Source organism: Pogona vitticeps, chromosome 3 (genome assembly GCF_051106095.1).
Source record: "Pogona vitticeps strain Pit_001003342236 chromosome 3, PviZW2.1, whole genome shotgun sequence".
NCBI lineage: Eukaryota > Metazoa > Chordata > Lepidosauria > Squamata > Agamidae > Pogona > Pogona vitticeps.
The window spans coordinates 156,673,096-156,739,153 of record NC_135785.1 but is presented as its reverse complement, the minus strand read 5'-3'; the positions used below and the strand labels follow the sequence as shown (position 1 = coordinate 156,739,153).

The 66,058-nt window shown below is 40.4% G+C and overlaps 1 protein-coding gene and 1 long non-coding RNA gene across 2 annotated transcripts; both read left to right on the top strand.

Moving 5' to 3' along the window:
• Window positions 1–6,180: 6,180 nt before the first annotated feature.
• Window positions 6,181–10,593, top strand: LOC144588467 (uncharacterized). The gene is made up of 2 exons (XR_013544041.1): window positions 6,181–8,763; window positions 9,187–10,593. It is a non-coding gene; the product is annotated as an uncharacterized LOC144588467 (long non-coding RNA).
• A 17,100-nt stretch (window positions 10,594–27,693) lies between these two features.
• Window positions 27,694–59,906, top strand: LOC144588466 (uncharacterized). Its single transcript, XM_078391394.1, has 2 exons — window positions 27,694–27,819; window positions 31,110–59,906. Exon 2 carries the CDS (start codon window positions 38,370–38,372, stop codon window positions 39,327–39,329), a length of 960 nt encoding a protein of 319 aa, XP_078247520.1. The 5' UTR covers window positions 27,694–27,819; window positions 31,110–38,369; the 3' UTR covers window positions 39,330–59,906.
• Window positions 59,907–66,058: the final 6,152 nt, after the last annotated feature.

Genomic DNA, 66,058 nt, shown 5'->3' with positions numbered 1-66,058 from the left:
AAAATAGTATTTTGATGTGTGTCCATCACTTGCTCCCCCAGGTCCCAAAATGAAGACGCAAGACGACAATTCTTTGGATTTAAATATGGGCCACACTTTATTAAACCAATTCAAATTCAACCAATAAACCAATTCCAAAATTGAGGGGGCCTGCGGTAGTGTGGGGAAATAAATCCATGGCATCCAATAGCTCCTTATCAGTCAATGGGTGAGTCCCAGGCCCCAGGTTCCAGCTGTCTTAATGACTGGAGAAACCTGTCAGGCCTCAATTAAACACCCCGGACCTCGAGCCATCTGTGTTTGATGACTGTTGGTCCAAAAGTGGCCCAGCGTATCAGGCGCCTCCGGCCCTGTAATTGCACGATCTGCAGAGCCGTAAGGACTGACGCGCTGTTGGCTTTATCATAATTATAAAAGGGACACACCGAGACAACCAGTTATTCCCGCACTACCCACCAAAGCATGAGGACTAGCATCGGCTATGTCCTATGTACCCACCAAGCTAACGAAGCTCCACCAGCAGGCCCCCTCTTATATCCTCCAAGAAAATATCCAAACCTGCCTCAGACAGGTGGACTCCACCCTCCCGGAAATATTCCTGGTTGGATATTTGGATCCTGCGATGATTAATCACAGATCCGAGGCCGCCTTTGCTGACACCTCTACAAACCTCCCTATTGACCTGACGATGGGCCTTGTTTACCTTATCAAGGCTCTGAGCTCCACGCCAACTTAAGCGCAGTATAATCGTTGACCAGACGATTTGCATGGCGGGATATAATGTATGGAGCCTGTTTAGGTCTCTCAATATATCCAATATCAGTGCCTTTCCCAGCACTCTGGGTAAATCATTGCCCCCCAAATGAACCACCAAGATGTCTGGAGGCGTATTTCCAAAAGAAGCCATTCTTCCAAATTGTAACCATTGCATGCCACACATGCCCTTCCAAGAAATAAATGCATGGGCACCAAGTCCCAACTCATTTCCCCACGGGGAAGATGCAGCATAACGTGCCGCCCAATAGACATAACTATGGCCAATGATTGTGATGTTCCTCCGGACCTCCAACATCTCACAACCTGAAAGACAACAGCAACCCCTGCCTATACGTTAGGTAGTTGTCTGATGCATGCATGGCAACAATTGGATGACCAACGACCCAACTGCTTAATTTGTTCTGTATTATAACCCATGGTTGCCGCTGTTGAAGGAGCCCCTATCCTAAACGATTGTGTTCCAAATCTCATTTTTAACCCCTAATTTTTCCAGCGCCATGTCAGTCAGCTTCCAAAATTGATATTTTGTGAGAGGTGATCCATCTATATGCTGAAAGAAATAACTACTCTTTGCTCCCCTAATTCTCATGAATTCATGTACTGCCTTCACTGGACATATATTTCCAATACTACACTGCCCCAGTATTACTTGTCTGCCTTTTCCTTGTTGGTCCGTCTTAGACCTCCTAATCCTAATTCTAACCAGCCGCTCCTGGACTGCTATGTCTTCCAGCTGCAAAGCCTTCCTGGAAATGTCCCCTTTGCCTAAGGCTACCAGCTCACTAATGCGCATAGCCCCAAAAAAGACTACTAGAACTGTTGCATGAAATAGTGTCTCCTCATAACTATCTTTACACAAAGATCCCCATAGCTCACATAAATGTTCAAGGAGAACTGGAGATATGTGTGTCCTATCATCCTGTATTCTTCCCCTTTCTTGGGACCATCCTTCCAATATCTTCCTAATCCGAAAATCACCCGAAAAATCCCTAAACCCATTTGCCTTAGCATAAAAACCTAAAGCAGCCAGTTTACCCTGTATGGTGCCTGGCGCCAGACCCTTCCTATGCAAGGCCACAATAAATTGTTGGATATGTTCTACTGGGGCAGGCCACGTTTGCTCCAACTGTATTGTTTTCCTAAATTCTGAGAACTCGGTACCTGCTGCTATATATTTCTTTCGTGTTCTTGGGGCCAGCGCCAGACCTATTTTTCTCAACGCTTCCTCGCGCCAATCTGCCAGACCTCTGCTGGAAGCACTTCTGGCAGATCCCTGGCTTCCGGTGCCAGTTCCCTGAAATGCTGGATTTGTTGGCGTGAAAGAGCATCGGCTATCCTGTTATCGATGCCAGGAATATGACGGGCATGCACCATAACATTAAATTGCAGTGCCCTTAATGTGAACGCCCTAACTAAATCCATAACTCTTTCTGAGTGTGATGTCAAGTTATTAACAATATATACCACTACTTGATTGTCACACCAAAATCAGACTACCATATTAGCCCATTTCTTTGCCAGATCCACAGGGCTCCCACTACTGGGAAAAATTCTAAGAATGTTAAGTCCCTCATTATGCCCTGCTGATGCCATTCTTCAGGCCAGGTCCCTGCACACCATCTACCACGGAAATAAATTCCAAACCCTTGAGCACCAGCTGCATCCAAATTTACTTGGACGTCTGCCTTTAAACTGATTTCAGATCTCCAAAATGATACTCCATTAAATTGTGCTAAAAACTGTTCCCAAACCCTCAGGTCTTCTCGCATACCCCTTGTCACTCTAGTCCTATGAAATGGTCTCTTCAACCCTGACATGGCGCTGCAAACTGGCCTTACAAAGGTTCTTCCTGGAGCTACTACTTTACATGCAAAGTTCAAATGTCCCACCACTTCTTGTAATTCTTTCAGCGTCACCTTCTTCTTTCCCCTCAAATTGTGTACAATGTCTCTAATGTTCACTAATTTGTCTCATGGCAACTTTGAAGTCTGGTGTGTTGTGTCCAATTCAATCCCCAGAAAGTAAGGGTCGTTGCTGGCCCTTCTGTTTTATCCTCAGCTAATGGCAATCCCAATTTGGTGGCTAGTTCTCTGAATGTATCTAAAAACCTTTGACATTTTCCAGAGTTTGCTCTTCCACAGAAGAGAAAATCATCCAAATAGTGTGTGTAGAATTACAGCCCATTCTTTGCCGAATCAACCATTCAATGAAGGTACTAAAACTTTCAAAAGTTGAACACGAAATTGAGCACCCCATGGGGAGGGCCCTATCGACATAATATTGACCTTGAAATTTAAAACCCAACAGATTAAAATCTGTCGGGTGAACTGGTAGGATCCTAAAAGCTGATTTAACATCAGCCTTTGCAAGTTCAGCACCAACGCCACAAGACCTAATCATTTTTACTGCCTCATCAAATAAGGTGTATTGTACTGAACAAAGTTCTTCTGGGATCACATCATTTACAGACTCCCCTGGTGGAAACGATAAATGATGTATCAACCTAAATTCAACCGGGCTTTTTTTTAGGAACAATCCCTAATGGTGAAACCCTCAGGTTATCTATGGGTGGCTCCCGAAAGGGTCCCAGGACCCTACCTTCTCTAACCTCCTTATTGATCTTTTCCAATACTGTACCCTCCATGCCTTTTATTGATTTAAGATTCCCTGCCATAAATGCCTTCCTAATACCTAAAGCTGGAATCCTGAATCCAAACTTGAAACCTAATTGTAAATATTCCACATCTTCTCTCTTTGGGTAATGCGCTAGACCCTTTTCAAGTATTTCAATTTTAATTGGCGTGGGGCCCCTTTCCAGGAGAACCACCCCTCCTTCTGGTTTCTTGTTGGATCCACTTTGCTTGTTCTGCCACTGCACCCCTGCCCTAAAACAGTTAACTTTTGCATGCTTTCCCCCACAGGTGAGGCATTCATGCCTAAACCTGCATGGGGGACTTAGCACAGGACCCTCTATTGTTGAATTCGTAGCAAGGCAGCCGGGGTTGAACCACCTGCCCTGCCTCCTGGCGAGCAACGGTATTCCCTGCAAACTTTATATTTAGGTGCCCATAATCAAATCTATCACCTAAATTTGTTTTAGTGGGTGTCATGTACTGTAGCCAGAGCCCCGGGTGCGGTTCATCCCAACGTAATTCCGGCCTAATTGCACTCCTCATTCTGAAAGCTTCATCATACCTAAGCCAAGCCTGGCCCTCAAATTCCGCCTTTGTTCTACGCATGATGTCAAAGTACTGGAATAGGGTTGATGCCCTCCAAGGTTGCATTTTTACCAGTACCCCTGAATATATAGTAAACCCAGTTACCCAATTGGTCCAATTCCTATCAGCCCTCTTCCGGCTGTACTTCTCCTTCAGCTTTTCATTGTCCTTATCGATCTCCTTGACCTCAAACTTCTGATTAAGGAGCTCATAAAAGTCAATGTAATAACCTTCCAAATCTTCTCCTTCACCACCGGGATCAGATGATCCCCCAATGGCGTACTATAGTCTGTATATGGAATTGCTGCTATCGAAACTGTATTGTAACCCGTATTAGGTACTGAAGGATGTTGTTGTGCTCCTAAATTCTTACCTTCACTATTCAATGCTACTTTGATAGGGTTTGTGAAGGGCATACCCCAACCAAACCATTGCGGGCTAATTGGGGGCCAAAAACCACCAGGCCACATCATAGGAGGTGATGTACAAGGATTGGGTGAGGCAAATGGCTGTTGCAAGCCTCCAACCCATGGCCAAGAGGCTGATTGACTCTGAGTGTCGTGTGTGGCTTCATACTCACCGCATGCGACCCCAGCTGTTCCTGGAGCCTCAACAGCCCCTTGCGAACTTGTAGAGGGTTCATCATAGGGTGCGTGCCCATATGCTGTTCCCTCTGCAGCATACTGGCAATCTGCTGCCTCCATCCTCTTGCATTTCTGCCCTCCTGTCCCCAAGGGTGCTGCCGTTGATCCTTCATCCACATTCTGTCCTTCAACCTCATGACCCTGCTCAGATTCAAGGGCATCGAAACGTCTCGTTAACTCCTGTGTAAGAACCCACATTTCGGCCCTACGTTGTCCCTTCGTGTCTCTAGCCGAGCAGCGTGGGGTAACCTCACTGTCCCTAGGGCCCTGCCTTTCTAACTTTTTAGCCTCCAGGTTTGCAACTTTGGCTTGCAATTCCCTCAGCATAACCCATGATTCCTCATCAGATGATGACTGGGGGGGGGGGAAACCTGGGGAACAGCTTGTCTCTTCGCAGGGGCTTTGCCCTTCTTATTTCCAGATCCTTTTTGGTGGCATTTTTAATACCCAAGGCCCTATGTCCTATTATTGAAAACCTTAATGCTCAAGATATACTGCACCGCCCAGAGCTAGCCCAACCCCAGTGCTCCCTTTCAAACTCCAGAGGAAACACAGTGGGAAATCAAACTACCAACCTCCGGCTCTGCAGGCAGAAGCCGAAACCTTTGAGCTATCCTCTACTTCTCCAAAAGGAGTCCTTTGACCTTGCCTTGATTCAGCGAAGATTTATCAATTATAACCTAACTGTTTCCCTGGACCCGATCCAAACCACCAAACCAGTCCCCCATCACTCGTGCCACCAGTCCCAAATAGAGAACAGGGAGGGAGCTCAAAGCTACCCCCCCTCAAACCAGTCTCCAAATTGTCAGCCAGCCAAATTGTCCGTCTCCTTGCACTGCCAAAATTGAAAGAGGGCAAACCACGGGCCAGCGTCTCCTTATATCACCGCTGGCCCAAGCCCCAAGTCACGTGGCTCGGTTGTTTGCCTCTTCCAGGGCCAGGGGAGCAAAAAACGCTGCGGAGATCGAGGACGCAACCGCGCCCCTCCTGTGCACGTGAGTATCTCACTAGTATTTATATCCTTTTTAAAAATTAACAAGTGCCTGGTCTGTTCAGGCTTTTACAGTACCTAGTTCTGAGGAGGCATAAAAGGACATATTGATACATCTTTCTATTATTGAATGGCTTGGAATATTGTTTTAGGATACAATCTAGCCAAATTAAACAACTTTCAACCCCCATTCGGTTAATGATGTGCTTAACTCCCTTCCACTGAAATCTATAGGGCTTTCAGTTATAGGGTTTGGTCACAACCTTAATTTATATATTCTCCCCATGTCCAATACACACCACATACATACAAATCAGTTGGCAGATGTGTATTTTATACAATGTATGTACGTGATAAATTGCAATAAAAATCTGAACAGGCCCTTCTCTTAACCTACAATCCCATATCCAAACATTGGGAGTAAGCCCTATTGAACTCAGCAAGACTTAAAGTCGCATACTATGATTCCCTATTAATTATGCTAATTTGGAAGTGAGGTTCTATCAACACAATGGAACTTACCTTATAGAAGGCATGATAATTAATGGGGTCAATAAAGACCTTTTAATGAGTGATATGACTTTTAGTTGAGTAATTGAATAATTTATTCATTGAATTAAGATACATGTACATCTCTATAAAAGAAATATTTCTGATTTATCCAGCATTTTTTTATTCTTAGATAATACACATCTATCCTAATGCAGGCATCATCTTGCCAGATGCTCTCTTCCTCTGTATACTTGAAGCAAGGGAGAATGATTTCCTTAAGATGACATTTATTATCTGTATTATTTATAGGCATAAATATTGCAAATATTTTTTCCTATAAAATCCTGCTGTCCAATGAATGGGGCATCTTTGTAGTCATTTCACAGGGCAATTTGATTGAGCAATACACTTTGCTAAGTTTATGTAGACTTTACTCCCTAGTAAACATGCATAGGACTATACCCTAATAGTCTGAAAAATGATTAGTATAGAAATGAATGGAGCAGAACACATAAAAAAAATGAGAAGGGTGAAAACTTATCTGACTTATCCTGCCCTACATTTGCCTGTCTCTCTGTGAATCTATGACTATATTTAATTCCTACTGATTATTCTTAATCTTCTCAATAGAGACAGTGGAACCTCAACAAACTTTGAATGATATCACATTAACTCTAATATAGATAATATAAGAACTATAACTGATGCACAGCTTGAAATGTAGTCCTAAATCACAGCTGATTTACTTTCAATGTCCTCAGAAATACAGGCAGAAGATTGTTACATACCATGTTCTAAAATAGAATCAGAAATGAAAAACAGAAGGGTCAATCACAATTACTTTGTGGCTTCATTTCAAATTGTTCCATTACTGTTTGAAAACACTTTCCAATGACGTGAAATGTGGAGATTGTTTATTTTCCTGACTGGAAGCAATCTCTTTGTAGGAGAGCAGAGATAAGTGAAAAATAAAACAGTCTGAAAAGCATGAGCCCCTGACACACAAACACACTCACCTATTCTCAGATGTGAATGCTAGAGACCATACATCATATTTATGTTGAAGGAGGGATAAATCATACTGGCTTGTTCAGTTTCTCTCAGGATCAGGATGCAAATGGTCTTTTAATCTTCGCATGCACCAAAGGTGCAATCCTATATGTACACCAAGACAAGACAGGATTAGTGTGATTAATTTCTTACTTAATTGTATTTTAAGCCATGGAAATGGTGAAAACTTCTGTTCCAGGTTTTGTTCTAATTTCTAAATCTAAAGCACATGTTTACATTTTATATCATTCATGCACTCTGCCCATTGACTGAAGTGTCTTTGTAGGTATGTTTTTCAGCTGTAAGCATTTGAGCACATTTGAAAATAGGTTATGAAGATTTGTGCATACTCCATTTCTCTACAACATGGCCTTAGCTTTGTAAATGTCAGTTGTTGATGTTTTTTAAAAATAATTATCTGGTTCCAGAAGTGCAGCTTTTGCCATGAGTGTCCAAAGCAACAATAATCTTTTTCCTCCTTCTGTGTCTTAACACCTACTTTTTCAAGCAGCAATACTCTTGTTCCCATTATTTATTTATTTTCGGCAATGAAATATTTAATTTTCCTACCTCTTCTGTGAAGGGCCTGTCAAATATGGACTTTTAATAGAAATATGTGGCAGGAAAAATATATATAATTTGAGTGGGATGCCAAAGTGTTGCCCTAAACTTTGAGAAGTCCTTTTAAAACGTGCCTCAGAGAGGTGCCTTAAAAGTGAAAGTATTATTGAAAAACTACAGCTGGGAATAACACCAAAAGAATTGATTTGTTTTTGATACACAGTGAACAAATAAGTTAAGACGGCAGAAGCAAGTTCGTTAAGTTTCATAAAATGTAAACAATGATGCTTAAGTTACATGGACAATACGTCCATGTTTGACTAAAATGTTGATTAACAAAATAGAGGAAGCCAGTGTTGGACAAAATGAGAATAACAATGTATTGTATAGAATGAGTTTTTACAAAACAGTGTAAAGGGAGAAAAAGATGAATGTCATTTTAAGTAGTTTGCTTCTTGATAAGCAAGTAAAAAAGAAAAAGAAGTGTGCTGTTAATTTTATAAGGCTCTAACCTCATAATAAGTAATTAATAATTCCTTGATTCAGTGTGATAAAAATGAGGAGGATGAACTCATACAATCTATTCTAGTGTTTATGTATGAAACATTTTAAATGTAAAAGCATGCAACAGTCAATTCAGGATGTACTGCCCAAATATGGTATTAAGGAAGTTACTCCAAGTGGGTGGTATTTTCCCAACTAGGACCCTTCTTGGCTAGAAGCTGCCTTGATGTGTATGTCTTCCGGCAGTTAGACAGCTCGTACCCTTTGAAGGTTCATGTTTCTGAGAGAGCTAAAACTCTGTATCACAATGCTTTAACTTAACTCAAAACATCAAAGGTATTTAAATAGAGACCTCTATCATGTTTATGGAACATCTCCAAAAGTCAGAGATCATCTCACAGAGATCATCTTCTGAAGAACATCTCCCAAGATCCACAACCACCTGCTTTTTGCAAACAAGTAGGAATATGCATATGGACTGACAGCAGCCAGGCGTTAACCATGGGAATAATATAGATAAAGATGGGTAAGCTTTTCTCTCTTTTCTTTTCTCTTCCCTCTCCCACATCCACTTTATTTGGTATGGCTATCCTGGCCAAACTTTGTAAGAAGCAGGAATACAAAAGCAGGTAATACAATATGCTGATTGGTTGAAAGATGCCTTTGGTTGAAAGATGCCTGCTTTGCTCTGAAGGTTACTTGGGATTCATTCATTTGTTTAATTGATTTGCTTAATTGGTCACAATCTGATTCCTAGTGTGGACATGCAACAGGGAACATAGGTGATCACCCTGAGACACCTGGAATGTAGAAAGTCACTAGACTATTCTGTCTCTTATTGTTGGTTGGCTTAAGATGTTGGAGAATGGAAGCAATCCCTAGGCTTTCTAGGTCCACTGGATGATGATTGAAGGGAATCCTCATGAACATTTCTGTTGTACCTTCACAGCAGTCTGTTGATGCCAATCCATATCCTTGGAGTTCCCAGGTAATCTGGTGTCAGTTCCCACCCCTTTGGACCATTGCTACATCGGGTCGAAGCTTTGATGGCTTGGAAACAGAAAGGTTGCTGCTGAAAAGGTCAGGCTCTCTCTGCTTTGCATATTATATTGTTATCAATAAGCTATACATGAAAGCATTTTCAACAAAATCTTACACATTTTCATTCAGTAATTTGAAACCATCTAAAATAAATTACATTCCTCAAAAATGCCTTATTTATTTATTTATTTATTTATTTATTTATTTATTTATTTATTTATTTATTTATTTATTTATTTATTTATTTATTTATTTAACTTATATGCCACCCACTCTACCCAAAGGTCTCTGGGCAGCTTACAACAATTAAAATTCAATAAAAAAAACAAAATGATCAACATACAATTAAAATACAATTAAAATTGCCACCAGGACCCACAGTTGATGTTATTTCAATTAAAAGCCTTCTGGAACAGGAAATGTCATCAAAGTTGGCGCCAGATGAATTTCCCTAAATGTGTTCATATTTTAGTCACTCACTGAGAAAACAGAGTTTTGTAAGATCCTAAATACCCTCTCAAGCGTAAATCAATGGAGAGATGAAAGATGGCAGCTAAAAATATTTTTTAAAAAAAGAAAAAGAAAGGCTAGATCTTGAGAACATTCAAACCTCCAGCCTGCATCCTACACTTGTTTGAAGTCACAGTATATTAGGTTCTCATGCTAGGTTTCCTCATGCTAGGATTTCTTTCATCTTGATTCCTGAATGTGACCAAAATGTTCTTGATCATAACTACAACACAGCTAAGTATGGATGTAGGTAGGATATCCCCACTCCCTGAGATGCAGCTAGACAGGACTGGCAGTTTTCATGTGGCTCTTTAAAAAAAAACAACTAGGAATTCCCCACAGTTGCAGGTTCGTCATAAATTTAAAATGCATTTGGAACTATTACATGACACAAATAATACATAGGAGTAAGCACAACTTTACAACCAGGCAGAGGATTTTGAATCTTTAGTTTTTATAAGTCTAGGATTGAACTTCAATTTATATACTAAGTCTCTGCTGCTGGAGTGGGGTTATAATCTCCTTTTCTAACTGGTTCAGTTGTATTCTCTGTATTGAGAATAGCTGTACTTTGGAAACATGCAAAGGGGTGAGAATTTCATTTAGTTCCTTCATGATGGGTACTCACCAAAATTCACCAATTTCTTCATAATGTTGATGCAAAGAACCTGAGGTGATTGGTTTTTGTTTTTTCAAATTAAAGTGGGAGAAAGCAAAACTTAGCATGTCTTTCTCTACTTATAGCTAAAGATTCCACTGTACACAACAGATAAAATGGGCCACCTGAGAGGAAGTTAAACAACCCTGCCCCCTGTTACATTCCATAACGTTAAAAACATTAAATAACATGCATAAATGCCTTGATAAGAGAGAGGCTACAAAGAGCAAGGCAGCAGATTGTGTGTCTCAATGTTTTGGGAAGTTAAAAGACACTATTAACTTTTCTGATGCAATAAATGTCATTGAGCAAGGTACTCCTAATGTGATTAACTGTCAGATCTCATAAGCAAAAAACAGACAGTAGCTATTTTCCATTGTCTTCCATTTGAATAGAGATGTAAATGGCATGCAAAGTGCTTCCCGTTTTTTATTTGCTAATGGACTTCACACACACAAAAGGGTCTAGCATTTATCTGTGTTTTTTTCCTCAATGGACTTCAAATACAATTAAAATGTGAAATTCTATTACCGTAAAATGACAGCAAGATTCTAAGCGAGTTGAAGCTATTGGGATGGGAGAGAAGAATGAACAACAGCCGCATGGTCTTTTGTAGTGGACTTGCTTGTTTTGTTTGGTTCTGAATTCTTGACTGAGGCAGCTGAATACCAAAAAGTAAGGCTACTCTTTAGAAATAAGAAGTCAACGATTAAATCCAGAAAGAAGCAACTGGCTGCTTAATATATGAAGGTAAATAGCACATTATGGAATTCAAGCTGGAAGAGACTGTTCCCTGAACTGCTTCACAGAGTCCACATCCATCTTTAAGAAGATGTATCTACAACTACACCTATGTGCCAGGAGTGGGTAATTTAGGATGCTTCAGATGTTTTTGGATTGGAACTTCCATCATTCCTCACCATTGACTCAGATGGCTGGGTTAGGAGGCCACCTTTTAGCCAATCAAAACATAGGGCTGCAAATCTTACAGCGCCCACTCTTCGAAAAAATACAGACTGCAATAAATTATTTTTCCCCTAAAGAGTTTTTGGAATTGTTTTCAACTTCATAAGAAGTTTTAGCTGAGAAGCACCTTTCTGGGCTATCTATCTATCAATCAAGTAGTATCCAATTGTCCCCCCTCTGCCTTTGATTTTGAAGAGAGACATGTCTGTCTGTCTAAGAATATTTCCCCCTCTTTTTGAACCTGCTGTACAGTATTTGTGCCTGGTGTACAGTCAGGATTCATTTGGTTGCTCTAAGTGATATAACTATGAATCAGTTATGGCCTGTTCATGCAACCAGTCAATTTTTCTACAATATGCATTTTTGATCTACTCAAAACTGTCAGTAAATTAAACTTTTTATTTTTTCTCTTACCAATGTCTCAGACTGAGTCATTCAGACTGTAAGTGCCAGTTGATGAGATAATCAAAAAGGGGTTTTCTACTCTGGGGAGACATGAAACTAATTCTGCTCTGTAGATCCCTGCATTTCTGCTGCATAGCTAGTGGTTTTTAACAAAAATTCAACATTCTGCAAAGAAAGATGGGGCTATATGGATAACTTTACAAAGAAATTACAGGAGCAAACAGGGTCATACATGAAAATGCTGCAATCAGGCAGCTGGCCTGGGTCATACTGAGCAGCATAAACTGAGGCTTAAATTTCTAAACACAAGTAGGGGGAAGGAGAGCAGATAAATGCAAGAAATGAAGGAGGTAGATGAATAAATGTTTTAATACATTTTAAGTTTGTATTCTTTTTTCAAACCTACTCTGAATATATCTCCTCAGTCTTATGGCACTCTGCTTCAGATGAGAATCGCCTGTCTCAGTTTTAAATGCTTTCAGTTTTCTGGTATTCACAAGTTGTCTGACTTTGTTCTGAATAAGTGCATCAGATAGTCTTTTTTAAAAAAATTTATATCCCGCCTATCTGGTCGGGTGAGGACCACTCTAGTCTCCGATATTGATTGCTAAATCTTTTTCTTTATTGTGTTCATGAAAATGTTTGCTTTCTGTGGGGGGGGGGCTCATAACTAGATTCATTTGTGTCATTCTGTGGGTGGAATGGCTTCCTTAGTTGAACTATGGATCACAATTCCTTATTTCACTGCGCACCTTCAAAATCTTGTTCAGAATTACAAGGATGCCTTCTGAGAAGATTTTCAACTGTTGTGCACAGTTGGTGGGAGGGCAGTTCTAATTTTATAGTGGAAGCATAATGGATTTCCGTAGGGCTTAAGCCAATGATTTCTCCAGTTACTAATCCTTCATGTTGATATTTATTTTGTTCCCAGATACTGCATGCTTTGTCCTCCTTAGACTGGTCATATTACTGATCTCAACCAATTACAGTGGACCTTCTACTTACGGAATTAATCCATATTGGAATGGTGGCTGCAGGTCGAAAAGTCTGTAGGTTGAGTCTCCATTGACCTACAATGCATTGAAAACCAATTAATCCCGTAACTGGCCGTTTTTGTTCCATTTTTGTTCTATTTTGGTTTTTTTCTGGTCTGTAGGTCAATTCTCAGGCTGCAAGTTGAACCTAAATTTTGCGGCCAGAGAAGTCTGTAACTCGAAAAGTCTTTAAGTCGAGCTGTCTGTAAGTCGAGGGTCCACTGTAGAAATCATATGATAAACACAGTGAAAAACTGTATCACGAAGAGAAATTAAGAATGTAAATAATATTATTTTGAGCTAGTCACATGGATGATCATACTCAATTAAGATCCAAGGAGCATGTAAAGAATGTGGATGAATTGCTTTTCAGTTTGTGAATTGGATGACAACAGGCTCGTCCTATACAGAGTGCAACCATTGAAATCAGTAGAACCTACGTTACGTGTGACTAGTCTGTAACATTCATTTTAGTGGATCTTTCCTAATAATAATTAATGATGGATTTATCCCAGAACTATTATGACTGGAGCAATCCTCCTAAATTTTGCTAGTATCCCTTCTATATCTATTGATTTGTGGTTAAGTCTGTTGTTTTTCATTTTCACATTAACATGCAATACAAATTTCTAAACTAATTGTTCCCCCTCTGCCTTTGATTTTGAAGAGAGCCATATCTGTCTGTCTAAGAATACAAATTTCTAAACACATATATACCTTTTTAAAAAAGATAGTAGAGAATCGCAGAATAATTGAGGTGGATGGAGTCTATAAGGGTATTGTCCAAGATCTGACAGATGCTTGTCCACTTTTCTCTTGAATGACTCCAAGGTTGGACTACTCACTACTTCCTGAAGTAAATGGTTCCACTGTCATATTGCTCTAATAGTTAAGACTAGAGATGGGGACAAAATTAAAAAATGGCAATTCATTGTGATTCATAATTCATCAAGGTCACTGAACTAACAAATATGAATTTCTGAATACTCTTGGATGAATCGATGAATCGATTCGTCGATTCATCTTCACTTTAAAATACTATGAAACAGGCCCCCAGGAACATAGAGACACCAAATTCACAGGAAAGCCTCCTTGGACTCTTTTCTTCAAGCCCAACAGGTTTGGTGAAGTTTGGATTCTGGATCTCTGAGTTAATAGCTACAAGGAGGATGCCCAAAGGAAAATTTCCCCTTGGAACTTATAGAATCCTAAATCATACAGAAGCCTCCCATGTCCTTCACCAAAAAGCCTGCCAAGTTTGGTGAAGATTGGATTTCATACATCTGAGTTATTCATGAAGAAATTGGAGCACCCCAGGAAAGTGACACAGGATGGAATTGAGGGAGTTTGATGTGGCCCTAGCAGAATTAGAGATCTTTGACACTGAGGTAGTTTGGTTTGCTTCTGGCAGGCACTGAGGCACTTGGCATTTTGGCAGCATAGGCCCCCAGCAGTTACTGAGGCATTTGGCATTGAGATAGCATTTACACCCAGCAGGCACTGAGGCATTTGGCACCTTGACAGAGTTTGTCTCAAGCAGGATCACAGGCGTCTGGCATCTTGGCAGGGTTCTTCTCAAGCAGCATCACAAGCTGAGATGAATAGCTTTTAGCAACTTGGAAGAGTTTGTCTCCAGCAGCATCACAGGCATTTGACATCTTGGCAGAGTTCTTCTCAAGCAGGATAACAAGTGTTTGGCATCTTGGCAGGGTTGTTCTCAAGCAGCATCACCAAGGCTGTGGGCTTCCAGACTGGGTACAGCTCTGCCACCAAGGCTGAGGGCTTCTGGGTAGGATATGGCCCTGCCACTAAGGCTGAGGGCTTCCAAGTAAGGCCAGAAATCAGCTACTAGAATTTGAAATGTGGCCCATGGAGGCTAGAAATCAGCTGCTTTGCTTCAGAAGGTGGCCTCAGGGGGCTAGAAATCAGCTGATGGACTTCAGAACTTGGCTGGACCAAACCGCTTAGAGGCTTGAGTGGAGGTTTTTGCCTGAGAAGGTTAATAGGCAGGCAGGCAGGCAGGCAGGCAAGTGGGCAGACAGATGGTATAGTGAACCATTGGGCCTCAGGCAGGCAAGCAGGCAGGAGATGTCGTAGGAGAGAGCCTGCCATTGGGACCCTACCTCTTTGGGTTCAGTGAGGGGAAGCCCAACAAGGTTCACCATTATGAACAACAGTCTCTCCACACTTATGGCATCCAGACATGAGTGGCATGCTCAAAGTATGTCTCTGATATAGGAAATCATGCACTCACTCTGGACGCTGGTGTGAGGGATGGAAAGGAGGTCCATGGCCATATTGGACAACTCTGGCCATATGACCACTTTCCTAACCCAGAAATGGAGAGGATCTGACTGGGGGAGCTGGGGGGCTCAGCAAGATACTCCTGCACCATAGTCTCTGCTAGATCCTCCTTTGCTGCCAGACTGTCCTCTGCAGCAACTGCCCAGGTCACCACAGATCTCCGGTAATGGTGACTGGGGCCCTCACCAGCAGACGTCCCTGCCTGTGGCTCCAGCAAACCACCCTCTCCCTCCTTTGTCTTGTGCCCTGGTGTTCCCGGTTCCCGATGCAAGCATTGTGCACCCAAAGCCCTGCAGACCTCAGTGGAGAGCTCCGTTCTCCATTCCTCAAGCTCCGAGGTGCACGCTGCCAAGCTGCCCTTGATTTGAGGATCACACAGGCAGGCCATACAGTAACCTCTGTTCCTGCAGACAGGATTGAGTCATTTCCACACACCTGCCTGCAACCTCTTCACCAAAGCCGACAATTGGGGACATAAAACTTCCAATATTATTATATGCTGATGACATTGCTCTTTTTTCACTCACCCCGGTTGGGCTACGCAGACTACTGGCCAAATTAAGTACCCACTGCAGCCATGAAAAACTAACAATAAATCACGCAAAAACCAAAGTGATGACCTTTGGGAACCATCGCAGAAAACATACCTGGAGGCTTGGGGACTTCCCAATCGAGCAAGTGTCAGCTTTTCGTTACTTGGGTATTATTTTTGGCCCTCATCTTTCCTGGTCAAAACACCTGGACTCAGCAAGGCTCAAAGCCGCCCATGCCATCCAAGCCCTCCTATACTTTACTAGGTCTAAAGGAGGCAACTTGGTTCCCCCCGCTACTGAAATTTTTGCCAAAAAACTGATTCCCCAAATGACCTTTGGGGCCGAAATCTGGGGATACACAAACATTTCGACCCTAGACGCCGCACAGAACACCTTCATTCGTTCCATCTTGTGTGTCCCGCGGAGTACTCCAGCCTCCTTACTTAGGGCAGAAGTAGGCCTTATCTCTGTAGCTGCCACCTGCCATTTAGCACTAGTCCGGTACTGGCATAAACTGTCCCAAATGAATGATACCAGTTTACCTAAGATCTGCTTCAGAGAACAACTGGCCAACCCCTCTCTTAAATCCTGGGTGAGTGCTGTGAAACAAATAACTGACTCCTATGGCATCGACTTAGATTCTTTAACCGCTCTTCCGCTCAAATGTGTGAAAGCTAGTCTCAAGAACACAATTCGCCTTTTTCACATCAGAAGTGACCTCTGCACCATCTCTAGCTCGCCTTATTCCTCTTCACTCCCACTCTATAAGTCAACCTTTGTCATGGAAAATTATTTGACCTGGATAACTACATTCGCCCTTCGCAAGGCCTTCACCGCTCTACGTTTTCAATGTATGCCTTCAAGAGTGTTAGAGGGCAGACACGAGAATCTGCCCTATCATCTAAGAATTTGTCCTTGCCACCTGGGAGAAGTCGAAGACATCACTCACTACCTTTTGAGATGTCCACATTACCACTCCCCTCGATCAAGGTTTTTGGCAAGTTCTCTGACTTCCATCCAAGACAGACCTAATCTCGCCCAGGTCTGTTGGCTCCTGGCTGACATCAATGCCAATACCACCTTAAACGTGGCAAACTTTGCCTTGGCTGCAATTAACATCCGAGCTCGCTTGTTTCCTGTACCTTTGTCTTTTTGATTCCTATTTACGTCTCATTGTATTTGCTTTTTAATTAATTATCTCACCTGCTGCTTTTATTTTATTTTAACGTATTTTAATGACTTATAGTTGATAAATAAACTCTGCTCTTTGACAGTTCTATTAGAGGCTTGAGTGGAGGTTTTTGCCTGAGAAGGTTAATAGGCAGGCAGGCAGGCAGGCAGGCAAGTGGGCAGACAGATGGTATAGTGAACCATTGGGCCTCAGGCAGGCAAGCAGGCAGGAGATGTCGTAGGAGAGAGCCTGCCATTGGGACCCTACCTCTTTGGGTTCAGTGAGGGGAAGCCCAACAAGGTTCACCATTATGAACAACAGTCTCTCCACACTTATGGCATCCAGACATGAGTGGCATGCTCAAAGTATGTCTCTGATATAGGAAATCATGCACTCACTCTGGACGCTGGTGTGAGGGATGGAAAGGAGGTCCATGGCCATATTGGACAACTCTGGCCATATGACCACTTTCCTAACCCAGAAATGGAGAGGATCTGACTGGGGGAGCTGGGGGGCTCAGCAAGATACTCCTGCACCATAGTCTCTGCTAGATCCTCCTTTGCTGCCAGACTGTCCTCTGCAGCAACTGCCCAGGTCACCACAGATCTCCGGTAATGGTGACTGGGGCCCTCACCAGCAGACGTCCCTGCCTGTGGCTCCAGCAAACCACCCTCTCCCTCCTTTGTCTTGTGCCCTGGTGTTCCCGGTTCCCGATGCAAGCATTGTGCACCCAAAGCCCTGCAGACCTCAGTGGAGAGCTCCGTTCTCCATTCCTCAAGCTCCGAGGTGCACGCTGCCAAGCTGCCCTTGATTTGAGGATCACACAGGCAGGCCATACAGTAACCTCTGTTCCTGCAGACAGGATTGAGTCATTTCCACACACCTGCCTGCAACCTCTTCACCAAAGCTCTTGTCCATGAAAGGAGGGAGGATCCCGGTACCACAGCAGTCTCCAGGGACTGATCAAAGGTATGAATCAGGGGGACGACCTGCCCCATGTTTGCCGTGTAGCCACACAAGATGTCAGAGATTTCCCAGAAAGGCTTGAGCACCTTCACCATCTGAGAGAGTGCCAGCCAATCTATGACACTGATGCCCATCTCTTTTCCCCCAGGCAGAATGGGCATGGAAGACATGATGTCCTCCAAAACGGCCTTCTGCTTCACCAGGTGGGACACCATAATGTAGGTGGCATTCCACCTGGTGGGCAGGTCTGTCAGGAAAATGTATTTCTCCTGACTCTGTTCCTCCTGCCTCTCATGCTTCCGGTGGGCACAGCCACAGCTAGCAAGTAGCAATAAACAACTGCTCTCACTCTCAAGAGAATTTATTTATTTATTTATTTATTTATTTATTTATTTATTTATTTATACATACATACATACATACATACATACATACATACATACATACATACATACATACATACCCCACCCGTCTAGACCAAAGGTCTACTCTGGATGGCAAATCAGAACAGAAGTGGGAAATGGCTGCAGGGAAAAGGTTTATAAAGTATCTGAAAGACATACACCCCCACAGCCCTTTCAGCAGCATTATTGGCTGCCTGACCTGCCAATCTAGGATCTCCTGATCAGACAGAGCTTCTGATTGGCACCAGCATGCTCAGAGATGGCACAGAGGCCCCCAAAAGGGTAACAAATATTGAAAAATATTGACAAATCAACAAATCAATGAATAAAACTGAGAAAATATTCATCACTTCATATACGTCGGGTCTTCAAAATTGACGAATATGAATCAACGAGTGTATGATAAATCAACAATATTTGTTGAAAATTGTGATTTGTTTTTATATTCATCCCCATCACTAGTTAGGACATTTTTCCTGACATTCAGTCTAAATCCAGTTTCCTGTCATTTAAGCCCATTGTTACATGTCCTGTACCCTGGGATGATTGAGAACAGATCCTGAACAGATCCTGCAGCTGTCATACCATCCTACACAATTTACAGAAATATGTACAATAAACATATAACACCATTCTGCACATTAGCCCAGGTGATTCAGGTCTAGTGAATTCACTTTCAAAGATAACAGACTCAGTTGATGTCTAAAACATCCAAAACTGCAGGGATATTTGGTGCACTGGATTGGCTACATTGTAACACAAGTAAGGGTAGGTGAAGGCTCTTGAAAAGGAGCACCTATGAGGATAATGTAAATGAGCATGAATTCCTTTTTTGGGGGGGTACAGGTGCCAAAATTATCAGCAAAAGAAGGATCACTGCTGAAAGTGGGGCATTGCTGAAATTAAACCTCAGCTCTGAGTTATCCATGATATAGAGCAAGTTGAGCAGAAAAGGGAAATAAAACTGAAGTGAGATTGCAGCAAGCATTTAGAAAAGCAATGGGCCACTGAAGACTTTCTCACAAACAAATGGGTTGTGTGATTTGTTCATTTTCAGTTAGGGACACAGATTTGCTAATGTAATTCTTTCCACAGGTTTTACATATGACTAATTGAGTTCTTTGAAGGATTGTACCTGATCTCCTGAGGTAAATGTGGGTTCCTAATTGAGGTTTTGTTTGGGAAGTATTTCTGCACACTGACACGGTAAACAGCTCTCTTGTTATGGAACACTAGCTGTGCTTAGAGCTTCTCAGAACATAATAATTGAAAGTTCATAGAGGGATGGCAGAGGAGAAATCTTTTCTATTTTACAACACACCATGGAACCTTCTTAGTGCATGGGGTTTATTTGTTACTTGATAAGAATTCTAAGACATGTGCCTCATAATACAAGACAATGAGTTTAATGATAGTAAACTTCAATTACACTACTCCTAAAGGAGCAGCAAACATCTGAAGATGGATTGATCACCATCATCAATCAACTCATATTGTGATCATAAAAGGGGGGATGTTTTTCGTGATTATGAAAGGAACACCAGAATCCCACAACTTTCTTTGCTAAGTGAATTCATGATTGACAGCAATAATGTATTTCTGTGGTTCCCCTAGAAGAATATATATATATATATTTGGCTTTGTTTTCTTGCCTCAGAGTGAAAAAATGTTACACCCCCAAAATGGTTCCTCCTTGTGGGTGATCACAGAACAAAGGAAGGCTAATTGCTTTAAAGAGACAACAAAGGAGTCAACAGTGGATGTCCAAGGCAGCGGAGCCAACGAAAACCCTGAGAGCTCTTTTATTTACTTAGCATGATTACATAGTATGTTATGAGAGAGACAGATAGGATACTAGTTACCTAATCATAACTAGGATTGGCTAAAATAACCCTTTGATCTTATGCTCTATCTCTAAGCGAAAGGGCAGAATAAGGGGTTACCCCGCTGCCGCTTCCTGCCAGGAGTGTTTGCACATCACTGGAACAGAATGCAGCTGCAACATTTAAGCAGAGGTTTCCCACACCTCCCCACACCCTAACCCCACACCCAACCCCCAGTGGCAATGAGGAGGTTTGAAGGAGCATAGAACTAATTCTGCAGATCTAAGGAAGCTTAGAAGGATCAGACCTGATTTCCTGAGGTAAATGTTGGTTTTCTTGGACAATTTGCTGCCACCTCCCCTATCTCAGAGGGAAATTTCAAAAGCTGTTAGTAGTGCAGAATGAAAACATCAAAAACCAAGCAAAATAAAACCTCACTATATCTGTCATACATTGCCCTACAATGTGTATGGACCAGCCTTTTGCATTTCTGCCTATGTAGAAATGTCTGCCTATTGGAAATTCTCAATCTAAATACCATATTTTTATAGGAATCTCTGCTAATCTAAGCAAATACAAACAATAGTATTTTTTAATTAAAAGCTCAGATGGATTCCTTTTTACTGTTTGACTAGATAAATTAAATCCTCCCTTTGTTTTGTGGCCCAATATCTTAAATACCCAGTTATCTTGGGGAAATGAGAAATCGGATAACAGCCATAAAGAGTTATGTGAAATCCCCTGCTTTTCTTTTTCATCATATATTACCCGTAAGATGTCCTGGGAGTGGAATCTGCCACGGGCAATGTGAACAATAAATTCGCTGTTGGGAACAAGTATTAAGATATTGTCATCATTCACATGTGATGATCCAACTCTTCATTCATATAAACAAGAAGTAAATATCCTTGTCTTCTTAGATTCTTAGAAAAATCTGTAGCACAGCTTTAATACATTTGAGTACCTTTTATTAACTACCTGTGTAGGATCTAGTTCAAATAATTGGCTGAAATCTTGTTGCTTTGTTATGTTGGTGGAAGGCAAATGGCACAACATTCACTCACTTCTAGAAAGCAATTAACCAGCTACCATTGAAGCTCTGGAGGACATATGAAACCAGTAGCCATGTGCACCCTGCAAGAATCACAGCAGCAGTTCTTTAATTGACAGCTAGACAGTTTGTACTGCTAAGCTGTCAGTGAAGTCAAAGTTTCTCTTGCCCCTCCTGTTGCCACCTTTGTTACTGCACTCCTTTAGCACTTGCACCTGCAGTGTCTTTGTTGAGCTGAGGTGGGGAAACCAGATATCCCACAGGTTGCTGCAATAGCCTTGGAGCTGTTCATGCTGTCAGTGATGTGGTTCGGCTGAATATGGGAGCTCCACTGCCACAACTTCTACCCTTCTTTGTGGGATCTTTGACCAAGATCCAGGTCCAAGGATTGAGTTTCAGTTTTACTCTACCTCCCCAGTAGAGCAAAATATGGGGTACAGCTCAACCTCTGTTTCCCCTCACTTATCTCACTTCCATGTGTGCTATCCTCTCTGTCCTTTATCCCCAACTCCGGCCAATCAGTCTTGGCCCCTGACTCCTCTCCCAGCTTCGTCTCATCCTCTCCATGTTCCTCCTCACCACCTGGTATCACGCCTTCCCTGCCTGTGCCCAGCTGGGGTGTGGGTGCAGAAGTCTCCCTCAGGCCCTTTAGGGGACATAAGTTGAGGGCAGACAATCTGCTAGAGAAACCAGGAGAGACCCCCTTCACAATACGTATCCCAAGTCCAGTCTGGAGTGATCTCCGCCAACTTCATCTGGGATGCCATGGTGTCCAGTCATTCAAATACTTCTCACTCCAAGGTTGTTATTCAAACAGACTTCATGTGGTGATGACGGTGAAGATGGTCCAAAAACATTCAGTTTCTACCTTACTTTTTATCTGGTTTTGCTATTTAGATAAAATTATGCTGACCCTCTGCCAGCAATGCTGTGTGAAAAATTGTTTCTGGGCTCACATCAAGGTGCTGATTATGGCCCATTAAAATCCTAAATTGTTTGTTGTTGTTTGCTGTACTTGTTTGTATTGCTCCCCCCCCCCGTCATCAGACATTTTAATCTGTGGCTTTAGAGATTTGCAATTTTAAATATATGTATTTTGTGATGTCATCAGGAATGGCCAGCTATGTAAACAGTAATAGCAATGATAATGATGGTGATGTCTGTAACCATGGAGAATGAGTGTGATGGACTGAGACTCAGGAAACCTTGTTCAAATCTGTACTTGGTCATGGAAACTCACAGGTATATGTTTGTGAGTGGAAATGGCAAACCAATCTTTGAATATCTCACATGCTTCAGAAACCCTATAGAGTGGTGGAATCTTTCTTTGGAGGTTTTTAAGCAGAGGCTGGATGGCCATCTGTTGGGAGTACTTTGATGGATGTTCCCACATGGCGGATGGTTGGACTGGATGGCCTCAGTTGTCTCTTTCAGATCTATGATACTATGACTCTATTTATATATTGACTTTTCAGAGAAAAAGGGGCATTATTTTAAAAATATTGTCATGCAATCCAATAAATAACATAGTAAAGGAAAAAATTAAGCAACAAAGAATTAGTAGATTTTGCTTCAAGAAAATAACATAGAAGTCTGTTGGTGATGCATTTCTGCATAAGTGAAACTGTGTAAGTCTTTGAAGTGAAGGGCTACTAATTAGCATGCCACCAGTTGTATCTCTAGCTGAATGCCCATCACATGACTGGACACATGACCTGGAATGCAATCAGCACCTTGTGAATTAGCAGCAATTCACAACCACAAGTTCCATAATTTCACTCATTCAGTCATGGACAGGATTCTAGCCATTTTACTTCTAACTGTTGAGGATTCTAGCCATTTTACTTCTAACTGTTGAACAATAACAACCTATATAAGTATTTTGCTTTGATGCCTTCTTCTGTTCATATCTCTTTACTGCTTTTCTGATTGGAAAACATGACTGAGATTTAGAATTGGTCTCTTTTAGCAGTGCTGTTTTAATTCTTCTTGTCATGTATACCTGCATTTATGGTTGCTAATGGAATATATTCTCTCTCAGATAGAAAGGTGGGCAGACAGGCAGACAGAGACAGAAACACAGTGGCACATGCACGCCTCAGCTATTTTACAGCCATAAAGCTTTCAGAGATAGTTTGTGCTTCGCAATTAAACTGGCACTAAGCAATCATTGATGCTAGCATCCTCACTACTGATGCCTGATAAACCTGAGTCTATTTTGGGCAAAGGCAGTGGGATCATTACAAAAGCCAAGAACAATCCTTCAGGCTGCTGTGAAAGTGGCTAATAATATTATTGTAAGAGTGTGCCCACTGTGAAAAGTGATCCCCTTTGTAAGGTTGAGGACAAGGCAAAATTCTCCTTCTTGTTAACAAGCTTAATGCATCCAAGCTGTCTTACCATCCGGCTTTTGCATGCGTGTATGGGGAAGGTTTATGCATGTGTGTGTGAGAGAGAAAGAGACAGAGAGACAGACACACAGAGAGGGATGGAACAAATCTTAGAACTGCAGAGCTGGAAGGGACCAGCTCACTTGGTCCAGCCCATCAGGGAGGTACAGTGTGGAATTGATCTCCCAGCAGGTTTTCAGGAAGTTGATTCATGATGTGAGCAATAGCTTCAGAGTCATGAAACTACAGCTCAGTGGAGGCAAACTTTTTTGCCTCGGGTGCCCAAAATGAGAGGGTGGGGAAGAAACCAGTGGCTGCCGTGCTGCCCGGAAGACCAGAACCAGAACAGGAAGTGGCAGTTTCAGGGGGAATCATGGGGATGGACAGAAAGTTAAAAGGGGGATCATGGGGACGGACAGGAAGTTAAAGAGGGAATCATGAGGATGGACAGGAAGTTAGAGAGGGAATCATGGGGATGGACAGGAAGTTAAAGGACCCAGAACAGGTAGAGAAAGGGGGAATCCCAGCTGCAGCCACTTCAAAAGGTTTCACTCACATGACAGAAGAAAGAGCTTCATGTGGCAGCTGTGGCACATGTGCCATAAGTTCGCCATCACTGCCCTATTGGTACAGATGGCTGCATGGCAGACAATTTTTTTAACAAATATTAATCAAAATTTGAATTCCAAAGTTGAAAGTAAGAGTGGAAGAGAAACTGAATGGAGCAGAAAGTGAAATCAACAGATTTTCTCCCTCCCCCTCTCTCATCTCAATCAGAGGCTATATAACTTTTGGGACTTTAATATAAACATATAATTTTGGAGCTACCTACGAGAGCTTGGGGCACAGCCAGAGGAAGATGAGTGATCATCAAAAGCTTGCTTCGTATTTGTAAACTAATATGAATATCCCAATTCCAGCTGCACCTAATGCAGGTCTGGCCCCAGAACTGGTCCATCCACTCATGTGTCCTGGCACTGCCAAGGGCCCACTCTTCCTGCCAGTTGTGGCAGTAACTCTGCCATGTCCCTGCTTGGCTGGCCACTCCAGGCAGGGCATAGGAAGACAGGTTTTCATGCACGGCTGCTGAGTGGTCAGCTGAACAGGGAGATGGTGGAGCTACTGCTGCAATTGGTGGGAAGAGCAGAACCTTGGTGTCACTGGGTTGTGTGAGTGGACAGGCCGGTTCCAGGGACAGGACCCACATTAGGTGCAGCTGGGATGGGGATATTGCTATTTATTTATTAAGATAAATATTCACATCTCTACCCACTTTATTTTTTGTTTTTGGTTTAATTTTCTTAATAAACCAAAAAAAAAGGTATCATCTGCTCCTGCATTTGTATCCTCTAGAGATCATATGCATGACAAAGGTGAAGAGCATACACATTGATCCTCTTATCTCTTTATTTGTCTGCCACTTACAAACTTCCAACATCTGCCTAGGATTGGAGATTAGTTTGGCCTGATTCTTATGGTACTGAAACAGCTTTCAATGAGTTCACAAAAATGTGTCTCTCATCTCATTCCAATAACTAATAAATTAGACTGAGCTCCAGCATATGTTGCCCTTTTAGATTTCAGTACAGAATTTATTCTTTGTGTGTGTGTGTGTGTGTGTGTGTGTGTGTGTGTGTGTGTGTGTGTGTGTGTGTGTGTGTGTGTGTGTGTGTGTGTGTGTGTGTGTGTGTGTGTGTGTGTGTGTGTGTGTGTGTGTGTGTGTAGACAATTTCTTCCCCCACAGCTCCTTTTTCTTGTTTGTATTCCAGTGATTACATAGAAAACTAACAGTCTATGCACCCATGATATCACACACCTGCTCTTAAAAAAATAGAACGACAAAACCAGATTAAAGTACTGCACAATAAAATGTGCTAATCTGTCTGAAACAATTGGACAGAAAACACATTGAAAAAATCGATAGATGCTTATAATAATAGGTGGATACTAATAGAAAATCTCAGAGAGTCAAAAGCAGCAGTGAAAAGGGCAGAGTCTGCTCTTTGCTATTGAACAGCAGTTGGTAAATATGATTGCAGATCTGATTTAAAACAATGCATCTCACAAAAACTTTCTGAACTCTAGATGCTTATGCTTCAAAGCAATGCTGGGGAAACACACTTCAAATATTGTTTCTTCTAAATCGGTGACCTTCCAGATATTGTTCCATCTTAACCTGTGACCCTCGAGAGGTTGACCAGCCTCAGCCAGCCTGGTGACTTGTTGAATATCATTAAGTATGATCATGAAATATGATTCACAAATCAAGTTCAACAACATCTAGAGCAGCACAGATGTAAAGATGAAAGCAAAGCAAAAGCAAAGTGTGCTGCTGCTTATATACGGCCCCATAGTGCTTCAAGCACTCTCTATGCATTCTACACTTTGCCCCCCCCCCCCAATGAGCTGGGTACTCATTTTACCGACCTAAGAATGATAGAAGGCTGAGTCAACCTTGAGCCGGCTACCTGGGATTGAACCCCAGGTCATGAGCACAGTTTTGGCTGCAGTACAGTCGTTTAACCACTGCACCACGAGGTGTACTAAGAGAACACCTAACACCATCATTTTAAGGTTCTCTTGTTAATGCTACTTGTTGTTAAGGAGACAGCCATTGTGTTTGGAAGTAATTTCACCATTTCCACAGAGAAGACCTTGGCTCAGTGGAATTATTCAGACCAGATACCATATCTTCCAAAGATGAGCCACTGCTGGCATGCCAATTGAAGCAGCTGAAAGATACTTAGAACCACAGACAGCACTGGGGCATTCATGTGCCAAGATGGATCTAACAGCAATCTTATGCTCTAATTTCCTTGTAAAATCTGTCATTCGTTAACATCGGCATCACAGTCTTGTCCAGATTGAGTTTAGGTTTATATGTTCCCTATCTCAGCCATTACAGAATCTGAAAACAATGTCATCATGACCAACAGACTTACAACAAATGTCAGGCATCAAAACTTAGATGTGCAATAAATGGAAGGTCTAAAACACACAGACAGACCCATAGTTGCTACAGTGACGATACACTGTTCCCCAAATATCAGATTCTTAACAACATATTGAAGCTTTCCTGGTTGGGGGGGGGAGAGGTTTGAAGTCTAAACATAAAATCTTAGGTCGCCATTATCCACTTGGGTAGAAAACTGTTAAGCAGTGAGATGGGCAAATAAATTGGCATGGTGTGCAGACCAAGTCCCCCAAATTCAACAGTTGTAGACCCTGATAGAACACTGGGTGCTGATCTGTTTCTGGGCAGAATTCAAAGTTCTAGTGGTAACCTATAAAGCCCTAATTGGCTTGGGTCCAACGTATCTTAAGAATTGCATCTATTTTCCTCCTTCCCTGCCTCCCTTCCTTTAATTTGTATACCACCCAATAGCACAATGCACTATTCTGGGTGGTTTACAGCATGCTAAAATAAAACAACAAGAACAATAAGAAAATATAAATAAATGCCCCAAAAGTAAAATAAAATAAAACAAGTAGCAACAGCCTGCCTGGCTGTTAAGGTTATCAGGAGAGGCCTTTCTCTCAGTCCTGCCATGTTCACAGGTAGATTTGGTGGGTACATGAGAAAGAGCCTTCTCTGTCATGGCCGCCAAAATCTGTAACTCTCTTCCCCAGGAAGCCAGGCTGGCCCCAGCTTTGCTGTCCTTCTGCGAGCAGGTGAAGACCATTCTCTTCAGGTAAGCTTTCCCTCAATGTCTGGTTGCCTGACTGGAATTTTTAAAGGGATTGTTGTACCTTACTGCTTTGAATGTATTTTGGTATTGCTTACGTTTTTAGTATGTTATTCATTTGATTCATTTTAAGATCAAAAGAACGTTGCTCCCTACTATAATCCCAGTCTAGATGGGGGAGAGGGCCTGTACCTTCCATTTGAATAAACGAGCATAATGCTTTAGTTTTAACAGATCGTGATCAGGCCATCAAATTTGTACACACTCTCTGCGATCAAGGTTGGGATGTCAGTTTGAGTGGAAGCAAAATGTTGAAGTCCACTCCACCTCCATGCTAGGTTCCTGATCCAGCTTATATCCACTGTGCTTCCATTAGATCAAAAAAGATGGGGGAAAATAACATGCAATTTACAGAAACATGTGATCTGGAATATGTTTAGGTTGGCAATGAGCTAGAATCTGGATGGACTCAACTATGACAGACTCATGATGTTTTTTCTTGTCCAACTAGGTCTCACTAATAGAAGCCAGATTAGCATCCTTATTTAGAAACAAACTTCTGGTTGCCAACTGTTTTACAGTTTGGCATGGAATAAACTGCAGAGGTATTGTGCTGGAAGACCAATTCTCATTCTACAAGGTAATTCTAAAATTGGGGGCAATGCAAACAACATGCTATGAATTCTCAAAGGCTTTCACAGCCAGGATCTGATGGTTGCAGTCTGTGCTCTGTTCTGACTCCTGTCCTCTGAAGATGTCAGCCACAGAGACTGGCACAATGTTAGGAAGAACAACCTTCAGAACATGACCAAAGACCCAGAAAAACCCACAGCAACCATCAAAATGCTATGACTCTGAAGATGGATCAGATCAGCGCCAAATGTGGCATAGGTGTAGTAGAAGGTATGCTCTTGCTTTGTGGTGATTTCGGGTATGTTGGAGAAAATGGTTTCTGAGTTATGAATTTTTTTAAAGTAAAATTGTTTTATCACTCTAGTGCAGAAACAAGTGACCATAAATATACCAGATTTAAAATAGTTCATGTAAATTGGGAACGCCAGTCTTGCTTATCTTGAAAGTGAATGGTTGTCTCACCCACTTTTTTTAATTGGGGAAAAAAATCAGGCTGCAGGGTCTGAAATGTTGATCCTCACAAAAGACCTTTCAGAAGGGAAGAAAAACCAGTTTGCTATAAGGCTGAACATGTGTGGAACAAAGCATGACACTTATATAGCACTCCATAGTCCTTAAGGCTCTGTCTGGGTGATTTATAATTTAATTATGCATCCCCCTGTCCCGTGAGCTGGGTACTCAGTTTACTGACCTTAGAAGTATGGAAGGCTCAGTCACCTTTGAGCCAGCTACCTGAGTCTGGGCTTTGAAGACTAAAAGGGGATGACAGAAAGACCTTATTTATTTATTTATTTATTTATTTATTTATTTATTTATTTATTTATTTATTTATTTATTTATTTATTTAAAGTGGGAGGAGAAACAGCAGTAGTTGTTGCTGCTTGAGGCAGGAAAAATAGTGTGGGTCTGAGGGAAAATGCTTTGAAGGTGATAGCAATAAACAAGCAGGTTGGAGGGCCATACAGAAAGAGCTCAGGGTCTGTGTGTCCCCAGGTTGCGGATCCTGCTGTATATCATCATAACTGTTGCCATTGTTTATGTCAACATTCAGTCTGCCCTTTGCTATGTAAACCTTGACATCCTTTTTCCTGCTGGAAACATGGGCACATGATTGTGGAGAAATATCGGGCCATTTCCTGGCTTTTTGAATTGTGGCTATAGACACAGAATATCCTACATTTATAAACTGGAGGGTTTTTTTACAAAAAGAATTGAATCAACAATTTAAGAGGTCATCAGTTAACATCACAACTGAGTTATTTTTCATTGTAAGAGTGAACATAATGTGGTTTATCTCTTTAAATCCACTTGTCTTGTCTGTTCAGTTCCCACTTACAGTACTTATCCTTCCCTGTGCACTTATTGCAAATAGTTGGAGTACCCATACCACCTCCTTTCTGAAATTGTGTTTATTTCCAAGGAAACAATTCTGAGTTATGAAATGATATGGTGTTCTCTAACCTAGTCATATTCTTATGCCCAAAGAATGTTCCGATGATAGAAAGCTATGAATTGGGTTAGGCGCAGAGAAAATGTTCATGCTTCTTTCATTTTAGGTTCTTTCATGAGCGCCTTTTCATTCCCCCCATCCTTCTGTTTTTTGTTTTTGTTCTTGTTTTGCATACTGTTTGTTTCTACTTAACATGAAAGGGAAAGTCTCCTTTTATTCTTTTATTTGAGGTTTTCCATGTGTATTTTCTGGTACTTCAAGCCCAAAGAGCCCTCTAAAAAGCAGAGGCATTGCAACAGAGAAAGCAAGAGAGGGAACAGTACAACCAAGAATAACAACCACACAGAGAGCTCAGTGGTACAGTCCTAAAGTCACAAAGTCTGTCCCCTGGCCCACAGACAAAAAAGCAAAAAAGAAATGGGAAAAATCCCTTCAAAAATCAAGAAGGCAAAGGCGGTGGTGAAGGAGGAGGAGGAGAGTGAAGATGGAGGTGCAGGCAGGCAGCAAAAAGCAATCCAGGATGGCAGGCACTAGGAGCACTGTAGCACACTATAATCCTACTTACAAGAAAGGTCTCTGAAGCAAAAACAAAACAAAATCAAAACCCACTCTTTGGTTTAAACTTATCCAGATCCTGTTACAGATTCAAAATTCTACCTCACCACCCCGAAGATTCTCTGATTGTCTGAAGAGTGAAGAATAAGAAAAGTTAATGTATCCTTCCATTAATATGAATTATTTGTGTTTTAAAGGCCACGTTCTGGAAATCAGCATTAGGACATAAAAATGAAAAAAGAGGCTATTTTAAGTTTTCCCCCCTTTCATATAAATGAAGAAGGCCGATCCTTACCTATGCAAATATCAGCATGATATCATATTGACTCACTCCTATTCACTTGTTCTTGGATTTCAGGTTTGTAATAGTTGTGATCATTTATCAAAAAGGACCATTCTTTGGGGATAATATTAACACCCTTATTGAGGACAGCATTGTAAAGAAAAATAAAACCAAGTATCTCTTATGAAATACAATTTGGTAGAACTTGATTCTCTGGCAGTATGTGTATCTGTGTGAAAATACATTTCACGATGTCACAAAGTGATATTTATTATTAAAATGCCCAATGTGTTTCAACCTCTTAATATTTTAAGGCACCAGTCTGTTGTGTCAGAGATTCTTCCAACATAAATGTCTGCAGGCTCTTTTCTTTAATCCTCGGAAGAAGGCCTTAAAATATTAATATACCAAAACATATTGGACATTTTAATAGTAAACATCACTTTACTGTGTCTCTTCCATTTGTAGGTTCATTCAGATGCTCGTCACATTTTGCATTTGTCAATTAGAAGTACATCGTTTACTGATGCTTTTCAAAAAAGGTTGAAGCATGAGGCATTGACAGAGAAAACTATAGGAATAGTGGTGTTAGATGTAATATGTTTTGAAAGGAAGGAAGGAGAAGGGATGATAAAACACACAAATCCTTGGATAATTCTCCATAGATGATTTGCAGTGCTGTCATCTCATAAAGTAGGAAAAAATAACGTAGTACACAAACAAGGTTACTGCTTCTTTGACAACTGCATATAAATACTGAATCAGGATTGAATCAAACCAATGGATTGGTGCTCCTTCAGAGTACAGCAAGGAAAAGTGCAACACAATTGTCTATAATTTTACACAGAATTTATAAAATTGACAAGAGTCCCAAATTAATTACAGTTTTACAGTCCAATCATAATGCATTTGCAAACATAGATTTCCCAGTGTGTTTTGGGTGATTTATTAGCAAAAGCAAAAGTCTGAAGATGAAATTCTGACATTAATGTTTAATTGTGTTATGCAGGTACTGCCTGTGCATCCCCAAGAGAAAAACACAATGCAGTGAGTATGGTAAACTAAAGCCACAAATCAATATGCAGTATGATCAGAATTACTTACACCCTGCTTGCCCTAGCTGATGATGACATGAAAAATATATTTTAGAGCTCAAATGCCACATGATATCAATTATTGAGGAGCAGTAGTGTGAGACAGTCTTTTATTTTTCAGGACCTTCTTGTTGATATCTGACTGGACACAGTAAATCAGACTATATGTTAAATATATTACTTTATAAATAGTAAATATTAATTGTGTACCATGGATTTATTTCACCTTATGGGGATTTTTCTCAGGCTTCTCTAAGTATAAAGCACTCCAAAATGGTTTATGATTCCATTTTTCCAGGGACCATCCTGAGATTCTGCACCTTCCCCAAGGCTACCCAGGCTGGCTCTTCTTCTGGCAGGTTCAGCGAGATACTGAAGTCCCAAACCCTGGCTCCACAGACAGGTGCACATTGTTTGCACAGTGATTTCCTTACCTGCTGAAACACATAAGTAGTAATTTGCAAGTAAGTCCTTCCTTCCTTTTTAGGAAGCAATGATAAGCATTTAAAAATAATCACCATTTTTAATAAGTTGTGAAAAAAAATGAAAGCAAAACAAATCACTGGGATGAGTTGATTGTTTTTAATCAGAAATTTGATCTTTAAAAGTACTTGTCCAGCGTTCTCCAAATTTGTCACAGAGCAAGCCTATATTGTCTACAGTCACTGTGCCATATGCAATTTTCATCCAAAAACTCATTGAAAAGGTACAGTATGTCTTTGTGTTTGGACGGACTCTTCCAATCAATAATGGCTTATGCAATGTCATTTTCACTGGGCATGTCATATCAGGGATGCACTCCTCTGCATCTCTAATTCAGTGATCAATAATGTTCATTAATCAACGATTAATGATCAGTAAGATTGTCTTCTGGTGCCATATGCTCTAGAAATTAAAAGTTGATGCCAATTAAGATTGATGCCAAAAATGATGGTGTGCAGTGTCACACTTTCTGTTGGCTTATGACTTACTTTCCATGCATCCACTCTTCGCTTTGGTTTTTCTTTCTGTTTTCATTCCCTCCCAAAACAAGTTAATTAATTTCATCATTAATCCAAAGAGATCTTAGAATAATTTACCCAAGTGTCCAAATAAAATGAAATATTAATTCGTATTTAGAGCAGTGGTTCCCAACCTTGGGTAACCCAGGTATTCTTGGACTGCAACTCCGAGAAACCCAGACCAGCACGATGGATGGTGAAGTCTTCTGGGAATAGCAGTCCAAGCAGTCCACCTGGGTTAACCAAAGTTGTTAACCACTGATTAAAAATGGGCACAAATCACTGGTTTGACAATTCATGCTGGTCTGATTAGCAGCCAAACAAGTGTTCAGTGCTATAAAACTCTGCCTCCTCTGGGGTGTGCCTCATAGACAGAGCCTGGAGGAAGTGGGGCAAGAAAAGTGCCTCTGAGGAGACAGGGCTTGAAGCATCAAAACTTGTTTGGTCACTAAACAAAATGGCACAAACCGCTGAACCAGTAGTTCATGGCAATCTCTACCATGAATCTAGAGGGATGGACAAAGCTGATATTTTCATATTCTCCTATATTTGAATTTTTCATTTTTTATAAGCTGTGCTCAAACCTGAACAGAAACATAATTCTAATCCATTTGTTTTAAAAGCTAACACAATTCCTTAAGTGTATCTGAATATGTCTTCATAGTCAAGGGAGAGTTGTCTTAATTAAACGTATATCATCTAGGTGTAATAAAATTAGGATCTCAGAATCCCACACAAAGTGCCATTTTTGACACTTTGAACACTCTAAATATTCCCTGCTTCCTTTCTTGACACATAAGCACTGTAATGTGATCTGCTATAAATCTTCATTTAAGGTTTTCGTGTTGGTAAATATTCTTGACAGAACAATGCTGTGGTTGAAAAGAAAAAGAACTGGTGTTATAGAAAAACAGATTATTCCAGGAGAATAACTTTCTAAAAAAGAAAAGAAAAAAGCAAGTTGAATACTATAGAATAGTAAATATTAAATATATAAAACAAAAGTTTTGTATCTTCTGTTGATCATTTGTTAGCAATAAATAAGTATACTATGCTGGTAAAATACATGATTAGGTCCCAGTCATCGGAATGAATTATAATATTGATTCTCCATAATCATGCCTAAACCCAAAATGAAACAATTTGTGAGGAGACCAAGAAAACAAAGATTAATACTCACCGAAGGTCTTTTCTTTTAATGGGAGTTAAGGTTTATGATTTGTAATCTGAGAAAGTATATTCATTGCGTATTGAAATGCAAAGGAGTAGATTTATGTAATCCAAAATAGGAATTGTCAGGGAGGAATTATAAATGGCTGGCTGAAATGAACAAATAACACATTTAGTACAGCATAATATATTGGAAAGATAGCAACATCACTGATTATTAAAGGACGCTTTCCATATTTTCTCCACACATTTGCTTTCCTTTACTATATTTATTTCTAGAGATGGGCACTAACTACCAGTTCAGCAGTTTGTAAAGGTTTGTTCATTCACTGAACAGGTGTTTGGCGCTTCTAAGCCCCACCTCCTCTGACAGGTGCCCACTCAGGGGCAGCACCTGGAAGAAGCAGTGTAGGGAAGACAAGCTGCTGCCTCCAAGTGGGTGCCCAGTGGAGGAGCAGGACGTCCACAGGTTGGTAGGTAGTTCTTTCCACAGGACATATATCTGTAGGCCAGTCCAATCCATATGTCCACAGATCTTTTTCCCCAATGTTCCCTTGGACTGCAAAAGTAGGACCTGATTAACTGAACTAACTACTTTCGGGAGGGGGCATGAAACTGTCCATGTAATTAATTGTTCGCAAGGAATATTCCTCCAGAACAGAAGTAGTCACACAGTGGTTCCAATTGTGCTACTAAAAGTATAACACATAAACTGATTCTGAAGACTATTCCAAACTCAGTTGATGTTTTAGAAGTGAATAAGTAAATGATCTGCACTTAAATATGAGCTTCTCCCCCTCCAGTTCTCTTTGATTTATGGTGGCAAGCTTCATCTTCGTGCTACAAATGATTACTATATGTTTGTATGAACATATTCTGATTCTTTCTAGAGATTCCCAGTTAAAAAAAGACTCAGTTTATAACTCTTATATTATTTTAATATTTTAAATAGTAATTAAGCATCTTTTCCATTCTGTAAACTTATAATTTTAAGTATCATCCGTGACAAATGTGGGAAGAGGATTCTTTCTTCCTCTTTTATGTACATGAATGTATATGGTCACACACACACACAAACATGCACACACACATTTCATACAATTCACTCTAAGGAACCAAATTAGGAATAATAGGTGTTGACAGGACTTTGGCCTTAAAATCATAAGGACTACCATACTAGATCAGTTCAAAGGTCCATCACTGGTGCAGCATGTTTTATTACCGACTACAATGAAACAGCAGTGTGTAAAAAGCTCACACATGTAAAGAAAGATGGAGATAACTATCTTCTGTATCATTTCTATGTTGTAATCAAAGAACATGGAATACTGATAGGATAGGGATCATGGCTGCATTGGTAATCCCCTTTACTGCCTTTGCTAAGAGGAGCCTGGGAGCACTCACTGGTTCCTAAATAAGGGGGACACTCCCAGTGCACCTTTCTTTAATGAGGAAGTGGCTGTTTTAAAAGGTAAAGAGGCCTTTTTGTTGGGGCCACACAATTAAACTCAAACTGGTGTATGGTAGAATGAAACATGTAGGACACAAAACATGCTCAATTCAGGTGCATGATGCCCATCTCTGATATAGAAGTTCAGCTTAACTGTTGTGGTTAATGCCATTTGAAAGCCTTATATTTTATGCTGTTCCTTGAAGAACATTATTTATTTATTTATGTATTAATAGACCACCCCATTAGTGCAATACACTATTCTGGGTGGTTAACAGCATAATAAAATCAAAACAACAAATCTAAACAAAGTATTAATACTATCATTTTTAATACTGAATCTTGTAAATTATGCACCATGTGCAAATACCGTATTTTTCACTCCATAAGACGCACCTTTCCGTAAGACGCACCAATTTTTTAGGAGAAGAAAACAGGCAAATATAATCTGTTTTCTTTGCTCCATAAGACGCACAGACTTTCCACCCCCCTGTTTTGTGGGGAAAAAGTGTGTCTTATGGTGCGAAAAATATGGAACTATCTTATCTGTCCTGAACCTGCTACCCATGGATCACCCAGGATGAACTTGAATTCTTGTGGAAGTAGAAGATTCTAGGGGAGACTTGGAAATCTCGCTCGCTCTTCTCCTTGGTCCCTCCTCTTCGGAAATATTTCAGATTTGGATAGCCATGTGCCAAAGATATTGTAGTTGCATCCTGTATAGTAGCTCTGCATTGAGCAAGGTTTTGACCAGATGAACTCCAAAGACCCGTCCACCTCTGTTCTACATTTCTGTAAAACTGTTGGTGAGGGAATATATGTGTCCTCTCCCCCACTTGCTATGTTCTGTGCATAGTTTTATAAGCTTGTATCCAGTTTCCCCTGAAATATTAATTTTCCATAGCAGAACACCCCCCCACTGTCTTCACATTTCTTCATAAGAAAGATACTCCTCCAACCTAAATGGAATTCAAGTCATCAAACAAATTATAACAGTCTAAATGCACTGTTATTGTAATTCCTTGTACAGAATGTATTAACAATATAAGAATAGCCAGGGGCACCCTATCAGATTTAATATATGAAAGCAATGAAATTTCAGTAGAAGATAAGAAAGGAAAGTTTAAATTGCAAAAAAAGAATTAAGTTAGGGTTTCTTGTTGTTCTTTCCTTGTATTGCTTTGTACAAACTATAGCAATGGTATCATTGTGGTGAAAAGCTACACCTGTTAGGGGAAGGGTTTTGTGCTGTTGGCATGCACAACTAACAAACATGCACTTATGCATTATCATTGGCCTGGGCCAAGAGAAATGGTGCATTACACCCCCCCCTCTCAATGTGTCTATGCATATGGAAAAAAGTAAAAAAGTCCTGGGGAAAACAGTCAACATTTGTTGTTTACCTTGGGAAGAAAAGCTGTCTTTAGAAGTTTACGGTGGAGCATAATGAGAAATGGGAATAATTAGAGGAAGGCTGAATCTCCTTTTTATGGACCCTGATAAGATAGATTTTATGGTCAGTAACCAATATTCAAAATACAAAAAATTAATATTTTAAAATGTGTTATTCCAGTATGACACTATTGCATGATTGTAACCAGAAAACATAAAAATTAAGTAGCTAAAAATCTCCTTGCAGCATAATTAGATGTGGATATATTCTGTTCTTAGACTGGTGCCATTAACTAAGTACTAATAATAAATTAGTACCTAGCGGTTCGAAAGCATGCAAATGCGAGTAGATAAATAGGTACCATCTCAGTGGGAAGGTAAACAGCGTTCCGTGTCTAAATCACACTGGCCATGTGACCACAGAAGATTGTCTTCGGACAAAACGCTGGCTCTATGGCTTGAAGAGCGGGATGAGCGCCGCCCCCTAGAGTCGGACACGACTGGACAAAAATTGTCAAGGGGAACCTTTACCTTTAATAATAAATTTACTAAAACCCTTCCTTTACAGATTTTTACTGCAGCTGTACAGAGGTTTGCTACATTAAACAACATACTTGCATGCTGTCCTGAAAGCAATAAAAGAGTGTAAAATGCCTCTGATCATCCAGGAAATTTTCCTTAAACAAGATTCAATGAAAGTTTCTCTATATCAAGATAAAAGGAGCAAAGCAAGTGAGCACACACAATTGTTTTATCCCTCCAATAAGTGGACTCTGATGTCGATCTAGATTTCCTCCTGCATGCTGTTACTACTAATGTAAAAAGAAATCATATCAAAGGCAGGTCCCCATTTTTAACATATTGTCTAGTGAGGCCAACAATATATAGAGAACTAGCCACCAGCACTCCTCCTTCAATGCTTGTCCTGGGAGATAACAGCAATGAAATAACAGTGTTGTATAGGTGCTAGAGAGACTGGAAGGAGGCAGGCAGGCAGGCTCCAAACCAGGAGCATATTTGCCCTAACTGAATTACCTAGACCAGGGATTCCCAACCGGTGGTACATGCACCCCTGTGGGACATTTGGGGATATGTGAAAAAAAAAGAATGGTGACAAAGTGCACATGCATCAACAGTGTAAGACAAAATACAAGTCAAAAGTTGAAAAATTAACTGAATGAGTGATGGAGCAGGTTTTCTTTGTTATGTGACCTTGAGAAAAGCCCCATTCCTTGCTTTGTTATTTTGGCGACTTGTGGGGAGTCCCTCCCTAAACAATGTTTTGCAAGCATGCCACTGCAGCACACATGACTAAGCTGCTGCTGAGCTGGGGCTTCAGGAGTGTGGTTTACCTTTACTGTCTTCCCTGAAGGATGCGAGCTCTTACAACATTGCGCGAGCAGATTTAAGAAGAGGGGGGGAACAGTAGGTTATTTAAGGACAGTTCCCCCCTCTTCTCTTCCTCTTTCTTGCAGGCATCTGCTAGGAAGGAGACTGGCTGCTTGGAGCTTAACCAATTGCATAATTGGTCACAAGATACTTGTGGCTTATAGAGTGGACTGAGGGAGTAGCATCGGCTTCCCCCCTCAGTTTGGCTTTTGCAAACTTACAGTTGATTTAAATTTTCTTTAGTTTCTTGCATTGTTCAGACTTTTTGTTACATCTTGCATACTTATATTTGATTCAGAGTCAATTAGTTAATTATTGATTTGGGTTGATTACACATTCAAAGGGGGGGTATGCGAGCATCATTTCCAGCCATAAATAATTCATTTATTGTTGCTTTAAAATAAGTGGGAGTAGGGGCAATTGAACAGTGATAAAAAAATTAATTTTGATAAACCATTGGCACTCATCTGAGGAATAGGAGGGGGCGTGTTTATCTGTTAGGCTTTTTAGCGAGCAGTGCGCCTTTTTTCCTCCTAATCTCCCCTCCTTTTTTCCTTGCTTCAGAGCCAAGCATCTATTGGCCGCCTGTTTTTGAATTTGATTCTTGGTAGTTGGCTGTAGACAAGTCCAGGGAGGAGTGGTTAGAGCTTTGTTTGGTGATAGTTTTATTTTGAGGTGATTGAGGTTTAGTTATATAATTTATGATAAGCTGGTTTTAGTTTTATACTGAAGCTTGGGTTTTCAGGGGTCAGGAGGTATATCTAGAACGCAAAATGGCATTGAGGAAGAGTCAAGGCAACAAGAAGGGAAAACAGCTGCCCAAAAAACAGCCAGTACCACAGGTCTCACCACCCCAGTCCTTTTTAGACAAGGAGTCATGGCCTATCTGGCAACAGCTCCAGAATAAGATTGCAGCTCTCAAAGCTGCCAGGTCAGCTAAAACAACCCTTCAATCAACTGAGGTGCACCTGCATCGGTCAGCTAGGGAATCCAAGGGTCACCGTAGAGCTAAGCTTAGGACTCTAGCCAACATCCTAATGACCAGATTTGCTATTTTAGAAGCCGAGCAGCAACTTGAAAGCACAGCCGGAAAGGAAGTTGAGGGGACATTGGGGCAGGCAACACACAGGGACACCGACGATGACAGGTCTACTCCAATTACAGTAATGTCTGCTATGCCAACCTCTGGTAGACAAGAAACATCAGGGGAAGTTAGTTGGGGCAACACAGATGGCAGGGACGAGCCTCTCATCTTGCCTTCATCAGGTGGGTTCCCGTCTATACACAACACTTCATCACATTTCCCTGCATGGCCTGGGCCAAGCATGGTGCAAGCACCTACACATGACATGGCTATATCATTTACAGCGTGGCCTTGGACAGGCAGCAGTTTAACCTCTATGCCCAGCTTGTCATCCACACTGCCAGCGTGGCCTTGGCCTGGTAGTGACCAATTCAATTTGCAGCCCTATCCAGCAGGTAATACACAGGCGTCTGGGGCTTTCAGTGCCTCTTGGCCCTATATGAGTGCCCATTTAGGTGGTTGGGCTGCTCCACTCATGCAGTCTCCAGCTCCAGCCCTAGTAACTCCAGCTGCTGGTGTGGGGGTTTGGCCGTATCCTTCAGTTCTAGACACGGGCTACAATACCGTGCCTCTACAAGCCTTGCCTTTTGGGGATCATGCAATGCCCCTGGGCAACCACTTGACACCAGTGACCAAGAAGAAGATTTGAAAAGAGAGTACATGGACTTGTTCGAGTTACTGAATAGCAATGTAGAAAAGAAGGATCTGGATAAGGAAGATGAGAAGGACAAGGATAGACATCGGCACAAGAGGCCGGACAGAATGTGGTCCAATTGGCTGCCCAGTTTCTTAATCTATGGAGGAGTGGTAGTAAGGGTTCAGCCTTGGCGGGCATTTTCCCTATTCCAATATTTAGACCTTATTTATAGGGCTTATGTGGATTTTGCAGGGCAGGCATGGCTTTCTTATGACGAGACATTCCGTATGAGAAGTGCCATTCACCCCAATTTATATTGGGATGATACAATACTTTCAATGAAGTGTGGCCTGTGTTTAATTCATAATTTCATAAATTCTCTGTGAATGTGTGTGCATGCTTATGAGAGAGGGGGGCATTCCAGATAATCATTTCACTGCATCTGATAATCATTTCATCTGAATCATTTCACTGAATCCTTATTAGCAAAGAAGTAGCATTGTGGCAGAAGTGCAATAAAGGCTGCTCTATTGTGCAATTTCACAAAATTCATATTTGCATTTATTTGTATAACAGACAACATGAGCAATTATAACAATAAAATGCTACAATTTCGGAGCCCAAGATCTTGGCAACAGCATCAATATAAAAGTTGTTTGTAGAATTTGCAAAGTTCAAGTGTCACTTTAATTTTAAAGCCAGATAAAAATCTGAGATATCTTCCTCAGTTGGGTTGGGTATTCCTAAAACAAGAGAATCTTCAAAACCCTAAAATAAAATACCAATACAATTGTGTGCAGTTTATTAATTCACTATGTAGATTCACCTCTCCAGCACAAACATGTAGAAATTATACGTTGACCAAGTAGTCAAGGGCTCCAGTGGTCCAAATGTGAGTCTATTCTTCTTCAGCTCTCCGGGCCGTATTCCACTAAGAATAAAATCCTTGTTCTGCTTTTTTTAAAAAGACACAAATTTAAGCATATACACAAATCACTTGCACGAGCAGAGTACTCTGGGACCCATGTTTCTCTCAGTTGGGGTGATCCTACATATAAAAACCAGGTGGATCCATGGGGAGAGTTTCTCCAGGAACTGAAGCCCAAAGGGAAGAGTGGTTCCTCTTCCTCCTCCTGCACTGGTTTGCTCTCTAGGTGAAAAGTTTCAGTTTCTTGCATCTAGGTGAAAGAGATCACCCTCACATCTCCCTCGCTGTAACTTTCTCCTCTCTGTATGTGCATGTGTGTATGCACATTTATGTGGGAGTGTGGGTATCCCAGATTTGTCAGCTAAAAACCCTTGCCCCTTTCCCATTCATCCTCCTCCCCATCCCTTTCTGTTCTCCCCCCTGCCTCCTCACCAGACCCACCTGACAGGAGATAAAGGCAGCAGCAACAGCAGCATTAGCAGTGGCATGGTGAGACTCTTCTCTTTAGAGGTAGGAAAACTTAGAAGTCTTTGAGTCACAATTTCCTGTATTAAGTAGGTGGACCAAGTGGTTGCAGCATGACCTCAGGTTCAGCACCAGATTTAACAGGATCCTTGTAGAAATTCTGTGTTCCTCCACCTAGATTACTGAGTGAACAATGAGGAACAGTACTCACCCTTTAGCACTTTAGTCTTAAGTATTTTAACCTTCCCACAATCCTCTGAGGTAATGTCACTCTGAGGCATTGCAGGAAATTGAACATGTCACCGGCACTGTCACCTAACAGGGAACATTTAAGGTAGCCATTAACAGCATCAGGTCCTAGTGAGTCTACACTAGTGGTTGAAAGGGGCCAGGAGCTGAGGCTGAGACTGCCTGACTTAGATTATCTATATTGCTGTCAAGCTCGCATTACAAAACAGTTTCAGTAAATAGTTAACTTTCTGATCTCCACAAATACCTTGAACAATCAGAAGAGCAAGTATTTAATTAATAGATTTTCAATTTTTAATTATTGCAAATGATGTATTGGCTCTGAAACATTTCATTAAGGTGAATGTGTGATGAATATCACTACACCTATTTTGTTTTAAGTAGAAAACAAATAAATCATTCACAAAAGGCAACTTTGGTTAACAAGAATTTCAAAATCTCTGTTCCTGCCTTGAATTCAATCTGTTGCACAACAAACAATTAGGAATGCAAGGCTGGGCCCAAATAAACTGTGAGACTAACCACTTTTAAGATATTGGACATACATGTTCATTTGCGATAATGGAACAAATTTTTTTGCAGAGTTATTGAAATGAAATATGATTTCTTTCATATGCAGAGTATTATCTAGCAGGTACTCTGATACAATTGCATCATTAATAAGTACGGTAGCTGAAGTTAATCTTTCACATGCTTTTCATTTCCTTTTTTCCTCAGATTAAACTTTTGCTGCCACCCCATCCACCCCTGAAGCCAGGTGGCATAATCCAATGATGTTTTCACTGGCCTCATTTCTCTGTGGCATTGCTCTACAAATGCCACAGAAAAAGGAGGCCAGTGAAAACATCATTAACATTATTCTCTTCATTCACAACCAGAGCTGGAGGCAACCAATTTTGAGGGGAGTGATTCACCTTTTTGGTGAACTACTTTTATCTAGGCAGTCCACTTATGCTTGTGTTGCTAATAGAGTGGTACTCATGAGCAGATGGTCTCTGTGTAAACATCTACCACAAAAGTGACGCCAAAGCTGCTAGAGTGGGGAGCATTCTAGTCATTCCCTTGAGAATTATTAGTATTTCCATGTCAATGTCTAAGAGTCAAACTTCACATTACATGGAGGGTGGGAGACAGTAGTTTCTTTTCCTCACACACACACAGATGAAAGTGTCCAAGTTATATTCTCCCTGTATTGGGAAGCTCAATGTTTCTATCCACAGCTACAACTTTACAAAAAAAAAAAACCACAACAATTCTAGACACACATACAACTGAGGAACTTGGGGAAAATGCCTCCATTGTTGAGAGGACCTAATTCTGTGTAGGCCTGTGGGATTTAATTTGATGAAGGCTCTGATGAAAAGAAAATGTATGGTAAAGGAAATAATTAAATATCTCAATTTCTAGATGAGACTCACTAGAACAATGAAATTTATGCAAGTGTGGACTTCTGAAGTTTCATTTAAGTTGTGATTTAATAGAGCTATTTTTACTGGAATAAACAACTAAATTTAGATCACAATGAAAAGGTTCAGTGTTTGGTGATCACTGAACAGCTATGTATGCACATACATACACATTGTGATCTGGTCCTCCAAGGCTAAGGAGGTGGGAGAATATCTTAAAGACCAATTTGATTGGACAATCTTAAGAGTTTTGGGAAACTACTTGTATCATAAGGATGAGGACAGCTAGCAAAAGGAGATTGTGTTTGCCCAAGTGGGTTTCTCCTGTCATAACTGCAACATCTCCCATGAAGATTCTTCCTAATTCCACCCCCCCCCCAAGCTGGCATGAATTGGGATTGTATTATTAGAGGGTCATTCTTGGAGGAGAGGGAAAGTCCTGGGGAAAAATTGGACTTTCCACTGGTGTTCAGTTTACGTTAGCACAAGTCATTGAAGGCATCATACTAGTTAAAATCTTCCCACCCACCATTTCTGTAAATAACTGCCTTTAGAGTAAGTAATTAAGTATTTTAACAAGAACAACAGTGCAGTAATTGCTTAAAGTTATATGATTAATTGGATCATTGACCGTATATTTATGAGCAAGGAAGAAACTAATCCAAATTAAGAATACACCTAAAATTTGGCAATTCATCATCAATTCTGTGGTGGTCTAATTTATGCACCCCATTTTATCAGCCCTCAAAGTAGTTCTTCTGTGAATATGTATGCAGTATCACAGATGTTCTTCATATCTCTGCATGGTTAGATAAAAACAGGCATTAATAGAAATGCATTCTGTTTCTTCAGCTAATCAGAATTTCTTTTTAACAAGGAGAACCCAGAATTAAACAGGGAGAGAAAACTTTAAATGGAAAGCGCTAAAAACTTTTTAATGACTTTGTTTTGCAGTGACTTTAAAGGGCAGTGGGAAGGCTTTATGCCCATAATATTTTGTACTACCATTTGTTTTGCTATCTAATTGCCAGCAACTGGCAGAGTTCTTATACTATAGAGACCTAAACTATGCATTAAATAAATGCTAGCTGCATTTATTTGGTCAGCATTGAGGAACAGGGCTAGTATTTCTTCTTTTGTGTGTTTGCACATAGCTGTTTACCAACTAAAGGGTTTGCAGATATTAAATTTCAAGATCAGGTTACAAGGCTTTGGAAAATCTGTGAATAATAGATGCATTCAACTAGATCGCTCTCCTACAAAATCCTCACTGAAATGAACTGGAGCAGGGAAAAGAAAATATCCATGTGCAGCATTTCGCCTCTTGGGAGATACCCGCACAATCTAATAAAGAGTTAAAACCAAGGCAACTGATTATTTAGTTATTATTAAATTATTAGAAATATTGTCGAGAGCCAGTATGGTAAAGTGACATGGGAAAAACATAGTTCAAATCTCTACCCAGCCATGAAGATGATCCAATGGGTTTGGAGAAATGTTGGAATGTGACTAGCCTTATTAGATGTTCAAACTGAAAGTGTGTAAGGCTGAATGGGTGGTGGTCATGTGTGGATTCCAGTAAGCCATGTGGCCAAATCCTCACACCACTACAAATTTGCGCAAGCCTTCATATACTTGTCATGAAAAGTCTGCAGTAAGCAGACTCTGAACATACTAACATTATTTCCATGATTGGCAAAGAATGGCTGGTGTTTAAGCATACAGTGATGCCTCACAAGACAAATGCCTCACACAACGAAAACCTCGCAAGACAAAAGCATTTTGCAAAATTTTTGGTGACTTGCAAAATGAATTTTTCTTTGGCCGTGCTTCACAAGATGATTTGTTTCCTTTTTTTGTTTGTTTGTTTTAAATCGCACAACCATTAGTACTGCAATTCGCAAGATGACATTTTTGCAATACGACAAGACTCACAGAATGAATGAATTTCGTCTTGCGAGGCATCGTTTTATTGTGTAAATATATTCAGTGGAAGAGAATTATGATGTCTAGGTGAAGCCATTCTCTCTAAACATGCAAAAGTCTGCAGGATTCCCATGTGGAATGAGGCAAAATAAAAAATAAAAGTAAAAATAAAAATAAAAAATACATTGTGGCACCTTAAAGATTGCTATACTTTGATGTGAACTTACATGGACAAATCCACTTCTTCAGACATAAGAACGAGGACATAGGCTTACATACTAACCTCTGTCCCCACCATTCTTTGCACCCTACTCACTTAAAGGCTTGATGTCTGAAGAGTGTTTTTGTCATCTGTGTTATTCAATCCCTAATCTGAAGACACCTAAATGTCGGGAAAAGGGGGCTCAAAAGGGCAACAAACCGTAATATGGGGCAAGAAGATGTACAGATGCAGGCCTGGATCTCATAAAAGACAAGAGGTTCTAATTGCCTGGAAAACAGGGTACCACAAACAACTTCATTGTGCTTTCAAAGATTCTTTGAGCCCCATATAATGGACTAGTATGAAGAGGGACACTTCATGTATTGCCACTGGACATTTGTTAACCCATAAATGTGGGATATTTCCTATACAGAGATACGGTACCTAGAGTCATGTCAACCACAAAAAGCAATAGAGAAATATATTCATAGGTATTGGCCTCACCATGTTATTCACCAGTGAAGAACCATCTTGTGGTTGGCAATTAGACAAGATGAAAACGGGACCAATCAGAAAGCAGAAAACTTCAGAGGAGCCAATGAAACAAAAAACCACTGTACCCTGAGAGAAGAAGCTTTCTCCCTCAAACCTTTCCCTAAATCTTGGTTCCTGATCCTTTTCACTTCTGAAGAGAGAAGCCCTTTCCCTCTCCTTGACTCAGCTTAATCTGAACTAATATTCCTATTGAGCCTTTCTGAGATCCTTCATCCAGGATCTAGGATGAGATTCTTCGGGACTTCCTAGCAGAACCTATGGGGATGCGTTCTTTGCATCCCTGCATTGAATTAGGTGGATATAATATTCAAGTTTTTGTTTTAATTATATTTGGATTTGTAAGCCATATAGCTAGAACATTTTAGGCTTTCTTCTAAAAGACAGTGGCACTAAACAGTATTTCAAATAGCTGTCCATTTTATAGGCCTTTTTGCATGCCATAGAGATTTCATTTAAAGAATTAATTCAGCTTACTTGTATCTATCTAAAGTTGGAGTTCTGTCTGTCTGTCTGTCTGTCTGTCTGTCTGTCTGTCTGTCTATCTATAAATGATTTCACCACTTCATGGATTTCTGCCTTGTCATGTCAAAGGGGCTTGAGTAACTCAGAGAAGCTGTGGGCTATGCCGTGCAGGGATACCCAAGACGGACTGGTTATCGTGGAGAGTTCTGACTAAATGCAATCCACCTGGAGTAGGAATTGGCAAGCTACTCCAGTATCTTTGCCAAGAATACCCCATGAATGAGAAAAATTATATATGTAACATTTGGCTTGATTTTTATGAATGTCATTTTCTTTGTGGAATGTTGCTGTTTCTGACTTCTGTTCAAAAAAGGTTTCAAGCTTTTTTGGAGTAACAACAGGCATTCAGATTTTCTCTATTCTTTGTGCTAAGCTTAAATAAATCTTTCATTTAATTGCACCTGTAAGCAACTTCTTCCTGTTCCTCTTACCGCAGGGGTTAAAAGGACCTCATTTTCAATTTGTTGTTCTTATTTTGATCACATCTTTGAAACCTTTGAACACATCTTTGAAAGAAATAAAGAGATTTAGAAAGTAATATGCCAGAGATGGGATTTGGAATTATACTCTAACTAGACTGCTGACCGGAGATGGTTATAAGAATGTAAATTCTTCAATATGACAGCTCCACGGGGGACCAGTTTATTTCCTGGCACAATTCAAAGTGCTGGTGCTTACTTAGAAAGCCCACAGTTCCTTGGGTCCATGCTATCTGAAGCATCACACCTTGTTATATGAGCGTCTCTGGGTATTATGATCTGTTAGCATTGCCTTTCTCTTCATCCCACCTCTATCACAGGCATGGTTGGGAAGAATACAAAAGAGAGTTTCTTTTACGGCTGTTCCAGGGTGTATGGAACTCCTTTCCACTGGAGTCCATCTCTCCTCCCCCTCTCCCATATCTTTCTGCCAGCAGGCAGTGAGCTCTCTTTTTAAATGAAGTGCATGTGTTTTTTTAAGTCTTTTAAATGGCTTATATTCAGTAATTTTAATATATAATGTTTATTTTTTTAAAAAATATTGCATTTATTGTATTTTTAACTTTCTTAACATTTCTCTTTTAACTATTTTGTATGTTGCCTTGTGTGTCTTTATTAGAAGAAAGGCGTAGTAGTAGTAGTAGTAGTAGTAGTAGTAGTAGTAGTAGTAGTAGTAGTAGTAGTAGTAGTAATCATCATCATCATCATCATCACCACCACAATAATAGTAATATATCACAGGGAACACCCATGTTTTGGCACTGACACTGTATCCTTGAATCCCTTGATATGGCATGAAAAATTGAAGTCATGGCTTCACTGACATGTTCTTTCCTATGTGTTATCCTACTACACTACACTTATGCTCCCCCACCCCTGCTCAATGTCAGGGGATGTAAAAGGGTGTTTTGTTTTGTTTTTTGCACTTGAGTCTTGAAAGAAAGGATATTTATACCTACCAAGATTTGTTGCAAGAAGAAACAACCTCACTTTGAGAATTCACACATTTGCATGGGATGAAGTGTGCCTAAGAAAAATAATGTGATTTGCACACTTTAGCCAGTGAATGGTTACAGTGCACAAAATGGTGGGGACATGCAGAAGTATGTGATAGGGAATGGGGGAAATTAGTTAAATGAGTAAATAAATACAAGGATTCTGTAAAACATACACAAACATGCACATTCAGGAAAACTGCACAAATGTGCATGAATTTCAAGGAGGGAAGAACCAAGTTAACTCTGACATCTTGATCCGAAACAAGGAGAGGAAGACCATGGAGGTCAGACTGGAAGAAAGACAATTAAATCAAGATTGAGTGATTTTCATAACCCTGTCTACACTTTTGGAGAGGAGCATTGCATGGAACTTTCCACCTGATCAAACAATTTGATCTAGAGCTGTATTGGAGTGTTGGACTCTAGTGCTCCCTTAGCCGTGAAGTTCATTAACTGTTACTGGAAATAAATGCCTCATTTGAATTTCTCTGTTTCATATGACTCATTCCAGGAGCCTTTCCAGAAGAAGGGATGCCAACCTTGCCAATTCACCCTCTCCATAGTCACTGCTCTAATCTATTGTTTTCCCCAACGCTGATTGGATTGTTGCTTAGAAAACAGATGTAGATCCCCTTATCAAACTAGAATGAAAAAGGGAAAGAATGAAGGATAAATCCTTGTTCCAAAGGGTTAGCAGTTCTTCCTAACAGATTGTTCTCATTCAGTTCTGCCATTTGATTTCTGACAAATTGGAGTCGCTCCCAATGAGAAGTTATGATGCTTGAAGCATACAGTATCAAAGAGTAACATTCCATCCACCTTTGAGATCTCTCTTTTAAATTTTTTTCCCTGCATGTGATGCCTTCTGTTCCCTCCCCCCTGTCAGCCTGGCCTTAAAAAAAACCTCTTGAAGTGGCATGGAAAAACCTGAACCCTGTTGTGTAATTGCCCAACCTGATTCTTATTAGCATTTCTTCCTGAGAAGTAATAAAAAGTTTTGCAAGAGCTTTCAAAAGCGCGGGGCACCTCCATACATTTGGATAAGGTACGAGGTGGCAAAGGACAAATTTTCACAATAAAAATGTTGGAAGTGGCTACCTCTACAAATAGAGAGCACAATGTACTCATACAACTATGAAATTCCTTTCACAACAAAACTAGGGGAGGGGACCAGATCAGGCCCACGTTTTTAATTTTTACCTAAACATCATTGTGTTTGGCTCTGAATTTGGTAGAAGCACGAGCTTTAGAGGAGGGTTTTTTCTATCCTTGTGCTTCACAGATTGAAATTTTCCTCTTCAAAACTTTCCTTAAGCAAGGAATGGCATGCAAGTATCTTTGAATAACATACCTATTATATGCTAAAACAATTAGGGTACAGCTTTGTCAGTGATTTCACTGAGAACTGGCTCAGAAGGCAAGGGTTAACCACTCTTCTCCCAGCACAGCTGTCTATCACATTTAGTGTCTAATTTTCTTTTTTCCCCTAAATGGAGTCCCATATATTTTAGATAAACATTATTTGAAATCTTTTCTGACAACTAACCCAAATGCAACACTGGAGATCTGCTTCATCATTCTTACATATTTATTTATTTATTTATTTATTTATTTATTTATTTATTTATTTATTTATTTATTTATTTATTTAAAAAACCAAAACATTTGTACCCTATCTTTCTCCCTAAGAAGGACCCAAGGTGGTTTAAATAATTCAAAAACCAATATTTAAAGCTAAAAAGAGTAAGTATAGAAATACTAAAAATACCATAGTGAAAGATGGTGAACAGAAGCGATATCAAAACACATTCAAAGGAGAAATACACAAGAACATATTTAAGAACCCCACTCAGACAGCCAGTAAGTAAGGGAAAGCTTGCTTGAAGAGAAAGATCTTCATCTGATTGCAGAAGGAAAGCAAAGATGGTACCACCATGGCCTTATGTGGGAGGGAGTTGCAAAGTCTGGGAACAGCAACATAAAAGGCCCTCTCCTGTGTCCCCACCAAATGCCTATGGGTTGGAAACTTCAGTGCCATTCCACTGTTTGACAAAGGGATTAACACTTTGATAGAAATGGCTCCCCTCTACAGATATAGTTCCACGTATTTTAACTATCAAACAAGCAAGGATCAGAGAGCCAACAAACTACTTCCTTCATGCATTTGACCTTTCTTTCCTAAGACCTCAGTGAGTCTTTGGTTAGCTTTTCACAGATGGACAAGGATGATATACAAAGGGGGGGGAGGAGTTTTTCAGGCATTTTGTTTATTGGTAAGCTCCTCTGACAGGTCAGAAGTTGGATTAGTCTCCAAGAATGTCTGAAGAATGCTATGGCAATCCTCTTTTCCTATATTACTTCAGTATGAGTATATGCAATCATTTTCAGTAAGAGGGAAATGAAATTTGCATGTATTGACCTTTTAAAATTTGTGGTTCACCTTTAAATAAAACTATTTCAGTTTTGTAAATTATCTTACTCTCTCATTGTCTTGGTATCTCTCCTTTTTAATTCAACAGAAGTGTTTTAAGCTTCCCAAATAAATTATGGACTACCAGCACAACTATTGCCCAACAGTGCTGAACAGACAACTAACGAAACTTTCCTCATTCAAGCATATCATTTTTATTTTATTTCATTTCCTCCAAGTTCTAATTCAATGCATCCCCTTTCCTATTCTTGTGGAACTTCTAAAATTATTTGCCTTGACAATTCCATTAGCTAATCCAAAATAATGGCTTAAAGATGTACCCCTAAATTATTCTAATAGCATCTTGGAAAAGGTCTACATTTTCCCTAGCTTCATGACAATGCGCCAATATACATCATATTAGTGGGGACATGCTGTAGAATACTTCCATTAACATGGTTCTTGTATAATTGCTACTTAGCCTAAGCTGCGATCTTCTGCCTTGCCCTGGGCATCAATCCAATTGGTTTCTGCTCTCTGTAATGCAACGGATTTAGTAATTTTGTCCCTGGGTCACTGGATTCTGAACTTTCTCTTCATCTTTGCACTTTTAAATGCATTTAATTATATGCTTCTTCATGCTTTTGTTGCCCTTAGTGAGGTTAAAAGGTCAGTTCTGTAGCATTTCCAATAAAAGAACAGCTGATGCAGCCTTTCTTTGTCACTAAGGTGAACAAATGCAAATAGGGGCCCTACATCTTTAACAGTTGTTTAGATGAAGGAATTTTGAGAAAGTCCATCTTTTCTGAACACCACATAAGAAGTAGCACTTGAATATAAAACCAAACAAATAACCTCTTTAGTTGCACAAGAGTTTTCTTTTTCATCTGAATGTGCTCTGATGGATGGCTATTTGTTGTAATTATTGGGGAAAATATGGTAAAAAAAGAAGTTTCTAAGAATTTGGGTATCCCTTTAGTTAGCAGAGTATGAAGCAAAAACCAGCAACAACAAACAAAACAAAAAACAGGAGAGATCAGCCTAGTATGGAGAGATCAGTCCAGTATTATCAACACCCTTTAGTTTCTCACATAAACTAGCACTTGGTGTGATAAAATCACTCTAGAATCATGTGAAGGTATCTTTAATTACAGTTACCATCTGTAGTTACAGTCAGAAGAGAAAAAGGGGGGGGGAATTGAGTCTTGTGAATGCAGGAGACCTTGCATACCTGCTGCTTGGAGAACAGCAAAGGAAGAAGAGAAGCTAACAATAAATGGAAGCAAAAAACAATTGGAAAGAGGGAGTGGACGCTTGCCTCAAATGCCAGAGATGGGAAAAGAACTTTATCTATCAAGTTAGTCACAAAGGATAATCACGTTAGACTGTAAAGCCCACTTCCTACTGATACCTAGTGTTTGTTCATGCAAGATTGCTATTATTCCAACAGTAATCACCTTTAGAAGCCTCATAGTGCAGTAGTTAAACTGCTGCATTGCAGCCAAAACTGTGCTCACCACCCAGGGTTCAATCCCAGGTAGCTGGCTCAAGGTTGACTCAGCCTTCTATCCTTCTGAGGTCAGTAAAATGAGTAACTAGCTCGCTGGGAGGGGCAATGTGTAGCCTGCCTAATTAACTTGTGAACCAGCCAGATAGTGCTTTAAGTGCTGTGGGGTGGTATATAAGAAGCACACTGTTTTTTGCTTTGCTTTTTTACTATGTGCTGCCCCAGATATTTTGGTCTAGATCTCCTTAGTCTGTGGCCAGGAAGGAAGGAAGATGTGAGTTGTTGTTTCAAGTATCTGAAGGGAAGCAGGTTCTAAACACAACACAAGATGGAACACTTGCAGTGACATGGATGGAGCCCCCATCAGAGGCTTACTAAATCTCCTGGCCTTCATGTCCACCCAGTGAAGAACAAGAAGGTTTTTGAACCACTTTTTCATTGCCTAAATGGCTGGAGAGTTGTGCTGTATCAGGAATAAGTGAATTTCAGTTCTTTGACACATTTGCATATTGTTATCTAGAATTCTTTATTGCTTCTGCCATAATCTGGGCATTCCCATTCTCTAAACATTGGGATTTTGCAACCCTATATGGGATTTCCTAGGGGTAACTTTCAGTAAGTTCAATCAAACATTTCAATAGATATGAGTAGGATTTGAATTAATAAACTACTTCTTTAATATATAGCTAACCCTGTATTTTCTTTGAAAGTACATATTTAAAGTATTTTTTAAACAGCTGAACACCACATCATTACATTTTGAGTAGGTGAAATCCACTATGTAGCTAATATCTGATCTACTTGTTGGTCCGCAACATGAGGACCAGGTTACTTTTGATAGGATATGAACCGAGGCCAAAGTCTTTGACATACAATCACAGTTACTTTTAAAAACAGACATCTTCCTGGGGTATTATTAATCAATTTTTGTGATGTAATGGATAGTGATAGATTAGGACTCAAGATACATAGTTTCAAATCCCTGCTTAGCTCTGAAAACTCAGAGAAGGGTAGCAATGGCAAACCCACGTTTTAAATATCTCTCATAAATTGAAGACCCAATTAGAGTTTCCTTAAGTCCAAAGCAACTTGATGGCACACAACACACACAAATGTGGGTGGAAAGGTGGGTCAGTGTGGGTGTAATAGGAAACAGGCTGCAGTTTGACAAATTCCACAAAGTTTTGAAAAGTAGATTATGAAGATGGCATATTTTGTTGTTAAGAAGTCTTTGAGATTTAAGACCCAGTACCAGTGTTTATAGCACTTAACACAGTAATAAGGCCTTGAAAATGATTTATATTTTAATTAATAATTGTTGCTTATAACCAAGGGAAAACAAGAATGTTGGCATTTGCAAATGGTGCTTCATTATTTAAATTTGATCTTATGTTATTATTATGCCCTTTCTCTAACTGGCTTCTTAATTGGGTTTATAAGCTTCCATTCCATTAACGATCTAGCAACTTCCACCAAAATCTAAGAGCCAAAGGACGTAAATAATGCTTGAAAAGTTATTAACACAATCACAGTATTAGGGTTAACAGCTTTTACATAATACATTGAATTGATATCTAATCAGAATAGGCCCACTTAAATCTGTGGGACTTAAGAAATCACATTGAATGATTTTGGTTCCATATATGAAGGTGTCTACTCTATAAATGACTGCTTTAGAACCAACTTAATTGTTTTCATTTTACCTGCAAAGCACAATGTCAACCAGACTAATCTCCACTATCAGCAGGCTAAGCAACCATATTAGGTTGCAATGAATCCCATACCTACAACAGCTCTATGACTACATTGCAATTCTTCAGATCACCTCCAGTTTATGAATGTGAGATATTGTGCTTCTGTATCCAAGATTCAATACAGCAGGAAAAGGCCCAATATTGCTGCATAATCTTGTGCCTATGTTACCAGCAGGAAAAATAATGCCAAGCTTTACATAGCAAAGGGAAGCCTGAATGCTGACAAAAATCAAGGACAGTAGTCAAGATGGTGAACAGGATACCCTTTTGTGCTCACTTCTCAAAAAACAGCCAAAAAATCACTTTGTGTTTGGATGAGAAGGGATGAGCTTCTGGAGATTTCCTTTGCTTGGTATCCCTTTGTGAATGACAGTGAGTGAAGAACTGAATTTGTGAAATACATTATGTGAAATCTGGGCAGTGAAAAAAGCTGCCAGAATGAAAATTGATTTGTTTGCAATATAGTGCTGAAGGATAACTGTGCTCTGCCAGATCTAGGACCAACTCGTTTATCTTTCTGGCAATCCAGGATATCTGCAATGCTCTGCTCCAGCACCACATTTCAAACAAATCAATTTTTCCACCATCAGCTTTCTTAACTGTCTAACTCAGCTTCTACATCTGTACATAGTAATTGGGAGTACAAGAGTGTTGGTCTTGGTCTCCAGCGACACATCATTACATTTGATAATCTTTTCTACTTCCTGCATTGCTGCCTTTCCGAGTTTCAGTCTTCTGATCAATTGGCTAGTCTCCATTTGGACTGATGATTGAACCAAGGTGTACAAAACTGTTTCTTCATTATTGACATTTAGGTTCTACAGTTCTTCTGTAGTCATGGTTTTTGTTTTCTTCACATTCAACTACAGTCCTGCTTCGGCACTTTCTTCTTTCACTTTCACTAAAAGCCATTTCAAGTTATTGCTGCTTTCTGCCAGTCAGATGGGGTCATCTGCATATCTTAAATTACTGATGTTTCTTCCACTAATTCTCACTCCTTCTTCATCTGAATCTAATCTGGTTTTCCATACGATATGTTCTGCAGATCATATGCAGATTGAACATATAAAAGGATAAAATGAACTCTAATCTGATACCTTTGCCTATAGTATTAATGATACCAACAAATAAATGGCTTAGCAAAAGCTTTGCAAAATCATGGTTGAAAAAGTGCAGCACAATCCTCTCCATATTTATTTAAATGCCAGCCTCTCTGTGTTTAATGGGGCTTACTCCCACTCTAAATATGTGTAGGACTGCAAATGTTTAACAGTATCATATCATAAAGGTGTGGTAACCTTTTACAGACTGAATGTATTGTTTTTCATCATATCTTATTTTTATGTTCTCTTATGAAGACAAAATGCTTCTGAATAAAGCAAGGCTAGGAAACCAAGGTAGCTGAAATTTCCACTGTTGGTTGGAAAGTTTCTGAACACCAACAGTAAGAATGAGCAGTTGAGAAGTGTCCTGCTCTTATCACCACACTTCTTGTTAAAGCTTTGCATTGAATTAGTCTCCTCTACTTCCATGGTATATCCTTTGAATACTTCAACATTCTAATTGTAAAATGCAGAATACATAATGCTAATGTCTTTACAAATGCCTCATTTGAACATTCAAAATACAGGAAGTCTTTAAATTGCTGGAGTCACTTAAGTTTTAAAATGCTTCAATTTGGAACAGTGGAGTTCCCTTAGAATTAAATTGTTCCTATAATTTTATACTGCACTTTGCTGAAAGCTCAATGCTCTGATAATTTCCACCCTTGAGTATCTCTGAAACAAGATATTGTCTTAAGAATGGCAGTAATTTGTTCAGCTTTGCACAAATCCACTTTTGGATTCACGTTTTTAAAAGCACTCAGATAAGCCTGCAAAACACACAAGTGATTTGTCGTCATATGAACTTCAGAAACATGCAAAACAAATAAGAAACAAACAAAAGCACTAGAAAGGAGGGCAAAAGGGAAGGGATTAAAAGCCAGGGAAATTATATGGTGTCCAGTATGTGAAGGTTCCTCCATACATTTTTTTGAACCTGTCAAAGCTCAGGAGTCCAGTGACTTAACAAAATGTGAGGAAAAGCCAGAAATCATAAATATAATTAACAAGGGACAAAAAAAAAAAGGGAAAAATGAGGGAGGAAAGGAGCAAAGCTTTTTTGGACTACAACTCTCAAAGGTCCTAGAATTCCCTAGGCATCCAGGGGATTCTCGGAACTATAGTGTAAAGGTAACATTTGCATTAACAGTGAAGCACTTCTTTTTTCTGTCAAAAAGGGCATCGGATAAACTGGGACAAAAGAATTTGCCCGCCCAGTCTGGAATAAAGAGACAGACACAGATATATGGGTTAACTAGGGCCACAACTTTATTAACTTATTTATAATAACCACAAATTTCCTTTTTACAAGGGGCCCTGCTGTAGTGCACCAAACTGGTCTGTAACTGGAGTCAACCACCAGTCAAGTGGTGGACTCCAGTTACAGACCAGTTTGGTCCAGTACAGCAGGCCCCCTTGTAAAAAGGAAATTTTTACAATAACGGAAGTGTGCTGTATAGTGGGACAGTACACTTCCAATACTCCACTAGCTGTGGTACCCCAAATCCACCACATCCAGACCTCCTAACCCTAATTGCTCAGCATCCCCTGGGATCCACTGCTTCCTTTCTCCTCAGCTAAACCTCTGCAGCTGTCTTCCTGAGAGAAGGGGTGCTTTGCAACCCCTGAGTGCCTTCTTTGGAACTCATTTAACCCTTATCCTTTTGCACAACCCACAATTGTGACCTGTTTAAGGGGTTATTTACTATGTATAGCCCTTAACCGCCCTCGCAGGTAAGAATGGGATGAGCAAAAAAATGCTAGCAGTCATGGCCAATTTGAGTACCAGTCAAAAATTCCCATCTGGCCCTGAAGCGACCAGCTAATCACACTCTTACCATAAAAGGTGGGTGGGTGGGCCAACGCCAAAGAGGAAGGAAGGGTGAGGTGAGTCTGGGAAGTCTTTTTCAAGGCTTCGCTCTTGCCCAGCCCCCTCACCCGATCTGACACAGGAGCACCTGCGTCTGCCTCTTCTGTATGGGTGGGCAAAGGAGCCCTGCCCCGGCAGCAAAGCACCTCATGGGAAGGCCCATCTTTTTAAAAGTAATTGGCTAGCTTACAGTACATACAAAGTCTGGAAGGTTGCAACTGCTGTTTCAACAACATTGTAGGGTTACAGTCAGGTGTAGTTCTGCTTGTGATGGGGGGGAGAGCAACTTGTTCAACATCACTAGTTCAGCAGTACTGATTATAGAAGATGATTTTTGGAGGATCCTGGACAAGACACCCCCAGTAGGAGCTGTCTCTGTGTGGGCCTACTTGTGTAGGCCTGTTCACAAGGTGCTCATGCCTGTTCACAAGGTGCAAAGTAGAACTGGCACCTCAACACCAACCCTGCAAGGAAATCTTCCCCCATGTTGCTGCTGTTGTCACCTCCATCAGTCATTCTGGTCAGCTGAGTGAGGTTGCAACCATTTGCAACTTATCTGTCTAGCAATGGGGAGCCAAAGGCTATACTCATAGTTTGTTGGCATCAGACATGAGCATCTAAGAGAAGGCTGAGTTTTAATCCTTCCTCCCCTATTTCTTCCAAAATATTCTTCACTCCCACATGGACTAGGTATGAATTTAAACAAATGTACTTGCTTTATGTCATTGGTGAAGTCATGGGGAATATGTCAACAGATTTATGGAAATGATTGATTTTGAAGAGGGATTTGGGGGAAGAGAGACAAATGATACTCATATATGGTTTATTAAAAACTCCAAAACTGAATCATAGAATCAGGGAATAATTGAGTTAGAAGAGGCATAATAAGGCCACCGCGTCCAACCCCCTGCTCAATGCAGGAATCCAAATCAAACCTGATCTGATAGATGGTTGTCCAATTATCCCTTGAATAGTGTCAGTTGACAGTACTGATTCTAATCAGCCCAGTACAAAAATGCAGACATGCCAGAAAGAGACATAATGTCCCTTAGTTAAGGGGGAGGTGCTTCTTAGTGTTTGAGGGTGGAGACCTGGTTTTCATTAGATTTTAAATATATGATCTCATGAGTCTTTCATCAAACCAGTCATCAGTAACATCTCTCCTATCTCAGTTGCCTTCACTGAGTCTTAGTTCTAGGATCACAACTTCTTCTCAAATCCAGGATAATTCATGTCTACATTTGAATACATTACCATAAAATTAAGGAAGAAGGGCAAGAGTTCACTTGTATTTCAGCAACATAATCCTTGATCAGGTGACATATCTATGAGAAGCACAACTCTTTCTATTCCCTATAAAATAACTCCTCTCCTCTTATTTCCACTTCAATTAATTACATGGAATTTGATGCCTCATTCCGATTTCCTTGTCAGAATAATTCATTTCAAATGGGAATTTGCTTTGGAAGATATTTCAGTCAATTGGCAGGACCATTGTTTCTGGGTCATAGTTAACTTCTCAGTTCTTCCAAACTGGATGCACTGGAAGAAGTCATGTTTAGTCTATCTTTACAACAACGTATCTGGCAATTCTTATGATAAATTCCAGTTGTGGAAATACAACAAAATATTGAAATATCAATACCCATGTTCCAAGTGCATGCTGAACAGCTTAGGACAACAAAAGGCCCATTTGATGGTGTTACGGAGATGCAGCAGTATTGTTCCAAGTGAGAAGTGCTTCAGGTATTTTCCCTTCCCACAGATAATATATGGTCCATTCATTTAGAATTTGTGAACAAAAACAAAGGACAAAAGCAACCCCACTTTCCTGTCCAAAAGGAACAGTAATAATTCATGCCTTCTGGAATGTCTTCACTAGGACCAAACCAAATGCCAGAAAAGATGTCAAAATTGTACTTATGACATTTAATCAACTCTTTTTTAAAAAAAGTCTGGGGATACAATGAGTTACATTGAGTCCAGAATTAGCACAAGGGAGAGAATTTTATTTCAATCTGGTTTTAATCAGAATTTACTCATATTTGCAAAGTCTGAGTGTAGCTGCAGTACAGCAGCACCTGGAAGCAACATTGGCAGCTATTACTCTAGTAGCTGGTTGTTCAGCAATCAATTAGAAGTTGCCAAAGTCATTTGGCAAAAAGGCAGGGGAGTGCCTGGAAGTGAGGAGGATGAAGATGCATTGAAGATCCAGGAGAAGGGGGAAAGACATTTCCTCAGAGGAGAAGGGTTGGTGGGACATCTAGCATTCATCTAAAAGCTTGAATCAACCAAAAAAAAAAAAAAAAAAAAAAACCCTACCTCAAAAAGAAAAGGCAAGACAACAGAGAATCAATCTATTCTAAAAGCAAGCAACAGTAGAACCAGCCACAACCACCAAACAAATAGCAGGGAGCTGCAAAAATAACCCCCTAAGAACTGGAAGCCTCCTCCAAACATCTTTTTTTCCAGTTTCCACCAAAAAAATCAAACTGTCTCAGTCTCCTAACTCTAACCAGATTCAAATGGATATATATTTTGGTGTCATCAGAAATCGTTGGATGTGAAAAACTGCTATATGTTCTAGTACCTTATCCAAGAATGGATATTGAGACTGGAGGCAGTGACAGATTTTACCTTAATGGGCTCCATGATCACTGCAGATGGTGACAGCAGCCACAAAATTAAAAGACGCCTGCTTCTGGGGAGGAAAGCGATGACAAACCGCGACAGCATCTTAAAAAACAAAAGTCCACATAGTCAAAGCTATGCTTTTTCCTGTAGTGATGTATGGAAGTGAGAGCTGGATCATAAAGAAAGCTGACTGCCAAAGAATTAATTCCTTTGAATTGTGGTGCTGGAAGAGACTCTTGAGAGTCCCCTGGACTGCAGGGAGAACAAACCTATCCATTCTAAAGGGAATCAACCCTGAGTGATCACTGGAAGGACAGATCCTGAAGCTGAGGCTCCAATACTTTGGCCATCTCATGAGAAGAGAAGATTCCCTGGAAAAGACCCTGATGTTAGGAAAGTGTGAAGGAAAGAGGAGAAGTGGACAACGGAGGATGAGATGGTTGGATAGTGTCATCAAAGTGACCATCATGAATTTGACCCAACTCTGGGAGGCAGTGGAAGACAGGAGGGCCTGGCGTGCTCTGATCCATGGGGTCATGAAGAGTCGGACATGACTAAACGACTAAACAACAAAAAGCAGTAACAAAAGAATGCACTGGAATATACCCCCGTAACAAAATAAATACACACAAGAAATTAAGCAAATGGCATTTTTAATCAATTAAATAGGGAAAGCGCTAAACATGCCCATGGGGGGGGGGGGAAATTGTAAAATAAAACACATCAACACAACCCTGCAGCACAAAATAGAGAGTGCCAGGAGTTTGGACATGCACAAGTAATGAGTGAAACAAAGAAGTGGAGAAGTGTCTCTGTGTATGTCAGAACACAACATTTTGTATACCTCGCTTTCATTGACATGGATTATTCATGTTTAAAAAATCTCTTTTGCGAATTGGTGAAAAATACGAACATAAAAATTAGAGTCTTTTATTATGTTGTTGTTTTCATTTGTGTGAACATGCAAGTCTCATCCCTAGAGGATAGTGCTCGATGAAAGATTTCCAAGTTTGATTACAGAAGCCCCTGTTGCTGGCACTGCACATGCAAGTCTGCTGACAATCATTGTCCTCCTCTGTGAATCTACCAGGGGAAGGAGCAATAAAAAAACAGATTTTGGCTTCATAAAAAGAGGGTAAAAGACAGAAACAATCTGAATGTGCAGGTTTAGAAAAGACAGGGGCAAAAAACCTCAAAGCCCAAACCACTCCACAAAATTCAAACATTAACTACTATATGCATTGGTGCTCTGTTCCAACATAGATTTCATAATTCTCTTTGACAACTATAGAAGCTTCTGAGAAGTTTTTCTGCTATGTTCCTTTTGCTAGATATAGGGTTCATGGGCTTCTATTAAAATGTAGAACAGCCAAATCTGACATATTGTATAATCACCGCCCCGTAATCTTCAGGGCATGAAATGCACACACAAATCATTCCTTTCTGAAGCAGTAGATTGCAAATCATTATTTATCCTTTGTTCTTAATTTGCTACAATTTTAGGCAGACATTCTGTCCATTCTAGAGAGATTAAAGAAACTCATATCTAGTGTGTGTATGTGCATGAGAGAGAGAGAGAGAGAGAGAGAGAGAGAGAGAGAGAGAGCAAAAAGGTCTTTCTCATCAAACCGCACTTCAAAGAAATCTGTTCTGGCTCTCAGAAAGATGCAGTTAATGACTTAAAACATATATTTAGTAAAATGAGTAATGAAGAGGAAAGAATGAAATAATAGAGTAAGGCCTTTCAGCTCTTGTCTTCTTCCCCTGCTTAGAATAAAAGTGTGTTGTTCCTATGATGGCAATTATGCAAGTCAGGGGGCAGAGTATTCCAAAATGGATGACAGTATGATACCCCTTCCTCAGGCCTCAGATTGGGCCTCTTTAGGCTTCTTTCCCCTCCTGGTGCACAGGAACAGAATTGAATCTGATCCATTTACTTGCATCATGGTGGGAAGAGGATCGCAGTCTGAGTAAGCAGAGAAAGTTATATTCCCTATTGGTCCACATCTGGGAACACAGTACAGCTTCTGAAGTCCTTTGCTCCCTGCAGGCTAATGAAGAAGCTTTGCTTATTTGCTTATAGGTAGCGATAGTGGGGATCCTCCAGGGAGATGGGTTGGTAATTTTTCACAGACCTTGGGGTTAATGGAGTAAGCTCACTTTTGTTCTGTTCTGTTAGTTTATTTTATCAGAGGTGATGGGAAGGTCTAAGGAACAGTGTTAGAACACTCACTGGCCATATGCATTACCTGCTAGGAACCTGTTCAGTCAGAACACAAAGCATTTGGCTCACATCTCCACTAAGCTAAGAATTCAATGGTAAACATGCAAGGGTCCCAGCTGCTGGAAGGTCTACTGACCTTGAACAGAGTAGCTGGCGTTTATCCACTATCCCGGACAATGAGAGAGGTTTCCAGGGTCACGTGGTTATGTTTGGGAGGGGGAGTGTGAGACTTTAAAAGAACGCTCCCCCATTGTTTCACCCTCTTTCCTTTTTCGGGCACCCATGCGTCCTGCCTATTTCTAGTGTGAATTTTTCTGGTCGCCTTTGGGGCTGGATAGGAATTTTTGACCTTTATCCTGATTGGCAGATGGATGGGGGGGATTTTTTCCCTATCCCACACTGGAAAAGGGTTGTTGGCATTCTGGTGGCAATTTTGGTCACACTGGCGGGTAGTGCGGAAAAAACAAGTGTTTTTGGTGTGTCCCATGGTAATTCAGGTAAGCCAACAGCGCATCTGACCTCCCGGCTCTGTGGATCATGCGATTATGGGGCCGGTGGTGGGAAGATGTGCTGGGCCACTTCCGAACCAACAGTCATCAATTAAAGATGTCTTGAGTTCTGGGGGTGTTTAATTAGCAGCCGGCCGGGTTATCTGCTGTCTTTAAGACCACTGGAAACGGGGACCGGGGACTTGCCCATTTATTGATCAAGGGGTCTTTAGATATCCCTACCATTCACCTGTTTCTGCACTACAGCAGGCCCCCTCAATTGCCCATGTTGGCAAATTCAATTTTGAATTTATTTGAATAAAGTGTGGCCCATATTTAATCCATATCACTGTCTCGTGTTTTTATTCTCGGGTTGGGTGGGCAAGTATTTTCTGATAGCTTACCTCTCCCTCCCAATTGTCACTCATTCATAAAGAAAGGCTAACAAAGCTATTTCACAAGGACTGAGAGAACTTGGCAAAGTTGGGCTTTTAATGTCAAGAATTTGAAAAACAGGGGGATGATGGTTTCAGTTGCCCTTTGAAATACAGGCCTGTTAGCTTGTGATTGGGATGAGCTGGCCAGGGGAGGGGAGAGGAATTAATTAGGAAGCTTTCCCCATATGTGTCTTATCTTGCTGATATGGAATTTCCAACACCACAACTCACTCCTGATGCTAATTCTTTAACAAAACTGGTTTCAATTGAAGAGAAGGGAGGAAGGAAGTTATTTTGATGAAGTTACTCTCATCTTCAAGAAGGTTCAAGCCCAGCCAGCTGCTAATTTGATGCTTGATTGCTGCATCCCCTCAAAAGTTGTAGAAAGTGAAATGATGGATACAAAAATGGAAAAAGAGTCTGCTTAATTTAGACCAATTTCTCTAAGGAGAATGCTTTGCTCACCTGCTGTCTTGCTATAATGATTTGTATTCTATCTGTGCTCTGGAACCATGCTGACATTCTGTTTGAATATGAGTATTAACATAAGATAGTTAGCATCTATCTATCTATCTATCTATCTATCTATCTATCTATCTATCTATCTATCTATCTATCTATCTATCTATCTATCTATCTATCTATCTATCTATCTATCTATCTATCGATATAGATATAGATATAGATATAGATATAGATATAGATATAGATATAGATATAGATATAGATATAGATATAGATATAGATATAGATATAGATTCTTACTGGTCGATTAAAGGTATCACCTGCTCCTGCATCTGTGTTGTTTCCACAACCATGCAGCCTTTTATTGATTTTTCCAGAATTGTTCTTGTGTCAAGATCTTTTGAATTCTTATTTGTTCCAAAACTTATTTTGACTGCTGTTTCAAACATTCCTTTTGACTTCTTTTTGCCCTTCACCACAGTACTGGCTGGGCTGAGTTTCCCCAACAATAACCCCATGGCCCATCTCATCTTCTTGGCTGAGAACACCTTTTATTAGTGGTGCAACATCACTTGTCCCTGCCTTTTCCCCCACAGTCTCATAAGGGCTGAATCATAGTTTCTAAACTCTTTGACACCACTTGTCAACTTGGGGACTTCATTATCTTCACTGGAGTTTCCTTGACTCCAAGTCCTGAAAAGCATGAAGGAGAGAAGAACTTATGTCCAAGACAGCTTCCCCCTTTTAGGGAAGGTCTCCATAGATGAGCAAAAGAATTCAGGCCTTCCAGCTTGTCGCTATCCATCCCTACCCTCAGCATGCTTGTTACTTGCCTTTCCAGAGTTCCAGTGGTGTCCAGGCAGACACAGCCTCATCTAAGCACATCACTGGAGTCTCGGGTGTCTGACTCCTGTCCCTAACAAACAAATTAGGTGAGGGTAGACAGCCTCCAACATTCTTCTGCCTTATATCCTCTCACACAGCCTATTTTTCAGAGATAAGAAACAATTCTGCATTCCCATCCCTTCCTTTTTTTTCTCTCCTTGACCTGAATTGTCTATCCTTCAGCTGTGCCAGCCTGATCCTGAGAAAACCTACCCTCCTCCTCTCTACCTGATCTTTGTATGTGATGCCCGGATGGATCATTAGGAGCTTCATGCCAGCAAGCCTTCACAAAAATCTTCAATAAAATAGTAAGAGTTTACAGTGGTTTTGTTATTCTGGGAAAAGAGGGTTGGTGGTACTAAAGGAGGGCCCTGCCTTAGACACCAACTGAATACTTTACATCACTGGTTCTTAACTTTTGTTACTCAGATATTTTTGGACTGCAACTCCCAGAAGCCTTCACCATCAGCTCTGCTGGCTGAGGTTTCTGGGAGTTGCAGTTCAAAAACACCTGAGTAACAAAGGTTAAGAACCACTGCTTTACATTTTGTGGCTGTTTCAATATTTGAACTTGGCATGGTTGGCATACAAGCAAAATCTTAATCCTGTGATTTTTTTTGTAACTCCCTGGAGCACTAAGTAATTGGAGTGACTCAAGATGTTGGGAGGGCAAGAATAAACAGCACATCTAGCCCTCCTGGAACGTACTTACACCAGGAGCATCTGGGCAATGTGGTTAGGTGGTTAGTGTGGTCCTCTCTGACCTGGCCATAATCTTGATAATTAGTAATAACATTAGGAGGTTAAAAGATTTGAGGACATTCTGGTTGCAGCCTTGTTTACGTATACTTCCCCTGATGTTGCACTGTAAAAGACAGAGGTATGAGAATATTATCCAATCTGATTTTATTTCCAGTAAAGGTCAGGACTGACATGTGCAAAGGTGGTCTGTAGGTGGCTTGAACTGATTTGTTCTTGGGTTCATGCAGGTACCTGTACATTTCTGGTCTGTGGAAGGATGTAAATAGGGAAAATAAAGGGCACAGAAGTTCTACACAGTGCCATCCATTCTGGAAATATGGCGTATCTTCAGTATGTAAGCAAAGTTCCTATCAGATTCCTTCTTTCCTTCCCCCTTCCAGGAGCCATGCACACCACTTCTTGCCTAGCTCTTGCTTTTCCATGAATCCATCCTGCATCAGCAAGCAGCAGACACTGAAAAATAAAAGCAGAGAGAGAATGATGTGTAGGGAAAGAAAGATCTGGCTGCTCTATTTTTAACTAAAAAGGCTGGGAATATTTTCCAGACAAAGTCTGCACAAGAATCAGTCATTCATTCCACACTCATATACACACTGATTCCTAAGTGCAATGAAGCCTCAGTGTTGGTGCTTAAAAGGAAAACAAAAAAGGAATGAAAATCTAGAATACAGCCAGTCTAATAAGTGATGTTGCACTCTCCATTTGCCCTGCCTAGATGTAAAATGGCTGCTTGTCTAGGAATGTATAGCATCTGATGAAGTCACTTTGAGACCTCCCCTTAAGCTCACCTATTGGAGTTTCCAAGGGAGGTTTTGCCTTCCATTGGAACTAGAGTTATGAATCTCCTACTCTGATGCTTCCTTATGATGCCATAGCAACTGGTGTCAAGTATTCCTCTGCCCTGCAATATCTCAACATTCCTATTGACAGAAATGGTACAGCAAACTTTACCGACTTGTACGGGTGTGTAAACCAAGCTGAGGGTGACAATGAGCTTCTTGAATCATCCTGCAGCTTACCCAGAAATACACAAACACTTTTCTCTCCAGCTGGTGCCTTGTATTGATTACAAAGTGCCATCTTTGGGCCACGTTGTAATCAGTAATTGTTAGTTGCAACATAGTTAATTATTTGAATAATAAAAACAGAGTTGGCAAATAGATCATCAGTGGCAAACAGTTGCTATAGGTGGTTGTTGTAGGTTTTTTGGGCTGTTTGGCTGTGTTTTGGAGGTTTTTCTTCCTAACGTTTCACCAGTCTCTGTGGCCGGCATCTTCAAAGGATAGAACTCTGTATATGTTCTGTTGTATTGTGTGGAATGCTTGAGTATTTGTAGCGGTGGGATCAGCTTTTGGTCCTTTTCAGGAGACTGGGTAATTTTTGTGATCAGGGTGTTTTTTGTTATGGGTGTATTGTTGTGATAAGAGGGAGGAGATGATCTGTCACTGTGTTTAATAGGTGTCATTTGCTAGTCTTTTGTGTGCAGTGATAACCTGTCCTTGTGTCTGGGTAGAGTTCATTGACCTTTTTGCAGGCTGCATTTTTCAGTGTTGGGAGCCAGGCTTTGTTGAGTTCTAGACTTTCTTCTTTTTTGTTGAAGCTGTGCTTTGTTTGTGGATTTCAATGGCTTCCCTGTGTAGTCTAACATAATGATTGCTAGTATTGTCCAGTACTTCTGTGTTTTGAAATAGGATTTCATGTCCAGTTTGTTTGAGGGCATGTTCAGCTACTGCCAATTTTTCTGATTGTTTTAGTCTGCAGTGTCTTTCATGTTCTTTGATTCTGGTGTGGGTACTGCATTTTGTGGTCCCAATATGTACCTGACCACAGCTGCAAGGTATCCAGTATACACCTGCAGTGATGAAAGGGTACCTTTTGTCCTTTGCTGACCATAACATTTTTTGTATTTTTGTGATGGGCCTGAATACTGTTTGTAGGTTGTGTTTTTTTTTTTTTTTTTTTTAAATCCCCATGCAGTCTGTAACCCCTTTGATGTATGGGAGAAATACTTTATTTGAGGGTGGCTGTTTTGCTTCTTCAGTTTGGTGTTGTTTTCTTGGTTTGATGGCTCTTGTGATTTCATTCTTGGAATAGCCATTTGCCTGTAAGGGCCAATTCAGATTATTAAGTTTGGTGCTGAGAAATTGAGCTTCACAGTTCCGATTTGCACAGTCTACCAGTGTTTTGATTATGCCTCTCTTTTGTTGTGGGTGGTGGTCAGAGTTTTTGTGTAGGTACTGGTTTGTGTGGGTGGGTTTTCTGTAGACCTCGTGTCCCATTTGGAGGTCAGGTTTGCGTATGACCCTGTTATGCCCCATGCTTTCTATACACAAGGTTCCTTATTCATCCCTGTCAGATCTAGCTAGATATGGTACAACTTCTGCCTGAAGTTTTGGAGCACCACTCCTAATCAGTATATTTGACATTGTGGTGGATAGATCAATGGTTTGAGTTGTTACGGTTCTGTGTTTT

What these genes read in the sequence shown, in the direction of transcription:
- LOC144588466 (XM_078391394.1), top strand. Translation starts at nt 38,370, where the DNA reads ATGGCATTGAGGAAGAGTCAAGGCAACAAGAAGGGAAAACAGCTGCCC.